At 41.2% G+C, this 64,225-nt stretch overlaps 1 protein-coding gene across 2 annotated transcripts; it reads left to right on the top strand.

The window, feature by feature from the left end:
• The first annotated feature begins 32,104 nt into the window (after window positions 1-32,104).
• On the top strand, window positions 32,105-54,073 carry gsta.1 (glutathione S-transferase, alpha tandem duplicate 1). Of its 2 annotated transcripts, none has more exons than XM_048531838.1 (7): window positions 32,105-32,200; window positions 35,362-35,464; window positions 41,886-41,937; window positions 42,641-42,773; window positions 45,302-45,443; window positions 47,476-47,607; window positions 53,640-54,073. In XM_048531838.1, the coding sequence occupies exons 2-7, from the start codon at window positions 35,381-35,383 to the stop codon at window positions 53,760-53,762; spliced, it is 666 nt and encodes a 221-aa protein (XP_048387795.1). In that variant the 5' UTR covers window positions 32,105-32,200; window positions 35,362-35,380; the 3' UTR covers window positions 53,763-54,073. The 2 variants fall into 2 exon arrangements, with proteins under 2 accessions (XP_048387795.1, XP_048387796.1); XM_048531839.2 differs by having other exon boundaries at window positions 32,125-32,225.
• Window positions 54,074-64,225: the final 10,152 nt, after the last annotated feature.

Genomic DNA, 64,225 nt, shown 5'->3' with positions numbered 1-64,225 from the left:
CACAAAGGACATGAAAAAGACATTTTCCTGATCTGGAACTTCTTGTATTTATCTTTAAATCCAGTTGGCTAGGCTGCTACGCCATGGGGGAAAGCACATACATTCAGTGGTACTGCAAAACTGAATCCAGGGCCTTCACAGGCAAGAGGAACAGAGTTATTATACAGGCTTAGGTTCCTAACCAAAGCAAGAGGACACTTAGTGTCCCATGTACAGGAAAATTGGGCTGGGCGGAAAAGGAGCAGGAATGGCAAGACAGCTGAGTCACAAACAATTATTACTGGTTAAGAAAATTCAAGTGTACTCCAGTATGTTTGATATTTAATGTCCTCTTATGTCTTCTAGCTAAGCATAGAGCTGTAACGGCTCCCAGGGAAGGAGTAATATAGGTGTCATCTACACCATAAGAAAAAAAACAAGAATTAACTGCACTGACTAAATTGGATGAATAATGTGCATGCACTGTATTGTAGGGAAATGGATGCCTTTGACAGCCAGCAATAACAGAAACCATGAAGTTAAGAATGACAAAATTCATTGTGCCACCCAAGAAAATAAATTACAGTAACATTTCCCTCGTAATCTCCGTGAAGAATAGAGCAAGTCATAAAAACCCAAGAGCTTTACTCTTAGCTTTCTGAATGCTGTTCACATGATATTAATGGCTGGCAGTCAGAGAAATGACCTTTGGATTAGAAATAGCTACTTGCCATGGTCAGTATTGGTAAAAAGAAGATATTTAGGAGCCAAAACATCAAACATGCTCTATAGCTTTCATATTTTAAACTGTTAGAGAAAATGTTTGCATTTATGTAACAACATCAGATGTTTCAAACCACTTTTCAGCCAATGAAGTGTAGTCTCTGTTGTAATATTAATATAGCCTTCATGGTGATCTCCATTGGAGTGAGAATTGAACCAATGATGATTGTATCATTCTGCACTGCAAACCAGCTGTCCAGCCAACTGAACTAACTGATCCCCATGGAGGGCATCATGTAGGCCCTAGTTTCTCAACATCACCTGAGGCCAGGTGACCCTCAGATTTTGATCACCACCAGTCGGGACGTTACATGCCTTCAAGGCAGAGATTGACAAATTCTTGATCTCACAAGGAATTAACGGCTACGGGCAGAGTGCAGGGAAGTGGAGTTGAAATGCCCATCAGCCATGATTTAAATGGCGGAGTGGACTCGATGGGCCGAATGGCCTTACTTCCACTCCTATGTCTTATGGTCTTCTGGTCATCTCTCTCAAATGTCAAAGCAACCCTCTGGTCCTCAGAGACAATGATGACTTTACCTCATTGACAGCATCACCGCAAGGTTGGCCTCGATGGATTTCTCTTTTATCAAGTGCCCTTTCTACTTTTAGGTATGGCTGGAATTTGTCTTTTGTTTTTGGCTTTTTTGTTCTGACAATATTTGGATCACTTGGTCACAAGTCACAAAGAAAAAACAATGCACTGAGATCGGTATTCCTCTTAGTGATCTTACCACTTTCGATAAAGAGTCAATTTGACTCATCCATTTCCTCCATGCGCCATGCCCAGGATATTTAATGTATCTACCTCTGTGTACTCAAAAGTAGCAAAAAATAAGTTTCCTCGCTAAACTAACTACTACTTTGTGTCATTGCTGATCTAAGCTGGAAGAAGGTTGTGCAGACATGCGGCTGCTTTATTTTTTTCCAATTGTTGCCAGAAAAAGAATTTATTTTTGCCATGATTTTGTGTGGTGGCATTCTGTTGACTCTCAAGATATTTTCAAGAGCTTTGGGGAAGTAAGATTCACTGGTAAGAGGACAATGGATCACAAACGCAGACATGTATCAGGTAGGCTGAAGGCCTGTTTCCGAGTTGCACATTTTGTATGAAGCTCAAATACTGCAGTGGCTGCAGGAAGCACAGAGTAACAGTGGCAAGTAACTCACTCCCTGACTCATCCAGAACAAAGAAGTTTGCTTGGTCACCTCCCCATCCACATTTATTCCCTCCAGCATTGGCACACTTCGCAATAGTAGGTACTATGCTTCAGGTGCACTGCAATATTTCACCAAGAGTCCTTCAATAGTACTTTGCAAATCTGTCACCACTACAACCTAAAAAAGCAAAAGCAGCAGGTACCTGGCAATCATTCTACCTGAAAATTCCTCTCCACACATTGCACCATTCTGACCTGGAACTATAATCACTGTTCAGTCACTGACACTGGGTCAAAGACCTGGAACTTCCTCCCTAACAACACTGTGGGTGACTCGACATTACACATCAAGAATAGCTGTTCAAGAAGGTAGAATACAAAAACATTTAAACTACCTGACAGAGAAAATTAGGCTATGTAAATGATTTTAGCTGGCAGCAAAACATTACTTGTAACCTAAAATTAATATACTCCCAAGGTCACAGAGAACATCCACCACAATCCATTTATACTAAAACACGCAGTTTAAAAAGCAAATATATGAATGAATTGCATAAATCCAAACTTGTCCCTATGTACAGAATTTAACATGGAAAAACAAGTTATGACCTCAGTTGATTTACAACTCAGATATTTACAGTTCAAAATTGTATCAGTGATAATGGGAACTGCAGATGCTGGAGAATCCAAGATAATAAAGTGTGAAGCTGGATGAACACAGCAGGCCAAGCAGCAGCTCAGGGGCACAAAAGCTGACATTTTGGGCCTAGACCCTTCATCAGAGAGCTCTCTGATGAAGGGTCTAGGCCCGAAATGTCAGCTTTTGTGCTCCTGAGATGCTGCTTGGCCTGCTGTGTTCATCCAGCTTCACACTTTATTATCTTCTATTTACAGTTTAAATACTCTTTTCTCTGCATCTTGAAAGGACTGCAACTTGCAGCTCTGTAAGAATACTGATTTAATAAGCTTTGATATGTGTAAAATAGATATGTATAAAATGGTTTTTGAGGCTAAGATAACTCCTACCTTTCATTGACAGACCGGCAAAGATCACCCCAATTATAACTATTTATTATTTAGTTTAATACAAAAAAATACGTTCCAACAGTACTGACTTTGTCTTTTTGCAAACTACAATTGGCTTTCAATCTATTTCAACTGTCTCAATTCTTGGTCTGATGTTGCCTCCTGTAGTGCCACAATGATGCCACCCGAAGTTTGCAGGAACAGCAACTCATATTCCGCTTGGGAACCCTGCAGCCCAATGGTATCAATGTGGACTTCACCAGCTTCAAAATCTCCCCTTCCCCCACCGCACCCCAAAACCAGCCCAGTTCGTCCCCTCCCCCCACTGCACCACACAACCAGCCCAGCTCTTCCCCTCCACCCACTGCATCCCAAAACCAGTCCAGCCTGTCTCTGCCTCCCTAACCTGTTCTTCCTCTCACCCATCCCTTCCTCCCACCCCAAGTCGCACCTCCATCTCCTACCTACTAACCTCATCCCACCTTATTGACCTGTCCGTCTTCCCTGGACTGACCTATCCCCTCCCGATCTCCCCACCGAAACTCTCCTCTCCACCTATCTTCTTTTCTCTCCATCTTCGGTCCGCCTCCCCCTCTCTCCCTATTTATTCCAGAACCCTCACCCCATCCCCCTCTCTGATAAAGGGTCTAGGCCCGAAACGTCAGCTTTTGTGCTCCTGAGATGCTGCTGGGCCTGCTGTATTCATCCAGCCTCACATTTTATTATCTTGGATTCTCCAGCATCTGCAGTTCCCATTATCACTGACTGCTTTAGTGTTTTGTTCACAAACATTTCTCCATGTAGCTCAAAAGAAAGCTGACTTTGCTTTCCCACTACAACCATTACCTTGAATGGATCTCTCTTTACCACAACTCGTAATTGTAATATGGAGTGAAATCTTGCAATGAAAATGATCATGCCTCTAATTTTCCCTCAGTGCTGGTGGGCTGTGTCCCCCCATTCAATGGGCCACTTTAACCATTGCCTTTGTGATGGTCCACAATTCATCCCAAAGGAGAGGGGTCAAGTTTTTATTTTAAGCAGAGAACATGAATTGCTATAATTGGAAAAGTAACAGAGACAGAATCCAGAACAGATTTTAAAAAGCAAGTGCCTAAAAAAATTATAACGAAACATAGGGAATGGAACTGATATGAGAGTTAAGACAAGATTAATAAACGAAATGACCTCTTATCGTACTGTAAAATTATATGGTAGTAAAATGTTTCTTGAGTATGGTTGAAAACCAAGAAACACTAACTTCAGTCCATTTTACACCCAATTCAATTCCTTGTGCTAACAAGCGCAATTTTCTAATATTTACATATAAAGGGTACAGACGATTGCTTCGCAGTGCAATGCAGAGCAACGCACGGGGGCTCCACCAAAACAAGCTTTTATCTGCTCCAACGTGGAAACTCACCTTGCAGCAAGACAGGAGCTTCTCGCAGTTTGTAAACATTATTTAAAGAATTGAGAAAATACAGCAAAATGACTAGTCACTTGTTAATAGGAATCTACTGAATTGCAGATTGTTGAAGACAGATGATTCATTGGTTATTTTTCGATTCCAACCATATTAACTATGGCAGAAACGAATCTGTCAGTCCCTCCCCGGAACGTGTTACATTCAATGTTCTCTGACATGCCTTCCATTTATACGTTAGGATTTGGCATCAAAATATACTCTCAAAATGTTGCAGGCAGTTAAAAACGTGAATAAAAATAAGCTCTGAGCGATGAAAGCGCACAGTTTTCCAATGCGTGTCTCCATAATCGTTGATCGTCTACTGCACATTTTTTTTCATGAACATGGCTGCGGGGAATTGGGCTTTCCAACTTAGAGATAATATCTCAGTAAACTACGGACGGTCTCGTTTATTAATCTGCGGAGTGAACATTGTGTTTCTCGTTCTTGCACTTTTAATGAAATCCAGCAGATGGCAGTCATTTACTGCAGGTTAGAAGAAATTGGAAGAAACCAAAATTAGCAAATGTATCAGAGATGTGAATGCACGCTCCGCTCTGTTCGCAACGGCACACAAACTGCGGATTTTTTTTTCTTGTAATCAGTAGTTGGTTTAGAAGGACGAGGAAGACTCAAAGATGAAGATTATAATGATCCATGCTGTTTATATTTTAATCTCTCCCAAAAATATCTCTGCTTATCTACCAGGACAGCAAAACACGTGGTATCGAGTGAGAGTGGCGAATGTTGTGTCCAATTTTTTTTCTGTTATCGCGATTTGTTCTACCTCGGTCGGTTGGTGTATAGCCTAAATCTATGCTCTCTTGTTTCTTTTATATACTTAAGTAAGTTCTCCTTACGGCTTTTTATGATTTCTACGTTTTCTGACTGGTTCATTTTCACTGACTTATCTCACCGCTCAAACTTACCTCCCAACGCAAACATTTGCACCCAGCCCTCAAATATTATCCTTCCCACAACTCCCGCCTCCGTCAACACCCCCATCAACAGCCTTAATTCTGGGGATAACTTCTCATATTCCATGCTTTCACCTTTTTGAAGCTTAGTGTTTAAAACATTGCACATACGTAGGAGATTAAACAATTTCGATTACGGATCCCACGATTTTGCAGTTTATCTCAATCTCAATCCCATATTCACCCTGGGTGCTAGGAATCAAGTTTAACCTTTGACACATCCTGACAGATCAATTCGAGGTTAATCACTAATCACTATTAATCATTAGTAGTAATTAAAGAATCTCCTGCATGGTCCTCCCAGGAAGAGAAAATTGACTGGAACATTAAAATAGTACACTTCTTCCAATCGTTTTTGAATACTTTATTAGTTTACCCAGAGAAAGAAATGATTTTCACTGGCAAAGAGATGGACATCCAATTAGTGTTGGCAAACTAGGATCAACTATATAACTCAGGGATAGTAGGAACTGCAGATGCTGGAGAAGCTGAGATAACAAGGTGTAGAGCTGGCCTGAAACATCAGCTTTCCTGCTCCTCTGATGCTGCTTGGCCTGCTGTGTTCATCCAGCTCTACACCTTATTATCTCTTAACTATATAACTCTTCCACTCATCATGCGAGTCAACTGTATGTGTTATAATAATAACTATTTGACCGTACTGTTGGAATCAATAACAGCACTTGGACGGTTCAATTGTAATGGTAGTATTCTGCCCAAGGACAGATGCCGTACTCATTTCTCAACACCTCTCAGTCCTGTACTTTCCTTGAAATTTACATAGCAACAAGCTATTCAATTCCAGTCTGATTACTGGAAGGAATACTTGAGATGGTTTCCCATTGTCTTCCTCATGTGTGCTTGAAGGAAACACAAGTACTCAAGCAGGATGAGCGCTTAAGTTGTAGGACATAGTGGCTGTAAACCAAGTGCAGGTAAATGGGATTTGTGTAGTTTGGGATAGCATGAGTGTGGAGCTGGAGGAACACAGCAGGCCAGGCAGCATCAGAGGAACAGGAGAGCTGATGTTTCAGGTCAGGACCCTTCAGCTTTCCTGCATCTCTGATGCTGCCTGGCCTTCTGTGTTCCTCCAGCTCCACACTGTGTTATCTCTGACTCCAGCATCTGCAGTTCTTACTATCTCTCTGTAGTTTGTTGGTTTAGCTAGAACATGTTAGGCTGATGGGCTTGTTTCTATGCTGTATGACTCCAAGCCCTCTTCACAAAGGACCTTCTTCCTGTAAGCAGCCATATCCCTTGAGGTTCTAGCTGTCCCTTGAACACATTCACTGGGTCAACTACTCACCATGGCTTGAAACCCTGACCACAGGATCCTTGAGTTGGAGTTGACTCATAAAACGACAGCTATGACCACTGAGTATTCAAATCATCCTGATAGGCTTTTCTGTAAAATGGCTCTTCAATAATCCCTTGTAGTTACCGATTCGCATAAAATGCTATTGAAATGCACCCATTCCTGGTTCTGCCCTATTGTGAAATCAGTCTTGATTTGTGTAGCAGCCTCATGGCTGCTAAAACTCAAGTAGATTACCAACTTGACCAAACAGCAGGGGATACTGTATATGGGACACATTGCCTAAGTAAAGCTCTGCAAATTGCAAACCTGGAAACTAGACACAGTGCAAACACAGCAACCAGGTGCTAAAGATATTAGCATGGTACAAAAGGTCGCATCTCATCAACAGTTCAACCAATCAAAGGAAGAATACATGTCTTCAACCAAAAACCAAACAGAAAGGCACCTATGCCCTGTTAAACAAAGAAACAGATATTAGCAATCCATTCAAATGATTGACAATGTTTCAAACAAGTGAGTGTCCCTGTTTCGCCCAAACTATTGAAAGTTCCATAAAACTATCCAAAAATATATAAAAAACCAAAAGTACCTGCGGAATGATCTCTTGGACCTTCTAGAGATGAAGAAGACCAGCATGGCAAAGGCAAAGAGCAACTGACTACCTGGAGTGCGATAGAAAGACTACAATGACTTTGTAAATCTGACTAAAGTTACCGGAGATTCTGGGAAGTATTGTAGTGACTAGGGGGTGTTGGCAGGATTAGATATTGTATTGTTAGTGTGAAAGTCTTACTGTTGCTTGTTTCTTAATAAAGTTGTAACAGTTTGCATTGGTACCAACTTTGTCTGTAATGATTTGACTGTTACAAATATCATGGGATACCTGGGTAAATTCATTTATAACCTATTGGTTGAAGTATCTGGCCCTTGTAAGATGGCAGCGGAGTGTGAGCTGAGCTTGGAGGCTGTCTGCTCCCATCAGCTTTCTGTTTTCTTTCCTTTTTATTAATGCACTTTTCCTTCCTTCTTCATTTACTTCTTTTTTAAGTCTGGACAGTGGTGGGTGAAGGAGGAGGCCTCCAGTATCTACACCAGGACGAGCCCCACCCTAGCCCAGGATCTCCCAGCAAGCGAGGGTCAGGTCCCAGGCTGACTCCCCTGGCCCAGACTCACAGACTAGGCCAAGGGCTCAGGTCCGCAGCCAGGCGTCGGCACCTGAAGTGGGAGAAAGGTGGTCTCAGCTCCGAGCAGTGGTCTTGTCATGGAGCCAAATTCTTCTTGGTCTTTGGCATCTAGGTAACCAAGCGGGCCAACAGGCAGTCTTATCCAGGAGTGGCAGTCTTGGCCTGGCATGGCAGAGGCGTCTGGCTCAGTATTCCAGTCCAGCGTGGTGGTCTCATTCCAGAATAGCAGTTTAATCCTAGGGGCTTCTTCTTGGCATTATATCATTCCTTAATTGGCTTTCCCTGAGCCCAGAAGCCATTAACTGAACTGTGATAAACTGTTTCCTAATTTTATTTTTCTTTATGACATAATAGCTCTGTCATTGATCTAGTGACATGGTGCGGGTGACTTATAAAACTTTTCACTCTATTCTTCTTGTAAACGTACATGTGACAATAAATTTCTATTTTGTTCCATTCTACTCTAATGGGCTCAGACGACATTGGTAATAAGATTCCAGTAGTGAATAAAACGAGCTCTAGTGAAGCTTCCATGCATCAAATACATCAAAACACAACCTAAAAGGGGTGAGAGGAACAGAGAAATGTGCAATCAAATCAAGTGTTAAACCCATAGACTGTTGCGTGATCCTTAGCATCCTTGGTTTGACTTCAGCTTTGAACTTGAAAAGAATCCTATGACTTGTTGAGATCATGTTTAACTGGGCTTCGGTCATTAAGATCTCCGGGGAAGACAATCTAAAGTGAATAATGGGAACTGAAAATATAGTGCAAATTATTGTTTGCATTGAATTCAATCATAAAGCCATCCCATATAGAAACAAAAGGAGCAATTTAACACAGGAGCTTGGTGCGTAGTTTGAATGTATTGTGGTTGAATCATCCATCACTTATCGGAGGAAAATTGCATTAACGCTGAAACTCCATTTTAAGAAATGAGACCTGTGTTAATAATAGTGGTGCTGTTGTCAAACAAGATGCATAGATTACTTCTCATTTCTTAGTTTGAAGGAAATAATACTGAGATGGAAAGCTAGAGGATAATGAAAGTATTTATTATAAATCAAGTTTCACGAATGAACATCAGTCCAATCACTTAACCTGAAGAAACAATGATTACACAAGTTTCAGCATGATTACTCCCCAAACACAGAAACACTCCATGAGTTCACATCCTGAGTCCGGAATAACTTCTTCAAAGTTCGGTGTTAAAATGCTGTTTCTCTCTTCACAGATGCTGCCAGACCTGCGAAGATTTTCCAGCATTCTCCATGTTTGCTTCAGATTTTCAGCATCATAGTATTTTGCTTTTATTGCTGAAATAGTTCCTGACTTTATGCAACAAGACTGGGACAATAGTCAAACTTGGGCTGTTTAATGGCACAAGTCACATAACAATGACAATCTCCAACAAGAAAAAGAATCAACTATCTCCCCTTAATATTCAATGGCACTACTATCATTGAATCCCTCCCTATCAACATACCAGAGGGGAACCATTCACAAGAAACTGAACTGGACTGGCCATATAAATACTGCAGCCTTGTAAGCAAGTCAGAAGCACGATAACTGCACAACCTGTACTTCAGAGCTCAAGAATGTCAAGACACAAGTGAAATGTTATTCTTCAGATTGTAAGTTGATTAAATTATAAGCAGATAAAAAAAGTTCAATGGCAGAGTGTTCATTTACAGAGCCAGAAGTCAATTAGAAATATGAAATTAAGAAAACTAATTTGCGATTAAGGAGCCCCTTTCCTGACCCCCGTACAATAGATAGCATTTTATAATCAATTAAGTACTTTTGAAGTGTAGTCATGTCTTCCATGTAAGAAGCATTTTGTGCTCTGTAAACATCCCTGAACTACAATGTAATAAAGATCAAGAGAACTCCCTCCTCTTCTTCAAATAGTGACTTAGGATATTTATGTCTACCTGAGAGGTCGGATATACCCTTGTTGTAAAATCAATTCTGCAAGGTATCCACCTCAATTTAGAAGTGTTGGAATATACCCTGTGAAATGCCTGAAATTTCTTAATTTGGAAATAGATAGCATCTTGGTTTGATTATAACCTTTTCCCCAAAGTCCCTGATATGAACCTCAATGGCCAATGAAGAATAATCAATGACGACATTCATAGCATAGTTGCTCAATAGATTGTAAGAGAAATTAGTACAAAATAAAATGTAGGCAATAGTAATTCCACGTGCAGAGAGCTCCACAAAGACCCAGCCAAGATCCCCAACATGACCCCATCTCCAGATCTGCATATTGAGGTGAAATCACCATAGCCTTACCAAACCATTGAGCTGTTCTCTCATCAAAGAGACACGATCCACGATGGTCTAACCTGCGGGCCCCTAAACCTAAGACAAGGGAGAGTTTGAGAGGAGAATCTTCCATAATAACCTCGGCTAGTGTAGGAATTGAACCCATATTATTGGCTTCATTCATCAACCATCCAGCCAACTGAGCCAAACAACTTCCAGATTAATGGTAAGTCAATTGGGAGCTCCACCCATTTCAATCTGGTCACCCATCAGTTAGAGATAACACGGTGTGAAGTTGGATGAACACAGGAGGCCAAGCAGCACTGGAGGAGCAGGAAAGTTTGACGCTTCGGGTCGAGACCCTTCTTCAGAAATGGATTTCTGAAGAAGAGTCTTGACCCGAGACGTCAGCTTTCCTACTCCTCTGATGTTGCTTGGCCTGCTGTGTTCATCCAGCTTCGCACCGTGTAATCTCAGATTCTCCAGCATCAGCAGTTCCTACTATCTCTATACCCATCTGTTAGAGTTGTCCTTCCAAGTCGATCAGAGGTGGGTCACTGTCAATCCTGAACAATGATGAGAAGTTATGCCACACTGGCTCTAAAGAAAGCCCTGAAGTAGGGCTCTAACATGGTATGGCACTAAGGACAGGTAGCCAGTGTTGCTTGATTCTTGTAACTGTGTATTGTCAAGGGTAAAAATATCTATTGGGTTCTTTACAGTTTAATCAAAATTAATACTAGAAGCTTAAACTACATAGTATACATATATGAGAGTATCACACTGCATTCTGTCCAGCGTGGACTTTGGCACTCAAAGCTTTATCTCAGATTCCATAGCCCCAGTCTCACGAATCCCAGCCTGATGGTAAAGGGTCCAATGAGTGTGACAAAGTTGCTGACTGTAAAGTATTCTAAATCTAAAGTTGCATACTGAATCTCCATTTCTTAATAACTTCAATACTTTTCTAACACTTAAAACAGGCAAAGGCAAGTCTAGGTGGCCTTTTATTGACTGCACAAGTGGATGGTTCCCACTGCCCCTCGAGGTAAGGCAACTCCCCCCAGTCAAAACAGGCTGTATCTGCATGAGGCCTGTTTTCCATCTATTTTTCCACTTTACTTCAATTGTTCAATTAAACTTTAATGAATAACCTATTATGCTCTGGCTTGAAGATAACATTTTTAAGCCCAACACTACACAACACCCTTTGAGATCTTCAAAACATATAATCAAGACCTTACATGATCATGGATGTATTGTTCAATAGTTGCAAGTTGGCTATATGTGTGACACAATTTGCAGGCCATTCGACAGGTACATAAAAACAAGAACAAACGATTAACAATAATGCCACAGCTGGATATCATAAGACATGTTGCTGAAGCTTTAGGTGGCTACCCCATAAATAGTCCCACCAATGATGTACAGTAAGAACTCCTAAATTGTCCACTATGTGAATCAATTATTCATGACTATATTGTTGTCAAATGAGAACTAATCTCCTGATGCTGTGCAAGGAAAGCCTATGATTTCTTAAATGTTGCTTGTGAGGAACCTTACTCAATCAATTGGTGGCGCAATACAAGGTTATTGCTTCCCACTCTTTGATTATGTAGGGCTTACGTCTAATGGCATCGTAGATGACATTAGTGTGGTCCCTACACATTTAACAGGTGGTTCCTCTTTCTTATTATTAAGATTGACAACATGAGAACTGGTCACACACACTTGGTTAGAGCCAATTTTGTCAATGATTGCATCATTGAGTGGTAATTTCCTCTTCATGCAATAACTCTGCAATGCTGCAATGTACGCGGGTCGAAGGTAGGACTGTGGAAGGAGCATACTAGGCCCTATGGCCGTTGCTCACACTCATCTTCCTTGGTGGGGTTGGTTGTTATCATCCAAAAATTTGCCATAAGACACGTGTCCACAGCATATCCCCAAACAGATACGGCAGGGTGATAAACTGACAACATATTTGCTGCTGTGTACTATTTAAAGCCTAAGAGGTAGCTTTACAAACTGTGGCATTGCGGTTAGACTTTAACAAATCAGGTTAAAGTGCTAAGTTAGCAATGAAGATTAAATAATCATTTCTAGGACAACAAATGTCTGGATAGCAATAGAGTGGTTAGTTCACGTCACCGTATCAAACCACATAGGTCTAACAATTTACAGTGTTTTCACACTAGGATCTGTCTGAGTGTGAAACGTTTCCCAGATGGTGCTTTTAGCAAACTTCCAAACCATGTTGGTAATAAACCACTATGAGCTAATGGTTTGGTCCATACAGCAAATAATTTATGAGCTTTCCCTAGTCAGTTGGCTAACCTTATCAATGTTATTTTGTAGGTTTTCGACATCCACCTTTTTTCCAGAGTTCCCTTACTCTACATTCATGCAGCACTGGTGTCACATACGCTAACTGTTCTAACACATTACAATTCCACCTTCTGGTTTGAACACTGGGGAACATGTATTGTACAATACTGAAGTAGGGTATATCATCTCATCGGCCCTTCAAATCAGCCCAGCGTACATCCTCCCAGAGTTCACGTCCCTTCATCTCTGTAATGTTTTGACATAATAGCCATTCACCCTTTTTATTTTAATTTTGACCTCCTTTCCACTACAACCACTCCATTGTTTCACTCTCAGTTTCCCTGCAGACTATGTGTCAGTGCCTTACCATTTAAACTATTTTTTTTGTGTGCTCTTCCAGGCCACTGTAACCATTTTGGCAAGTAGATATACATATCTGAGATCCTTTCTTTAGTGTATTTTCACCATGTATTTTCCCAAGTTTGTTACTTAAGATGTAACAATAACTTTTGCACATTCACATCGATATCCCAGGGTCATGCTATACAGTCTTGTCTTTCGGCCAATCTTTTGAAAGATCAAAAGTCATTGCGGTTGCTTGTGTATCCTTCTCATCTGGTCCCAGTGTTCTGGCTGGTGACCAAACCAGCCAATTCAATTCCCCTTTCCAAAAAAACTCACAGGCAAAGGCACACATATCTCCAAGAGTACAGTGTTAATTATCTTTTCGAGCTACATTTTGATTTCATTGGATATATTCCATTTAACTACACCCAAGTTGACTTATTACCATTTCCATTTCATGCAGTGTCACTTTTTCCCTGTCACTATTCTCCTATTTTTTTGTTAAGTGTGGTCCCCATTAATTATTATTATAACCGATTCAGAAACATTGCAGAAGACCTGACTGGCCAGAGTAAACAACGAAAAGGAGGATGTTTTTTACAATTGCTTTCAAAGAGACAAACAAAAATTGATTACTGCGTGGTTTCAAGCAGAACCATATTTTGCTTGTTTCATCTTCCTTACAAAAATATGCATACGATTTTCTAAAATGTAACCCATCAGATTAGACTCGACTTTTCTTCTTTCAAAAATATTCCAGATTCAAAATTGACAACAAATTCAACAGCTTATTTTGCATACTGTCTGAAGTTTCCTTAAGTGGTCAATTAATTCTTCCCGAGCAATCTTTCAATTTTTTTTCCAAAAGTTCAACCTGCCTAGAAAGTTTCCATCAGCTCTTATTTTAAATTGAAATCTAAAGATTTAAATTAATTTGCCCTTTAAGCTTCAATTGAATTTCCCATTGTTTGTTTGAACTGGCAACTTACATGAAGTTGTTTTATCAATCCCAATTTCAGAAACGTTACATCCAGGCCTGGCCATTTTAAACATATTGGAGATCCAAGTAGTCAGTTCAGAGCTTGTTAGTTTTCAAAGATTTTGTCTTTGCAAGCTTGCAATCTATTCAAAATGCAATAACATGAAATCCACTGTTGCCTCTTGAAGAAGCCCAGTCTGTTAATAATGTCCACACAACACAGAAGGATGTGAGATGATTTAACTGTTAGTAGAAGAGTTAACTCTGAGATGGGGCACAAACCATGTCACCAGATGATGTCATGTCATGTTTTCATGTACTCAGCTCAAAAACTGTTAAAAAAGTCTTTTGATGATCTCAAACTGGATTTTAAATCTCTGTCGTCTTAGGGAAAACATTTTCTAGATCTTTCTTTTAAGACTGCCTTCAAAAATAACAACACAAGTAAACGGACAAAATATTTCTCATTCCAAATTCTGAATTCAAATTGGATGCCTTCCATAAATGCTTTATCTATGTTTTGAGAACAAGCTAAGCCATTTTTGTTTCTGGAACAGCATCTAACAGCCATTAAAAAAACCACTTCTTAAACTTTCCAATGAACTAAGATTTCAATGTTTTGAAACAATTATGCTTCAGGACTATTCCCCGCTTTTCAATTGTTTTCAGACAAATGTAAGGACCGCTGTAATTGCAAATTGCAAGAGAACTCTCCTTGAATACAATTCAATGCCCACAGAAAGCTTCTTTAAATTTCCTATAGGAAAAGTACATGTTGATCTCTTCCTTAACTGTGCCTAAGGGTCCTATTCCTTCGCCCACCCTTTCCAACACCTGGGTGACATTACATGGCAGTTTTAATTAGACAGAGATGCAACAGTTGGGGCAACACTTATAAACTCCATTCTCAAGGTTACCTGCCTAAGCTTGAAAGATAACTGCCCCAGCTGCAGTCTGTTCACAAATTTCTGTCTGCTGTGTTTAGTTTTGCTATATCAAGGGAGAAGTCCATCTCATCATCAGCCCCAACGTTAACATCCAGCCTGCGCAGCTGCAATGCTAGAAATTTGCAGACAAATTCAGGAATTCAATGCTATTGGGGAAAAAAAGAACTCTGTATCTGCAATTATCCTAAAAACAGAACAGTATCAATCCAGTGATAGAAAGAACTGCAGATGGTGGAGTTAGAGATAACACAGCAGGCCAGACAGCATCAGAGGAGCAGGAAAGTTGATGTTTCAGGTCAGGACCATTCTTCAGAAGAGTATTAAGCAGAGTGGGTTACAAGTCCAAGTATCTCTGTTCAATAAAAATTATATATGTATTGAAAATTAAATTCTCCAAGCTGATGCAGATAGAATCATAAAAGCCCTACAGTGCGGATCAATGCCATTCGGCCCTTCAGGTCTACACCAATCCTTCTAAGATCATCCCATCCAGAGCACTCTCACGTACCCAAGTATACAGTAAATTACAGAAGCCTTAGTAGAATCAACAGAAAGAGAGATGCAGGCATACAGTACCCAGTGTATAAAGTGGTCAAGAAGTGGAATGTTTGCCTTCATCAATGGGGGCATAAAGTGTAAATTTGGCAAGTCATGTTGTAGCTGTATAGAACTGTAGTAGGCTACGTTTGGAATACTGTGTCCAGTTAACACTGCCACACTACCAGAAGGATGTGGAGACTTTGGAGAGAGTACAGAAATGGTTTCTGAGGACATTGCCTGGTTTGACCAGCGTTAGCTATGAGAAAAGGTTGGGCAAATTTGGTTTGTTTTCACTTGGATGTGGGTGGCTGAGGGATGACGTGACAAAAAAGTTTATAAGATTATGAAAGGCATGGATAGAATGGATAATCGGAGTCTTTTTTCCAGGATGGAAATGTCAATCATGAAGGTATATAAGTTTTGACAGAAGGCAAGTTTTTTGGCTGGAATGCACTGCCTGTGGAGGTGGTGGAGGCAAATGTAAAAGCAACATTTAAGAGGCATCTTGACAGATTACATGAATATGTATGAATGGGGCTTATGGACTGCCAAGAGGCGAAAGGTATTTAGTTTAGAAAGGCATCATGTGTTGGCACAATCTTAGAGGGCCACATGGCCTTTTCCTGTGCTGCACTGTTCTTTGTTCAAATCCCATGATTTGGAATTAAAGACTTAGTTGTATATTACAATTACATTTGGGGGTCCAGTCTAGCCAGAAAATGAAATTCCAAACACAGTTATTCAGTCATGAAATTTCTGAAATTTAGCATTTACCCAGATTACCATTTACTCTTTCCTTTGGCTAAATATTAAACACACAAAGTATAGTGATTTAAGGAAGAAGGAAATAAGTTATGCCATTTCACTTAACTTCCCTTCTTCAATTGCTTTCATACAACTGCAACAATTCCAAGAGGTAAATTTTTACCAAGCCCTGAAGAAACTAATTCTACATAAACACTCTATAGCAGAGATTTTTTTCTAACACAACCACTGGAAGATCCTTATAGGGGCATTAACTTAAAGCGTCCCCAAATCGTGAGTTCCAGGGAGGATGTAAGTATCATTTTTACGTGTGTCTGATTTACTCACTTACTTACTTGGATTTGTTTTACACTGATAATGAATCATGGTTTACCACGAGACATGTTTTGTTATCATTGAAGCACAAGATATGCACATGCAATTCTCTGAAACCTATCTTTCCCTCTAATTTCCTGAGCCACCTTGCAGTTTTTAAATTACCAGGTTCTCACACTGGTTTAAAATCTGCTTTGGAAACACAAAATGGTAAAGGAGTTTACATTAACTTGGATTCAGCTGGCCCAATTGAGGTTGAGGCTTTTCTTCTTGGTCCTAAGATTCCTGGCCCTTCAGCTGGTGATGCCTCGGGACCGTCAGGCCCTCAGATTTGAGTGGCCAGGCTTAAATCTGATCTATTGCTCCACCCTAAACCTTTCAACATTGTTTCATTATTTAATATAGTTAAATCAAGGTAAAAGACTTGCAAATCTGCCTGGCCTGATCCAACTTGACAGTGAACTCCACAAGCCTCCAGGCTTACTATTTCGGTTCCATTCCCAGCATGCCTTTCAGCTGGCTGATTTTCCCAGCACGTCCATTCAGTTGGTTTTTATTGTCCAAAAACAGCTGTTATGTTGTTTAGAAGGGACCATTGTAGATCTTTCTCTCTCTCTCTGCCTCTCTCTCTCTATCAACTGAAGCTAATAAAGAGTGCAATCTTATCAGATTCATATTCCATGTTTGGCCTGCTTGCTGTGCTGGGAAGTGGCCAACTTGAGCTGTCTCTGTAAAGCCACCTTCTGCTTTGGTCAGTTCAGCAGTCAATATACCGCTCACCTCCTTTAATTCTTGTACCTCCTGGAACAACATGCAGAGGCTAGCCAGCAGAATTCACCCTTTGGCAATGCCTTTGGTTTGCTTTGGGAAACCTACTTCCTCCAGGCAATCCTTCTCAACATGATGTAGCTCCTTGCGATTTTGCTCCATATTCCCCCACTTTAAGGTCGAATCAAAATTAATATAGGAAGATATGTGCACTTTAATATGAAGCAAAAGTATTAGTTTAATCTATTTAATAAGTATTAGAGATATTTGAAAACTAATGAGTGAATCTGTTAGCTTGAAATACATAATGTACATATCTATGAAAACAAGTTAGTTTCACATTGCCTTTCTATCCACTGGGGTCTTTGACAAGTGGCACTTGGAACTCTATCTCAGATTCCATGGCTCTGATCTCGCAAACTCTGGTCTCTCAGCCCAATGATGAAAAGTCTAATGAGTGGGTAAAAGTGGGGAAATATTAATATTGTTCTCAAACAAAGGGTGTATGCTGAATGAGAGAGAGTAGGAACTGCCAAGGCTGGAGAATCTGAGATAACAAGGTGTAGAGCTGGATGAGCTCAGCAGGCCAAGCAGCTTCAGAGGAGCTGGAAAGCTGATGTTTCGGGCCTACACCCTTCTTCAGAAAGGCCTAAAACATCAGCTTTCCTGCTCTTCTGATGCTGCTTGGACTGCTGCATTCATCCAGCTCTACACCTTGTTATCTCGGTATATGCTGAATTTCCATTTTGCAATGACTTTTGCAGTACTTTTGCAGCCCTCAAAAATAAGTGAAAAAACAAGTCCAGGGGCCCTATGTTGATCACATAAGTTGAGAGTTCCCACTGCCCCTCAATGTCCGACTGTCTCCCCCAGTCAAAACAGGCAAGTTTTGCATGGAACCTGTGAATCGAATGCGTATGCTTTTCCACTTTACTTCAATTGCTCATTGCTAGGCCGAAAAGATCTTCAAACCAAACCAAACCAGTAACAGTTAATCATTAAGGGTTAATTGCTCTCCATTGGTCTGATTTTAAGATCCTGTATTATTTTTAAGCCCGACACTACAAGCTGCGGTTTACAGGGCAGTCAGTCAGACAGGTGATGTTGTAAATTGACAACATATTTATGAATGTGAGCTTCCATTTATAATGGTTCATCATCCTTTATTGTTTTCCTCCCACGATGTGGAATGTGAAGGGCTGTTTGTGGCTGGCAGCAACCACCTTACACACAGCTGGGGTCAAATCGGGCAAAGGAAATCCCAGAAGATCCCAGGAATGCTGAGTACTGAGGGTGGACACTAGGAATTTGTTTCCATTAGGTGGGGAGACTAGGACCCATGGGCACAGTCTTAAAATTAGACGGGGTGAATTTAAAATGGAAATGAGGAGACATTTCTTCAGCCAGAGAGTGGTGGGCTTGTAGAATTCAATGCCATGGAGTGCAGCGGAGGCCGGGACGTTAGATGTCTTCAAAGCAGAGATCGACAAATTCTTGATCTCACAAGGAATCAAGGGCTATGGGGAAAGTGCAGGGAAGTGGAGTTGAAATGCCCATCAGCCATGATTTAAATGGCGGAGTTGGCTTTATGGGCCGAATGACCTTACCTCCACTCCTATGTCTTATGGTCTTATGGTCTTACTTTCACTGCTGACAAGTGCAAATGCGGCACCACAGTGTCATGTTGCAAACGTAACAAGGAGAGTGGCGTGGAAATACGCGAGATAACTCACTAGACTTCATTGAACTTGATGTTTAATCATTTTATTGGTTAAAATTCAGCTCATTGTTATTAGTCATCCAGTCCTACAGCACATAAAACCATTCAATCCAACCAGTCAATGCCAAACATAATCCCAAACTCTCCCATCTATCTACCTGCTCCTGGACCATATCCCTCCAAACTTTTCCTATTCATGCACTTGTCTAAGCATGTTTTGAATGCTATAATTGTGCCCACATCCACCACTTTTTCAGGAAGTTCATTCCACATGCAAACCACCCTCTGTGTAAAAAATTTACACCTCGCGTCTTTTTTAAATCTCTTTCCTCTCACCTAAAAATGTGCCCACTAGCCTTGAAATCCCCTATCCTGTGGAAAATAACTATCCATGCCTGTCATGGTTTAATAAATCTCTACAAAGTTGCCTCTCAACCTCCTATGCTCCAGTGAAAGAAGCCCCAGCATATCCAACCTTTATTTATAACTCAAGCCTTCCATGCCCAGGAACATCCTCGTAAATCTCTTTATGAACCTTCTCCAGCTTAATTGAAGCCAGTATCAAGTTAATAGAGGACAGATTATGTAATCTTTGAAAGTAGGCTGCAGAAAATGTAAAAAAATTCATGACAGTAACAGAGACGTTACTTTGTGACCAATGGTCTATGTTACTTTTGATTTGACTGTTTCAGCAAACACAATCAAAACCAATCAATTAGTATTTAAGCGACATTGTGGTTCAGTCCACATGATTTTGAAGGAATTGATTGAATGGAATCCTCAGCAGTAATTCTACCAGATTCAATTGCTTGGAGACACTAATAAATATGCCATTTTCTGAAGCCTGCACCAAAACAAAACGCCCCTGGAAAATATCAACAAAATGATTACAATACAAGTCTAATCAGCATGGTTTTTCTGATGTCAGCTATTGGCCTAATATTAAACAATTACTCTATACCTTCAAAATCATTGCAATTTCAAACATTTATGTCATCAATTTAACATTCCACAGCTCAATAATCCATTTTTTAAAAGTTTTGCATCACTTGAGATAAATTTAGAAAGTTATATTGTACATTAAATAATGTAAGGTCAATAATGAAGTAAGCAAGTCTGTTAACTGCAAATATTGGTGAATATTTATATTTGTTTTCTGCAATATGTTGTTGGTATTTTAATCTTCATGAACTGCTTCCTTTTTGGATACATTTTCATACTTCTGGCAAACTTTTCATCCAATCCATGTTCTGCATTGTTTATCTATGGCTTTTAGTTTTATTAAAAACCTCTCACATGGAACATCAAAATATTTTGACTCTTCAAACAAGTGATATAATTGAGATCCTAATATCTGTATTTCACTCAAAAAAGATAAGGAGGCTGGCCAGTTCCAATCTTCCTATTTGAAATTCATGCTCATTGTTTTGTCATTTCTTTTAAGAGTGTTGCTACAGGGAATTACTTTCAATAATTTCCATTAATTTATCTGTTACTAATGTCAGGCCACAGGGTCTGTTGCTGTCTCGGTCAGATTTGTTGCCTTTTTAAAACATTTTGTTCAATTGTTATTCTACACTAGCAGAGGTCAGTGATATCTTATGATAATAGCCAGTGATAAATGTGACCTCCTCCCAACTCTGTTGACTGGAAATTCAATTTGTTATCTGGTCTTACTGATGGATTTAAAAATGGTGGAGGCGTTTCAGTGGTATAACAAGTTAAAGCTGTAAGCCAAGAGTTCCTCTCCCACAATTTCCAGTTGAGTTAATTTTTGAGCTGCAGTCAACACTGGGATAAAGCTGACAAGAGTAAATGCAGAACTGCTGAAGGATAAGCTGGAGTTCAGAGGTTACATTCACCCATCATACTTTTACATATTTTGTTGAAGTTGATTCAGATGCAGGCATGGGCATGAACTGAAAATAAACTACATGCATAATTCCTTGCTGAAAATTTTTACAAGGCAAGAAGAAAATAACAAAGAAAAATAAAACAGAATGTGAAAACAGAAAAGTTATCGTTGAACTTTAACAATGGGTACTGTTCATCCTTCACTTAGAGCCCCATGTAGGTCAGAGAGACACATCATTAGTAGTATAGTGAACTCTTGTAAACATTTCTGCTTCAAATGATCCCTATTGATCATTAAGAAAAACTTGGTGTACTGCCCTATATTTATTTTGCCAAATTTAGAATTCTGGGAATATTAACAACAAAATGAATGGTTTTCATTTGTAGCAAACAAAATGTTAATCACTTATTCAAATGGTATATTGACCTTCATGGCGAAAAGATTCAAGTACAGAAGCAAGGGAGTTTTGCTGCAATTATACAGGGCTTTGGTGAGACCGCAACTGTGAATTGTGTGCAGTTTTGGTCTCCTTATCTGAGGGAATATGTTCTGGCTATAGAAGAAGTTCCACAAAGGTTTACCTGACTGTTTCTTGAAATGGCAGAATTTTTGTAGAAAGAGAGATGGGATGGGATAGAACTATATTCAATGGAGCACAAAAGAATGAAGGGGAATCTCATAGCAACCTATAAAATTCTAACAGGACTAGATAGTGTTAACAAGGAAGGATGTTCCCGATAACCAGGATGTCCAGAGAGAGGGTCCGCAATCTAAGGATATGAAGTAGGCCATTTAGAACAGAGCTGTAGAGAAATAGTTTTCATTTAGATAGTGGTGAGCCGGTGGAGTCCTTTGGATCAGACAGCTGTAGAGGCCAAAACATGTTTTCAAAAAGGAGTGAGATATAATTCGTAGGATGAAAGGATCAATGTGTGTGGGGAGAAACTCAGTGTACTGATTCGAATGACCAGACAGGATCATATTGAATGATAGAGCAAGCGGCCTAATCCAGCTCCTCTTTTCCATGCTACTATGTTTATATTTCTTTTTCCTTTATTTGCAAGTCAATAGATAGAAGTGCTACTTATTTCAGTTTCCTAAAAGATGAACAAAAACAAAGTTGCTGGAAGAGCTCAGCAGGTCTGGCAGCATCTGTGAAGGATGCTAAAAGATGAGTTGGTTCATTAACCTCATTGTCAAAGTCCCACACAATCAGGAGTTGCTTACCATAATTCAGAAATGGGGGAGGGTGAAGGAAACTCAGAAATAAATAGAGAGAGGACGGGTGGGGCTGAGGAAGGTAGGTGCGATAGTGATAGGTGAGTGAAGGTAGGGAGTGGGGCGGAATGGTCAGTGAGGTGGAAGGACAGGATAGGTGGGAGAGAAGATTCACAGGTTGTTGTGTCAGGTCAAGGATGACATCACTCTCAAACTGGAGGAGCAGCACCTCATATTCCGCCTCGGGAACCAACAGCCCAATGGCCTAAACGTGGAATTCACCAGTTTTAAAATCTCCCCACCCCCGGCCTCATCCCATGACCAATCGTACCTTTCATCCCCGCCTCCTTGACCTGACACAACCTGAAGATGCTGATGAGAAGCTATGTCTGATGGCCAGTGTTGGATACTAACATAGCTGCATTGGTGGAGCAGTGCCCATGCTACCAACAATGACAAAAATTGCCAACAGCAATGGCCCCACATTCGTGGGAATGACTGGGTAAATTCTGGATTCAATTGCAGGTCAACTATGCCGGCCCTTTCACTGGCTCAATGCTCCCCGTTATTATGGAAGCCCATTCAAAGTGGTTGGACATGCATAAAGTTTGCTCAGCAAACTCAAGGATGACAAATGAGAAGCTGCAGGCATTGTCTGCAATACTCTTGGAAGTATTGGTCATGGACAATGTAACATCATTTACCAGGAGGAAATTTGAGTATTTCCTTAAGTTGAGTGGCATTCAGCACAAGGAAAGCTCCATACCATCCATCATCCAATGGTGTAGCAGAAAGAGCAGTCCAAACATTGAAGACAAACTTAAAGAAGCAACCTACAGAATCACTTGATACCAAACTGTCTCAGTTCCTGTTTGAATATAGGACCATCTCACATGCAACAGCAGGGATAGCTCCCGCAAAGTTGCTGATGGGTTGAAGACTCCACACAAGGCTAAACATGATATTTCCAGGCCTCAGGATGTGGGGGCAGGTGAATTGGCAGCAAGCACACCAATGGTGGCCAAATGCCGTCTCTAAATGAGAGGCGGTAATTTATTTCACAGGACAAAGTTTGGTGCCAGAACAATGGAAATGACCCTGTGTGGGTATGAGGCAAGGCTGATATGAGGTCAGATCCTGTGACTTACAAAGTTCGGGTAAGGTGATACAGTCCTGAACAAACACGTCAATCACCTGAAAGCTGTTACCTTGCAAACAGGGCAGGAGCCAAACATACTCGGCCCCTTAGAACAGCATGAATTGCCTGCCAGACACTATAGGTTCTGCCTCTCTGTCTTCATTGTAAGAAACTTCAGAGTCCAAGACGAATGAACCCTCAATACGGTTACCGCCAGAAGAACAGGTGGGAACTCTCAGAGATGGGCTACATCTGTGTCGGAGTCTGAGTCAGAGGAATGAGATGCTAGGCAAAAACTTTGCAGGAAAAGCTACAAGAGAAAGAACAGGCCTATGTCCCCAGACTTAGTGGCGACAGGTGTAGTGATTAGAACCAGGTGGATCTTGTTGATTTTGAGATTCTTGATTGGGGATTGTTAACCAGGAAGTACTGGCTAACTGATATCAACAGGGGATTTAGCATTTACTCAGTTCTGGGGACTGACTCTGAGCTGGCTGGCAGTATGCTGTACACAAGTAAATAAAGGGTGATGGGACACTGACATTTGTGTAGTTATTTCAGTGCCACTTCCAGAGAAAAAAAACCCAGATTCAACAGATTATCCGAAAGAATGTAATTGTTCTATTGTGAAATTTATTCAGCTTCAGGAATGAGCTACTCCCTGTCCAGTTAATTTTTCTCAGTACAAGCATACCTACCTTTCTCTAAAAATTCATTACAAAGATCTTATGAAACAGCAGATTAAATAGATTGCACAAATTTACCATTTTTGTGGAAAGGGGGTCACATCACACAAAGAAATAAGATTGGTGGTTCGACGTATCTCTTAACTTTCTCGAAGTTCAAAAATTAGTCGCTTATGCACTTATTCTGTTCTGAAACTATAAGTCACCAGGATTATTATCATGATAAAAGAGATTTTCTACAGCTGAGGAAGGAAGATCTATTAAAACCTCATAGAACATATAGTATACATTTATTTTTGTCTTCCAGTCTGAAGGATAATAATTCCTCCTGGTTAGACTTCAGCTACATCTTATAACAGCACCATTCAGGACAGGGAGGTCCTGATTTGATTACTGAAAACACCAATGTTTTAATACTTTACTCCACTTTGTAAGTTTTTGATCTGCTGTGGAGTATTTGCAACATGATTGAACTTTTGTTGTGTATTGTAATGTCCACATCTAAGAATTTGGATTGAAGACAGACCGTCAAAGAAAAGGCAAGGCAAGCCCTATCTTTAGGTTCAAACTTCTTTAGAACTATGTTTATTGCATTGTAATACTTGCTTCTATTATGCAGGTTAATCTTTGAAACACCAAGATCGAATCTTACCATCACATTATTGCAAGAGGGGTGATGTTACAGAGGGTTATAAAATCATGAGGGGCATGGGTAGGGTGGCGAGCCAAGGCCTTTTTCCCAGGGTAGAGGAGTACAAAACTAGAGGGCATATGTTTTAGGTGAGGGGGAAAGATTTAAAAGGGATCTGAGGGCCAACGTTTTCATGCAAAGGGTGGCACATGTACGGAATGAGCTGCAGAGGAAGTGATGGAGGCTGGTACAATTGCAACATTTAAAAGGCATCTGGTTGGGTATGTGAACAGGAAAGATTTAGAGGGATATTGGCCAAATGCTGGCAAATGGGCCTAGAATGATTTAGGAACTCTGGTCGACGTGGATATGTTGGACAAAAGGGCCTGTTTCCATGTTGTATAACTATGACTATATGCCTAACATAACCACACATACTTCTTTCCATCAATGTCACACAAGCCTGTCTAAGTCTGCCCACAATGTGGGGCCAACTCCATGACATCACCACAAAGTTGCTCCAGGGTCATAAAGCCACAAGTTTTATGTTATAAGTATTTAAAACTTTGATTTTTGTCCGCCAAGGCTACTACACAACAGATTTATTTTCATAGCAATAATTTGTACTTTCCCACAATCAACATGTACAGCTATCAAGATGGTAGCATTGTTATTCATTTCAATGATCACCATAAATTTGATTTGGAAGGAAATATTAAGCTGATATGCAAACATTATAAGATTATGAATCCAGGGAATCTATTCTTGACCCGTGTGTCTATAAGCTGAGGAGAGTACTCAAAACAGGAAAAAAAATGCTTTGAATGCTGGGAATCTAAAATAAAAAACAGAAAATGCTGGAAATATTCTGCATATCAGGAAGCATCTGTGGAAAGAGAAACAGAGGGCTTGATTTTCCCAGTCCCTGCATGACATGGGCAATGGTAAATCTGTTGGGAAATTATGATGAAATCAGAAAAATGAGATTTTTGACATTGGGAGAAAGAAGTCTGATTTCCTGCCCAAGTTCTGACACTGAGATGAGAATCACATGTTTGAATGGTAAAAGGCCTACTCACAACAAGCATTTGCATCCAATTATTATCTCTTCTTACCTCATTTATATGCAGTTTGCTGTTCTCCCACACAGTGGAGAGAAACTAAAAGCAACAATCCTCACATAAAAGTCAGAGTGGATACTTTGTGGTTTCAGCTCACTGTTTGTTCTCCAGGCCTCCAACTTGGCCAGCAGCCCCCAACATCTCAGCGTATGCTCCACGACAAACAATTAAATTCACCCCCTCCCTCCATCCACAGAGGCATTGAACATGCATCAGCTTCACCACCTCAACATGACACACCAACTCATTTAAAACACTGTTCTCCATTTTAGTGCTGCAGTTGGAGCACGCCACCGTCTTTCCTTCCAGGCTGCCAGGTTAGGTTGTACCCAGAATCGAGAAACCTGTTCTGGGATTACAGCAGCATGCACCTCAGGCAATCCTCCCTTGCTCTTTTATTATTCACTCACTTTGTACCTGCATGGAAATTCACAGTGAATCTGCCTTGCTTTGCCTTTTTGCACTATACCATCTCATTCAGTAATTACAGGCTCACAGTACCTCTGCATTTCCTTGCCTTTTTGCATGAATATGAAGCCAAGCAGCTTGTTTGTTTGCCAGCATTGATCAGTTAAGGGGGTAAACATGTTCCTGGATCTCACCAGGCTACGTCAATATCACACTCACAACATGTATGTGTGCTTTAGCCAAATGGTCACATTAACCAAAACACTTCTCTGCTTGTCAGTGGGTCTCCATTCAAGCCATGATGGGTCTCATCATCCCTATGGTTGGTTCCCAACCTTCTTAGGGTTTTGCGTATCCTTACTTTTGGACATCCTCCTGTTTTACTACTTTTGGAATAGCAACTGTACCCACAGCAAACCACCAGGTGAGTCGTATCATGAAAACTGTGTCGCCAGAAATTCAATCATCTGCTCAGTGACAGCTTTAGAGTTGATACAAAGTGGTTGTATCACTGCAGTGATAACTTCAGATTGAAAAACCTGTCTACGTTCTCTATTGTCTGACACTTTTTGCATTGCAGTGTGGCTGATAGCACACATTTACTCCTAAGCAGCGTGCCTGCATAATAACAATTAGCTACAAGTTTGGTATAGTAGACATTGTTACTTGGGCCCCAGATATTCACAATTTATGTAAACGGCCAGAATGAGGCTACCAAATGCAATATTTCCAAGATGATGGGAACTGCAGATGCTGGAGATTCCAAGATAACAAAGTGTGAAGCTGGATGAACACAGCAGGCCAAGCAGCATGCAAAATTCTCTCTGATGAAGGGTCTAGGCCCGAAACGTCAGCTTTTGTGCTCCTAAGATGCTGCTAGGCCTGCTGTGTTCATCCAGCTCCACACTTTGTTATCTTGCAATATTTCCAAGTTTTCTGATGAACAAAACTGGGTGGGATTGTGAGCTGTGAGGAAGATGCAAGGAGGCTAGAGAAGTCAATGTCTAGGCAAATACATGGCAGATGCAGTACAGAATAACTAAATGTAAAGTTATACATTTGTGTGAAAAGCAGAAAGGAATAGTATTATTTAAATGATGATACATTGGAATGCGTGGATTGCAAAGGGATCTGAGTATCCTTGTACAATAGTCAATGAAAGCAGGTGAAGTAACTCAACAGATGCCTGTATCACAATATCCAGTCACCCTTTCTTTACATGTGGAGAGTCATTGACATTGACCCCCCTCCCTCAGAGCTAGCTCTCAGAATGAACAGAACCTCTGACACCCCTGTTTATATCTGACAGCCAGGGCTCCCTGACTGGACCAGATTAACAGCCCCAATCAGAGAACTCATATTCTATGAGGTCCACCTGGCTGACTTCATTACAATCATTACATCTCTCCCTCTGAGTCTGAGGGCATAGGCCTTTGTTTACCTCCTTCTGAGGAGTTTAGCAGTCCATCAGGTTCCTCTGGCTCTGCCTCTGATACAGGCAGCGTTTAACACACAGTGCCTCTTACACCTGGAGCTAAATGGGAAAAAATTCATTCCTCTTCAGGCAGCAAAGGCAACAAAACTGCAACAGCCGCTGTGCCCGTTGAAGATTCTGAGATATTTCCAAAGCCTGACAGAGAGGGAGAACTCATGGGTTCCAGACGGTCAGAAAGGCAGTCGAAGACCTGGGCAAGTTTTGCTCCAGCACTATTTGCAAGATTGCATCTTTCGTATGGTCCACATACTCCTTCAGTGCCATCACACCGACCTGAACTTTACTTTTGTATCACTGGACCTGCCCTCGTGTTAACCTCACCTCTTAACCACGCAGGTGCGCATGGTTCATGTCCAGCTTTGTGAAGAACAGTCCGCCTGCCAGCTTTGCATATAAATCCTCTATGCAAATGTGTTGGGTACTTTTCCAGCTGCAAAAAGCGGTTTACCAATTATTTAAAATGCTCACAAAGAAAAATTGACCCATCAGGCTTCACAATCGGTCTGGCTGGTGCTGCCCATTTCACAAACTGGACTGTTTTGATGATTCTTTCACTTTGCAGCCTTCTGGTTTCTGCCTCTACTTTTGCCTGTATGGCACTGGGTGGACCTTGCAGAATTGCTTCCTGATCAATATACAAGATAGCCTGGGCTCCTTTGATAGACCTTCTGAAAAATGTCCGGCTATTTAATTAGGACTTCACTCAGGCAGCCATTTTCTGATTGGCTCAATAGTTTTCAATCTCGGTGAATCTTTCTCAACCAATTTCACCTCAACAAGCTTAGGCCATAAGCCTTTTATTACAATCAGTCAACTCTCAAAAGGTTTCAGTATCTGGTGCCTCAGGGAAAGTTAGGATCCTTATAACAAAAACAAAACTGTGTCCCCACAAACAGTCAGAAGAATTACTCATTGCCTTTCATCTGTCCCAAAGTCATTTGCCCAGAAAAAAATCACATTCTTTCCACATACTGGGTTCAGTCTTCATCAGCAGGATCAAATGAGTCAAGCTACCCAAATAATGGCATAATGCCAGAATTGCATACCCTAACTCAAAAGTGACTGTTATGAACAAATTTCTTCAGGTATAATAAGAACTGTAGATGCTGGAGAATCCGAGATAACAAGGTGTGGAGCTGGATGAACACAACAGGCCAAGTAGCATCTTAAGAGCAGGAAAGCTGACATTTTGGGCCTAGACCTTTGGTCGGCTTCCCTGCTCCTAAGATGCTCAAATAAGTTATCTCAAATTTCTTCAGGTGCTGGCTTTTGTCTCATTGGCCACTTGAATATCTCCAAAGGGGCTGGTATCCTGTCATCAAGTCACCCTTTATTTACAAGTGGAGACTCTTTGACACTGAACCAGCTAGTACAGAGCAGACTCCTGGCTGAGCAGAATGCTTGAGTCTCCTGTTTATATCTGTCAGTCACCAGCCCCAATCAGAGGACTCATTTTCTATGAGGTCCACCTGGCTGACCTCATTACAATCACTAGACCAGGAAGGTGCAGCAAGAAATAAGAAAGGCAAACAATATATTGGTCTTCATAGCAAAAGGATTATGGCCTTTGTGAGACCAAACCTGAGGAATTGCGTACAGTTTTGGTCATTAAGGAGAATATAGAGAAAGCAGGCATATGACATTGAGATAGAGGATTAGCCATGATCATATTGAATGGCAGAGTAAGCTCAAAGGATGCAGCGGCCTACACTTGCTCCTTTTGTTTTTGTGTTGCAAGGCAATGAGGGAGACCTTGATGGTTCCTCTTATTATTTCAAGGTCCAAAACTGTTCTCGCTACATTGTCAAATTGGATAACGCTAAGTGAACACATCAGAATTAACGCTTTCAGACTCCTACAACAAAACAAAAGAGCAAAGACAAAGAAAGGAACAGTGAACCAGAACAACCAAAGCAAGTGAAGTTGAGAGCTGTTGGGCTATGTACTCCTCTGTAAGTTAAACACTATTCTGATTTGGAACGATGCTGCTATTTTTTCACTGTCACTAGATCTAAGTCCTCAAACTCCCTCCCTGACAACATCATGGGTGAATGTACAGCACACGGATCAACAAGGTGACTCACTGTTACTTTCACAAGGGCAATCAGGGATTCAAGATAAATGCTGGCTTAGCCAGTCATTTCCCAAGAATAAATGATAATATGCAGCCAGTAGAAAGATTAGATGCTTTTTCTGGAAACTACGTAAAAGACAAATTAGACACCAGACTGAGATGACAATTGCAGGAACAAATGGTTGATATCTCAGTGTAGCACATAACAGAATACTCTATTAAACTTCAATTGTTATCCTCTCTGCGAATGATTAACAGGGAGTGTACAAGCTTGAAAGGTGTGAATCGCTATCTCACACAAAGCATTGAACAATAATGTCGTAGGAGGTGAATTGAAAAGTATTACTGTGGGAAGTGTCACAGTAAAAGAATATCTGATTGGGATGTTGCTGGCTGGGACTGGAATAAGATTTTTTTCCTATTATAGAAGTTGGTGACGAAAAGGACCCTAACATGTTTCTGTGTAAGTGTTGGGGGTAGAGGCACAAGAGAGCTTTTCAGGAATTGTCTACTGCAGTGAAAGGAATCTTGGATGAAAAAGGGAATGGAGGCATTTCTGAAAAGAAAAGTGCCATTAAGCGTTTGTTCATCCTTCAAGCTCCCAATGAATCTTGCTGCTTACATCACTCATACATCACCACAGGATTTGTGACAAATAGATGACAGATGAGAGATGAGAGAAAGCTGTGGGCATTATTTGTGTATGAACTGAATGAGTGTGAGGGAGAGCTGCACATTCTCAGCCTCAGCCTCTAATCCTTACCTGCCTGGTCCAGCGGCAGGACAAGTTTAGCTGGCTTGAGATGCATCCAGATAATAGATTCTGAGTGATCCAGAGATGAAAGGCCTGCCCATAAGAGCAGCGTTTGAATAGGTACTCACTTGAGTTCAAAAGGATGAGGGGGGAATCTGATTGAGATGCAGAAAATGTTAAAGGGGATTGATAAGATTGAACCGATGCTCCCCCTTTTTGGGCAGTCTCAAACAAGAAGGCATTGATATGGAGTGAGAAGAGCTAGATTCAAAACTGAGATGAGGTGAAACTACTTTTCTGACGGCTGTGAATCTGTGGAACTCACTGCCCAGAATGCAGTGGGTGCAGAATGTATCAACAAATTCAAGAAAGAAATAGATATGTTTCTGAAGAAAACTGGGATAAAAGGCTTTGGGGGTCAAGCAGGAAAGTGGAGTTGAGATCACGATAAGATCAGCCATGATCATTTAAATGGCAGAGCAGGCTCAAAGAGCTGAATTGCCAACTTGCTCTCCCAGTTACTATGTTCCAATGAATTGGGTGAGCAGGATGTCTTCTTCGTCATTGTTGAGCTTTGTGTGTCTCATGGTGCTGTTTCATCTCCAAGGATGGTATATTTTAGATTAGATCTCAGTCTGCTGAGATAAATTTTTACATGCAGACAAATCCTTAAGTCACCAAATGTAGGAGACCTAATGGCCACCCTCACCTAGTCTGTACCGCTTCTCAAAGTATGTGATAACACGGTGTGAAGCTGGATGCACACAGCAGGGCAAGCAGCATCAGAGGAGCAGGAAAGTTTGAGGTTTCGGGTCGGGACCCTTCGGTTTTGCAGCAGGGTTAAAATTGTTACAGAGATATACAGCATTGGCAGTTCCTACTAACAGGGCGTGGTCACTGTGACATGCTATTGTTGACTGGTGCCACTGTGAGAACTGGGTGACACCAAGGACCTGTACAGGGTGACTTGCTCTAAAGCCTGTGATCTGTTCTCACCGATACTAAGTGAAATGGAACAGGAATTAAATTTCATTTAGGCAAGTGGAATTCAGTTAGTTGTAGAATTAGTGATCTTGACTTGTGTTAGTGGCAAACCACTTACACAACCACCCTTAAAGACAAATTGAAGAATTTCATAATAATTGCTCCGCAGAATTGACATGGTCATTAGTTATGTGATTTTCTCCAAACAAAAACTGCTGGAGATCATCAAGATAATAAAATGTGAGGCTGGATGAACACAGCAGGCCAAGCAGCATCTCAGGAGCACAAAAGCTGACGTTTCTGGCCTAGACCCTTCATCTGGAGCTCACAGTGACTAAGGCAGGATTCACAGAGAGAAACAAGCTAGCTTCGAGTTTAGGTCTCAATTGGGTACTGTGGGCAATCTAAGCTGTAAAATGTTCAAATTATGGTGATTATGCAAGAAAAAGAACGGCAGACTGCCACGTGCAGTGCCTGATTTGGATGTGTCTGAAGTCTTGGAGCTTGACTTCCCTACGTCATCCTACAAATGGTCTTGGAGGTTTGGCCTAGCAGGGGAGTGTAGCTACGTCATATACCCTAGACCGGCGGAGCGGTCCTCTTCTAGGGGGTCATCCTCTGCGACCGAGCGCTGAGCTTCGGGAGGGATGCACATGGAGCTGTGAGGGAAGGGGGACACCCGCCTAGCCAGCCAGATCAGCCGAATCAACCCTAGCGATCAATGGGGTGACAGATGTCGCAGCCAGATCGCCCTCACACCCATAGAAAGGAGGATGCACTTTGCTATATAAATGTCTGAAATGTTCTCCTCTTTTTAGTCAGGGTGAAGTACTTGTTTCCCATCGGCCTTTGCAAATATGCAGATCAGTTGCGCTTCTATTGGTCAAGTCGACTCTTCCTTCTGCTCGTGCGCTTCGCAACACTTGTTGCCCAGATCGCTACAAATAATCAGCATTGTCGCTGGTGAGTGAAGTTTGTCTGAAGTTAGGTAATGTATAGGATTTTTCGCTATAATGCAAGCTCAGACTTTGGTTTTGTCTTTGTAAAATGTACACTTTTTCTCCTTTTGCTACTTCCGGGGAGACGTAATATCTGAAATTTCACTGCTCCTGACAGTCTGGGTTAATTTTCTGAATTAAATGCTGTCTTAATTTTGATTTCGTTAATTCAGAGAAAATGTTGAGAGAATTCTGTGGGTTTGCAGGGACCGCTGAAGTGTGCCAGTCAGTATGTTTCTTGAAACAAAATCACGTTGGAAATATCGTTTATCCACCTGCTCAATACGTTCGTGTTGCTCCGGTTTTTAGCAATGCCAGCCGTATTTTAAGTTTTTACTTTTTGTGCCTATTCAAAGCCCTGCATTGATTCTATAATCCGTCATCTTTTTAACTGGTAACATCGTAGGTAAAACATATCAATACTACTTTCGAGTTTTGGCATTCACCTGCGTATTCTGAGATCCCATTGCTCCAAGGTGTGTAAAATGGACTTCGAAGAATTCCTTACAAATCAAACAATTGAATTAGCTTCATTGTTACATGTACTTAACATGAATACAGTGAAAAGTTTATGTCACCACTTACAGCACTATCTTAGGTACCTAAGTACAGATACTTGAGTATAAATTCTTAGGAAAATAAATTTAAAACATTGGCTGAGTGACAAGAGACAGGGAATAATGGCCAACTGTTGATTTTTATTTGGTAGAAAGAAGGAACTTGGGGTTCCCTGGAGTCGGTACTAGGATCAGAGTTTTTGCTGATTTGCATTAGTAAAATGGGCTTGAATGTACTAGATGAAATTTCAAAATTTCCAAATGACAATATTGAGAATTAAAATTTACAATGTGAAAAATATGGACATCAGAAGGGCACGGAAAAGCTAGTCATATGGGCAGATGCATGAGAAACAATTTGCAGGGCAACAAGGAAATGGCTGGAACAGAAACAGAAATTCAGGACAAACTCAACAGATCAAGCAGCGTCTATTGAGAGAAAGCAGAGTTAGTGTTTCAAGTCCAGTGGCCCTCCTTCAGAATTGATAGTAGCACAGAAATGGTGATTATATATAAAAATACTGAAGATGGGGGCTCTGGGTGGGTGGAAAGAAGCTAACGGCCATTAGGAGATGGAGACCAATGGGCAAATGAAGTGATAGATAATGGTAAGCCAGGTTGGGAGTGAGGGAAGAGTGGAGAGAAAGCTGATAACGGGACACCATAAGAAAGCAGCCTGGGTTATGGGGATAGGTAAAGTTCATTTGAAGAAGATGTTTAGGTTTAAAGTTATTGAACTTGATATTGAGTTCAGAAGGCTGCATGGACCTCAAGAGGAAAATGAGGTGCTGTTCTTCCAGCCTGATCTGAGCTTTGCTGGAGCACTGCAGTAAGCCTGAGACAGAGGTGTTGGCAAGGGAACACAGTGTGTTGAAGTGGCAGACAACCAGAAGCACAGGGTCAATTTTACAGAAAGAACATAGGTGTTCCACAAAGTGGTCATTCAGTCTGTGCTTTGTCTTCCCAAGGTAAAGGAGACGACATTGTGAATGCAGTAGACTAGATTGAGTGAAGTAAGGGTCGTTTGTTGTTCTACTTGGAAAATGATTCAGGGGCCTTGGATAGTGAGGAAGTAAGGAGGTCAGCTGTTACACCTTCTGCAAATGCATGGAAATATGCTGTGACATTGTGGGGAGGTGTTGGGGGTAGAGGAGAAGTGAACCAAGGTGTCCTAGAGGGAACAGTCCCTGCAGAAGGCTGACAAGGGAGGGGTGGGAAATTGGAGTGGTGTCATCCTGCTGGAGATGGCAGAACTGGCAGCCTGTAATCCTTTGGAGTCTGATAGGGTGGTAATAGGAACCAGGCAGACCCAATCAGTGTTGTGGGATGAGAGAAAAGGTTTGAGGACAGAAGTCTAGGAGATGGGCTACTCATGTATAAGGGTTCTGTAATCCTCCATTCATGAAAAATATGGTCAGGGAATGCATAATCATGGTAAACAGGAGGCAATTAGAACTCATGAACTGGAAATTCTGAAACTGACGTAAAGCATCAGAAGAATCGTGGATGAAACTGGACAAGGGGAGAAAATATTGAGCCAAGATAGGAAGAGATAAGTTCCAGGGAGCAGAAACAATATGTCTGCCTGGGTTGTCCTGTTTGTGGATTTTAGGAAAATGGTAAAAGGGGGCTGTGCAGGGTTGCGTTCTATGAGCTTGGAGGCTATTGGGGGGAAGATCCCTAGATAAGATGGGATTAGTGACACAATATCCTGATGTTCAATGGTAAGGTTATGGTCTGGAGGATGTTACAGGCAGTGTCGGAGAGCTGGGACTCAGCCCCTACAACGTAGAGATCAGTATATCAGGCAACAGCAGCACCACCTTTGATGACAGGCTTGATTCCAAATAGCTGGGATGGGTGTTGAACTTTCAGAGTTGCTGTTGCAATGAACTGTCAAAACATGGGTGGAGAGCCAAACAGCTCCTTCTGTAACTCTAATCATCTTGTAATTTGAGAGCTGATATGAAAGATAAAAGTTTGTAAGTATGGTTGTTTAAACCACCTTTGCCATAGACCTGCTGTTTGAAACAAGCCCAGCTTTCTACAAGCTCTTCTCAGTAGCAAAAAGACCACTTGGCTCCTGAAATCAGAGAGTGGAAATACAGAATGCTAAATGTAAAATAGTCCTATGTACACTTCTGACAAACTTTTATTATATTTCCTTTAGAAACAAATGTAAAACTAAAACGTAATAAAATATCATTTTCATGAATAAAAGTATGTTATGTTTAGTGACAATGTCTTTAATTGTAATTGAAAGAAAGAACTAATTTGCATTTATCTTCCGACTTTCATGCCAATTCCCATTATCACGCCAATAAAAGATGTATCCTTTCTGCTTGCGATCTAGCATGGACTATGCAGAGTGCTGGATATAGCTGTAGTTCCAGCCACCAATAGTCAAATCACTACTGGCATACATAACCCAGACTTGGATCCAAAATTAGTTCTTCAGGGTTGTTGTCAGCTGCAGATCTGTGCCCCATTATTGTGCTGAGGAAGCTGGCACAGCAGGAGTGGGTCACAGAGCTGATTTCATGTTACATCTTTTTCCCTTCTTTTATAGGAAAGTATAACAGCACAGAATGTCCAAGCCCAAGCTCCATTATTTTAATGGACGAGGAAAAATGGAGTCTATTCGCTGGCTTTTGACAGCTGCTGGTGTTGAGGTTGTGTATTAAAAGAACTAATTGTATTATGCATTGTATTGAAGTTAATTGCTCAATCTAAAAATATGCACGGTTGTGTTATCAGACTCAAAGTGTGTATAAAATTACTCATTCATGACCATCAAAAACTAAGAAGCTATGACTGGTTTTAGGACTAGGTACACTATAATGAGTGTAACTCCAAATTGCAGCTCAATGACCGAGATTTTAAAGTGTTTGTCCCTGTTGAACCATTTGCAGGTATTGGGATCTACATGTGATTCTGTTCCAAAAGCGTTACCTTCAAAATAGTATTATCATAGGACAAAGCATTTCTAATCAATGTATATGGCTATATGTGCTATCAAAGACCAAAACTACCTCCTCCTTCACCATCCCATCCTCCACAATCTATGACGCAGGGACCCCAGTTTGGAGATTCTTCTTAAATTTAACCTAATTATCCTAATCAGCCTTTTCAGAGATGTAATTACACATCCCTGGAGCAGGTGGGACTTAAACCTTGGTCACTTGGTTCAGGGATAGGAACACTACCATTGCAGAACAAGAGGGCTCCTCAACTTTTACTCTTGAATGCTGTTTTCAGTTGATTACAGCTGACATTTAAGGAGTTACAAGTTTGAATGCTACTGTATGACACAATGTTATTTCCAGTCACTCCCCATGGATCAAGAAAGTATGTACATTTACAGTAATCATCAATTCTTCAATGATAATGGGAACTGCAGATGCTGGAGAATCCAAGATAATGAAATGTGAGGCTGGATGAACACAGCAGGCTCAGGAGCACAAAAGCTGACGTTTCGGGCCTAGACCCTTCATCAGAGAGGGGGACGGGGTGAGGGCTCTGGAATAAAGAGGGAGAGAGGGGGAGGCGGACCGAAGATGGAGAGAAAAGAAGGTAGGTGGAGAGGAGAGTATAGGTGGGGAGGTAGGGAGGGGATAGATCAGTCCAGGGAGGACGAACAGGTCAAGGAGGCGGGATGAGGTTAGTAGGTAGGAGATGGAGGTGCGGCTTGGGGTGGGAGGAAGGGATGGGTGAGAGGAAGAACAGGTTAGGGAGGCAGAGACAGGTTGGACTGGTTTTGGGATGCAGTGGGTGGAGGGGAAGAGCTGGGCTGGTTGTGTGGTGCAGTGGGGGGAGGGGGCGAACTGGGCTGGTTTTGGGATGCGGTGGGGGAAGGGGAGATTTTGAAGCTGGTGAAGTCCACATTGATACCATTGGGCTGCAGGGCTCCCAAGCGGAATATGAGTTGCTGTTCCTGCAACCTTCGGGTGGCATCATGGTGGCACTGCAGGAGGCCCATGATGGACATGTCATCTAAAGAATGGGAGGGGGAGTTGAAATGGTTTGCGACTGGGAGGTGCAGTTGTTTATTGTGAACCAAGCGGAGGTGTTCTGCAAAGCGGTCCCCAAGCCTCTGCTTGGTTTCTCCAATGTAGAGGAAGCCACACCGGGTACAGTGGATGCAGTTTACCACATTGGCAGATGTGCAGGTGAACCTCTGCTTAATGTGGAAAGTCATCTTGGGGCCTGGGATAGGGGTGAGGGAGGAGGTGTGGGGGCAAGTGTAGCATTTCCTGCGGTTGCAGGGGAAGGTGCCGGGTGTGGTGGGGTTGGAGGGCAGTGTGGAGCGAACAAGGGAGTCACCAGCTTCAAAATTTCCCCTTCCCCCCCCACCGCATCCCAAAACCAGCCCAGTTCGTCCCCTCCCCTCCCCCCACTGCACCACACAACCAACTCAGCTCTTCCTCTCCACCCACTGCATCCCAAAACCAGTCCAACCTGTCTCCGCCTCCCTAACCTGTTCTTCCTCTCACCCATCCCTTCCTCCCACCCCAAGCCGCACCTCCATCTCCTACCTACTAACCTCATCCCACCTCCTTGACCTGTCCGTCTTCCCTGGACTGACCTAGCCCCTCCCTACCTCCCCACCTATACTCTCCTCTCCACCTATCTTCTTTTCTCTCCATCTTCGGTCTGCCTCCCCCTCTCTCCCTATTTTTCAGAACCCTCAACCCATCCCCCTCTCTGATGAAGGGTCTAGGCCCGAAATGTCAGCTTTTGTGCTCCTGAGATGCTGCTGGGCCTGCTGTGTTCATCCAGCCTCACATTTCATTATCAATTCTTCAATATGTCTGTCATACAGGAGGGCCTGGGTTTTTAACTGGTAATATGGGGTAGGAAATCACAAAAATATTGAAATTGTCTCAAAACTTATTTCAAATTTCAGAGCCTTCCTGACAATGTACTGTTTTTGTGTGGCAGTTGTGTTGGTCAGGATTGCCTTGGGTCACAATTCTGCACACACCTCTTCACATTGTGGAAGATTGCTAGTTGCAGATTAGCTGCTGCTTTTCCAAAATTACAACTTCATTGGCTGGATAGTGTTTTGAAATGTGTTTTTGTTGACTTTGTGAATTGCACTAGGTGTCAATGTTTGTACTTGTCACCCACATGAAAATAAAGTGAAGAGAGTAAAGATTAAGACTGGTTTAAGAGTTTAACTTTTAAAAGTTAAATATGATGTCTGGTGTGTGGATGAAGCCACATGTTGAGATTTTGTGCTTTTCAAATACAGCAGCGCCAGCTGACATTAGATAACAAAGTGTGAAGCTGGATGACACAGCAGGCCAAGCAGCATCTCAGGAGCACAAAAGCTGCTGTTTCGGGCCTAGACCCTTCATCAGAGAGGGGGATGGGGTGAGGGTTCTGGAATAAATAGGGAGAGAGTGGGAGGCGGACCGAAGATGGAGAGAAAAGAAGATAGGTGGAGAGGAGAGTATAGGTGGAGAGATAGGGAGGGGACAAGAGAGTTACAGTGGGAGAGAGATTCCCTGAGGTTGGTCCGGAGGGAGGAGGGTAACCTCTTCATTATCACTAATATTCCCATTATCTCTAAAGCTGACATTAGAATTGGTCTCCATGTTTCTAACATAGCAATGAAAGTGATCAGCCATAGTTCTTATAACTATTTGGTATTTAATTACACCCATGTTGTAGAAACAATGGATTAATTCAAATTTTCTTCTTAGAAGAATTCCGGCTCATGACACTCCAGAGAAATACAGCCCGTCTTTACTATGTTCAGTTCTAAGTACAGAATAAAGGCAGTTCACAACCATTTGACACCACAAACCATTAAACCTGCTCAAGTTTAGAGTCCATATGATTCATATCCACATTGAGATTGCACAAGATTCTGAATGCCCTTCATTTTACACTTTGAACTAAATAAATGACAGTAAGTAAATATTTGATGAAATCACTGAATGCACTCTTACTCATATTAACTATGGCCAGAATTGTTCATAAGTTAATAGTATGAAAAGGCTGGCATAGATCGCAGCACAAACCTAGGGGGCATTGACTTGAAGAATTGTGCCTTCAACACAAAAGTATTAAAACAAAGGGTGTCATTATTCCATTCTGTTTTGGTGTCCCTTTCAGAACTTAGTTACAGTTCAAAAGAGTCACCTTATGCAATCACGCAGTTTGCTCTGCCCTTGGCCTACCTGTGCTGGCAGGTTGCACTTAGCTGCAAATAATTACACCAGACTCTGTAGTATACATTAGGTCATTAAAGGCTCAAGCCCAAGCTCTATTATTTTTGTAGTATATATAGGCTAGGACGTGTTGTATTATCCCCCTTTTCTTGAGTTTCTCCAGTATATTCTTTCAATGTAGTTTGTAGCAAACATATTGTATTACACATTTAAGTAATTAATTAGTTAACTTAAATAGTTAACTATTAGCTGCTTTCAAGCAAGATTTTCTTTTTGTAGTAACCTGACAGTGGAGTAAATGTACAAGAATGACCATTTTGTGGATCAGGAGTCCTTGGCCATGACTCAGCATGCACCTCTTCTGAGGTGGTGTTTACCATTTATGAGCCCTTACGGAAAATTGAATAGGTCAAGAGCAGAAGGATAAAACCTCAACCAGGGTATAATTCTAATAAATCCCTTCTGTAGCTCCTCAAATGCCTTGATATTCTGTATAAAGAATGGTGCCTATAACAATTCTCCTGCTGAGGCCTAACACGTGCTTCATAAAGATTTGACATAATACCCTTGCTTTTGCTGTCCATGCTTCGATTAATAAATCCAAGCATCCCTTGTATCCTTTTAACGGCCTTCCCAACCTTGTACTGCTTCTGTCGAGATTTGTGTACACACATGGAGAGACCTCCATTCAGGAATCATCTTTAAAATTATAGTGCATGATTTACCTTGCCTCTCCTCATTCCTTTGATTAAAATATATCACTTCATACTTGTCTGCATGAGAATTCACTTAACCGACCTGCAATTTAGTCATCTGTTAAGTCTTCTTGAAACCTGTTTTGGTCATGCTTGACTACATTTTTGAGTTCTTTTTCAGCTGCAGGCTTTAAAATTATGCTGTAAGTAGTCAAACCCCATTTGCCAATGAATGTTGAAAAGCAGAAAGCACTAAAATGATTCTGTGAATGTCACTGTGCACACCTCCAGTCTGAAAAGTATCTATCCATCATTAGTCCTGTACGTTGTACCTAAAGACTCATTGTCTGCTGATGCTGCATCCTGACCTGTTTTCAGTGGGTGATTTGCCATTGCCTTTCACCCACAGGAATGAGTTGAATGTGCTACCTATGGGGACCTCACTGCCCATGCCTTGCCAGTAATAAGCAAATGAAGCTGATGAACCCTTTACACCCTCTGCTGCCAGCCTCATTGAGAGTGGCATGATTCAGGCAAGATTGAACTTCCAGGTCACAATCTGTAAACAGCTAACCTATCAGAAGTCCTGAAATCAAGGCCCAAGACTCAGTGTGATGCTCCATACTTGTTTCAGACCTAACATAAGAACCACCTGCCCATGTGGAAATGTGTGTTTGACTCTTCTGAATGAAATAATTTAGATTGCAGTTATCAATACAAGGCTTCTTTATAAAAGTCAGGCCAACTTTGTATCTTTCTCAATAACCTGAAGGCCCTTAATTTACTTGTCTAATTTACATTGTGCGTTACAGTAACCAGTCAAAGGACCCTGCAGTCAAGTTTAATTTTAGATGAATGATAAGTGGCTGTCAAGTAGAATACACACACACACAGACAATAGCGATCACTTTGAGGTCAGGGCTTTGTTCCCAAGTAGTGCACTGGCCCTCCAGATTGCAGGTTACCAGAGGTAGCATATTATCCAACTGTGCAGATAGAATGGTGGAAACGATGAAGGAGGTGAGACCTGTAATGGTGAGATTCTTTTTGAGCCATGGCGGGGCATTTTGGTGTTCCTGCCTGTTCTGCCCACCTCCTTGTGGCGTTAATAGCTTCTTCAGTTGTTTCCAGTTATCCCTTTAACAACCTTTGTTTAGGCAGCTTAATGTATCCATGTATGTTTGGACCATCAGCCATAGTCAGTGCAGTTAGTCAGTTTACATCTCAAATGTATGTTGTAGGATCCCAATTTTTACATCACAAGTGCTCTCCTGCCCAAGCTCAACACATGTTCCAGTTGTTTGAACCTTTCCTAGTTGGTAATACTTACCACAATAGATAGAGAAGATTTCAGGCCATATTACTCCAGTTATGCCAGGTTCAGGCAGTTAATATTGATCCCTGTAGGTGTTCAGTTGTGCAGTTACAAGAAAATAATATAAATGAGGGCAGTTCTGAAAATGGACATTCAGATTTCAGAGAGCTTTCTTTTTATTGAGAGATCACTTGCAGGCATGAGGAGCTTTGCTTATCACACTTGGTTTAACTTGTGTGCCAATTTCTTTCTAGTGGCAAAGTCTAACTGCCTGATGCTTTTCCATTTATCAAAGAGGATGGAAGCTCAAGAGAGGCAGCCCATGTGGAGTTCCAATGTGAAATAATTCAGTGATAGAGCAATTAATAATTCTTGCAGCATGCTAACCTTTCATTCCACTTATTTGAAGAAAACAGTAGGTCTAGGGAGGATATGGAAGTTCGTGTCAGCTATGTGTGACATATCATGACAAAGTCAGGAAGCTTTTGAGAGAATGTGGCATATTATTTGTAGCTGAGATATGAAGTTAGTTCCAACTTTGGCAGTAAATTTGAAATAGTCAAATACCTAACTGGATGACTGCTTATTATAAATCTGTGCTGGTCTTCCATTCCATATAAGTCAACAGGAAGGAAAATCAGTCGTGCTGAACGTTGAATGACCCACAATGAATTGGTTACTAATAGAAGAATCTCATAATTAGACTGAATGTTATGCAGTTTCAGTATTTCAGACTAACCTTCAACAAAAGTTTGACAGTGAAAGCTGTCGGTTTTGGATATAAAACTCATCCTGCTCAATATACCTCTAAACAGATCGGAAACGAAACACTGAAGAGTTGCGACAAAAAATCTGCATGTTTGAAATATTTTACCAAGTATCTTGTACTAATTATTTATTTCAGTTTGAGGAAGAATACCTTGAGACCAGGGAACAGTATGAAAAGCTACTGAATGGTATGTAGTATCTATTAAAAGTCAGTGGCGTAGAAATTGGGATATTGTCTGTCTGTTTGGGCATAAAATAAGTTCAAAACATGCCAATTTAGGAGTGGGATTTGTCACCACTGGAAATCAAGCCCTGCTTTCGCAGAGTCATCTAAGTTAAAAACTTTTTTAAAAAAAATGTAAAAATCCTCAAGCTACCTGATATTCAGGCCCAGGTCAGTTAAAAGTATGGACCTGGTTTTTGTAATTAACAAGAATCATTCTTGATTACAGGTCATTAGATTTTAGGTCCAGCTAAACAATTCCGCTAAATTAAATAAACTCTATGAATTAAAATGCTGAACCCATCACAAAGCCCCCCTTTAAACACAGTCAAACAGTCAAGGAAACAAATAAAGAAAAGAACACACAAGTGGAGGTGAAGTGGGAAATACAGTCATTGTTCGCATGATCTGTTGGATTGATTCAGGAAATTTTAGTTTCGACAAGGATGGGCCAATTTTGAGTGATGCTTCAGCTTCTGTCTTTAGGATCAGGTGAAAACACTTTTATTTCAGGACTGTTTTTACACATTTCAGATTTGAAATTTGCTTTATTTTATCTGTACTTTAGTTCTAATTTGAGTACCCTTTTAATGACAATTATTTTTTGACTACAATGTATTATTTTTGAATATTTATAATTTTTTTGATCATTTTGTTCCTCTTGACAGATGGAGCTCTCCTGTATGAGCAGGTACCTATGGTTGAAATTGATGGAATGAAATTGGTCCAGACCAATGCTATTCTGAACTACATTGCAGCAAAACACAATCTTTATGGAAGAGATATCCAAGAAAGAGCACTGTAAGTCACGTTTGTACATGTCTTCTCATTTGAAAAATTCATGTTGTTAAAAGTGAAAACAGAACTACGCCATTAATCTTGTTTGAAGACTCAAGGATTTGCATTTTTAGTCCAAGCCAATTACCTGTGCAATGCTGAGAGAGTGCTGCATTATTGGAGGTGCTGGCTTTAAGATTAATGTTATAATGAAAGCTGTTGTTCAGATGGGGTGTTACAATTGAAGGAATTGAATGCACAAACTGGAAATAATCTACCAATCTTTGAGGCAAAATATGATTGAGCAATGCTAAAAAGAAACAGTTAGCGTAGTATCTGTATAACAGATTGGCGCAAATGGTGAGGAATAATGTGGCAGGTCATTTGACCTATTTAGCTTGGCCTTGCTTCGAAACCCAATGTCTCACGAATGACTCTAACATTTGTGACTCTGACCTCCTACCTAGATGATTATTGGTCAATATTTGTAAAGTGCAAAGTGACATTAATCCAAAGTTTTATCAGTGATAATGGGAACTGCAGATGCTGGAGCATCCAAGATAACAAAGTGTGGAGCTGGATGAACACAGCAGGCCAAGCAGCATCTCAGGAGCACAAAAGCTGACGTTTTGGGCCTAGACTCTATTTATTCCAGTTCCCTCTCCCCATCCCCCTCTCTGATGAAGGGTCTAGGCCCGAAACGCCAGCTTTTGTGCTCCTGAGATGCTGCTTGACCTGCTGTGTTCATCCAGCTCCACACTTTGTTGTCTTAATCCAAAGTTTGCTTATTTTGTACCTTTTTTTTTAACCCTGATCACCTTGTCCCACAAACTGATTATTTATTCCACTGACTTTTCATACAGTGACTGCATTAATAAGTATTCAGTGATTTGAGACACTTGGGGGCTGCAAAAGAAGAAAGTCATAGGTCGAACGGCATGACTGATATCACTGAGTTTCATATTACCTGGCCTTCCCAATGTTCCTGCCACAATCACTCCTGCTCACAATCACCACGTTACTGCTGTTAGGTATGGCCTGTTGGGAAGTGGGCCTAAATAATTTCACCATTAGAGTAACACAACACAGATTTCAATGTTGTAGCTGTACCACAACAGCTTAGCTAGGGGAGTGCAAATCTTTGAAACTACAGTTGGGATGTTGTCAAAGCCTGTAGCTTTCACTGTACCCAGTGTCTTCAACAATTTCTGGATATCTCATGAAGTGTATCAAATTGGCCGATGACTGAATTCTGCAATGCTGGACACCTCAAGCCAAAGTCAAGATAGTTTATCTAATTGGCACTTCTGGATGAAGGTGGCAAATTATTCATCCTTCTCTTTAGCACTAACAAAGGATGTTTTTGGAGCCTTTTCCTCCTGTTAGTTGTTTCATTATCCCCCATCATTCACAAGATGTGTATTGACCTCATTTGTTGTTGGTAGAATCAATTTTCTCCCTGAATGCTGCCTTTGCTGTTTAATTTTCAGGCATTCCTGCATTGCAAATTCACCAGAGTGGCACCTCACATTTTGGGTGCTGGTCCTGGCATGTCCTCATTAAACTGGGGTTGGGAGGAGACTGGAGGGATACCCTATCATGTAATCTCTTTGTTCTGGGATGATACTTGGAATGTGCATAGTGCTCTAATTATAGTCTGACTAGATATAAGTTTGTATCTTTTATAAGCTTAGGATAATTTTGCTGCTATTGAGTTCTATACACCTAAAAATAAATCCCAGAGGTTTGTGAATATTTTAAATTCCTTTGTTTTTTAATAATGTGTTAATCTGTATCCTTCGATACTTTTGCCCTTGTCAGAAGCTTCCTTTTCCTACAATTCTGTGATGTAACTATTTTTCCAAATGAATGGATCAGCCTTGGGTTATTGTCTGTGGAAGTGTTTGCTAAAGAGAAGGCTGAATAACTTGCCAACGTCATCCATAAGTGCCAATTGGATAATCTATCTTGACTTTGGCTTGAGATGCCCAGCATTGCAGATCCAGTCTTTGGCCAGTGTCTGCACAGGCTTCCTCCTGGGGCTTCAGTTTCCTCCCACAGTCCAAAGATATGCACGCTAGACGGATTAGCCATAGGAATGGAGGGTTACAGAGATAGGGTAGGAGGGATGGGTCTGGGTAGGATGCCGTTCAGAGGAGCGATGTGGACTTGATGAGTCAAGAGGCCTGTTCCCACGCTGTAGGGAATCTATGATTCTGTGAAAGTTGGAGCCTAATGTTGGCCTGACTCTCTGAACCACCATTATCAACAAGAAATCTTAAGGGTTATTCAGGACTATTGTCAATGAGAGTATGAAATAGTTGGGCTTCTGCATTTGAAAGAGTGTTGGTTATGACAGTGAGATGTGTGTGTCTCTGAAGATCGTACATATTGTAGTTAGGGCGCAGTGAAGCAAGTTCTGCTGTAAACAAGTCAACACTGGAGCGCATGCTTGTTTAATGGCGAATAAAAGCAGACATGGTTAAATAAGTTCAGTTATTGTGGTCACATGGAAGCTAATTGTACTTTTTTGTTTTTCATTTTAATCACAGAATTGACATGTATTCAGAGGGAGCCAGAGATCTGATGACACTGGTGATGCGTCATCCATTTCTTCCTTCAGAACAAAAGGACAGTGACCTCACACTGATAAATAATAAGGCCAAAAATAGATACTTCCCAGCATTTGAAAAGGTAAGGCAGTGTTAGACTAGCTAAAATGTTAAACAAGATTAAATTAATCTCATTTCACCTTTTTGTTTGGCAATGTTTGCAACTCTGGGCAACTACGCGTGCACTCATTTGGAAATGTGCATGTGCACGGTTTCAATCACAATATATCATCACATAGACTTTACATGTGACGTCACGGTCAAACACAAGTCTGCACACATACAAGACAGTGCACATAATTTTGAACTGGGGTTTGGCGTTGGGGAGAGAGGAAAAGGGATGGGGAATCTCAAGAGTGAGGATGGGAAAAGGGGACAGGAATCTCCTGGTGCGAGAAGGGTAGAGGGTCTAGAAGGCAGGGGAATGGGAGTGGCTACAAAGAGGCCCCAGGAGTTGTGAGGCCCTCTCCCCCTCTGTTTCCCTTCCGCATACCCCTCTGCCAGCTCTCGTCTCCCATCCTTGAAACATTTTCTTCTCTCCTGGGTCCCGATCTCCCCCTTTTCCAATCTCTACCCCATGACCCCTGAAATCTATCAAAGATCTCTCGAGCAGTGCACAGCACACATGTTAGTGGCTGCAAATGCAGCCTTTTAAAATTCTTTAATGTGATGTGAGTACTGCAGGCGATCACAGTATTTGTTGGCAATCCCCAAATGCCCTTGATTGGACCTCAAGGCAATTTCCAACATTAGTGAAGAGCAGTCAACCACATCGCTAGGTGTGTAATGAATCACATGTAGGCCAGACCAAGGATGGAGGCAGATTTCCTTTGTTAGAGGACGTCAGCGAAACAAATGTGTTTTTACATCAATTGATTGTCTCGGTAATGGTGAACATGAAACTAACTTCCAATTCTAGATTTTAACTGAAGTGAAATTACACTCATACACTCAGATAATCAGGCAGGCCTTCAGATTGTTTAACCTGTGACATTAATTACCACGATTATCTCATCTGTCTGACTGTCTTGCACAAATCAGATACTATCACTACCAAAAAAAAAGAGAGAGATGGAACAAATCTAGAGGACTAATAGGCAAATGAGTGGAGGGTGATGTATCCTTAGTGAATAATGATGAAATTACTAAATGGTAAGAAAGAGAAGTTGGTAGTGGAGAATTAAATAATGTTTAACAGCAGGAGTTATGTATAGGTACCCAGTAGTAGAAGTGAAGCGGCAGAGTGCAGAGATTTAGACATGCACATTGTCAAAACAAAGTGTTTTTATTGGTGTGATGGTCATATCAAGTCTACAAGGATAATTGAGAAGTGGATTTTGTAACTTGTTTTTCAAAGTGAATGGATATTGAGCCGTCTCAAAATAGTTGCCATCAGGTAAGTTCTATTTGTGATTTCAGAACAGGCAGAGATATCATGCTGAATCCTCCCATATTTTGGCCAGGTGTCATTTTTGGTTTTCCCTCCCTGAGCCCTAGTAACATATTCTGCATTTTGCGCATCATTAATTATACACTTTATTTCCATGGAGTGCTTGCTGTGGCAGAAGTGCCTCTTGCTGGCAGGACCTCCTGGCGGAAATGCCACTGAGTGTCTTATCCAAATCTGTGCTGCACACCAGTTCAAAATGCTGCAAACCAGGAACAAACATCCCAAGTCTGTTGCCATTCACATTGATGAGAAAGGGAAGGTGGCACCCAGCTTCACCAACAGGGGATCTGGAGTTGGTGGAGAGGATGGTATGACTGGAAAGAGAAGAAAGAAATAATGGGGAAAAAAAACGTTTGGTTTTGTATATTAACAGAGGCTATTTGCCTTTGCAATATCAAAAACCTGCATTTAGTAAATGATGCATTCACCCAATTCACATTCCTTGGAACTGGGCATCAAGTAAGTCCCGCCTGGTTTGTTGTTCCCAAAGCTATCCTGGTGAAAGTGATGATGCTTCTGTGTCCAAATTCTATGTTGCAACCATGAGCCACAAATTTAACAAAATAACTTCCTTGGCTGTCATTTTAGGAAGAAATAAACTTCTCAGCATCCAATTTTATTTACATGTTTAACGTAAAATCTTTATTTATTTTTTACCTTGTAGGTTCTCAAGAGTAGTCACAGCGGATATCTGGTTGGTAACCAGCTCACCGTTGCTGATCTTAACGTTCTTGAGGCAATCTTGATGATTGAAGACAACGCACCCAAAATTCTGTCAGAATTCCCACATCTGCAGGTAGGCTTTGGGTATTAAATTGGAAAGTTTTCATCACGAAGGGATCACTAGGGGACTTGACCAAAAGACTGTGAATGCACTAAATTTGGAAAAAAATTAAGATTCAGAAGGGACTGTGAAATTTATTGTGAGTTCCAGAGTAAATGAAAATACATTCAGATTCATATGTTTACTCTGCAGATTAATATTTGAATGATGCATTTTGATGTTTTCCGATTGCGTATGTTATTAGTGCTTTATTGATGCAAGAGCTGAAAGACTGAACACGATTCTTCTGGAATTCTTCAGGCTGTCTCTGGAAGCCCCACTGAACTTTCAATGAGGAAAGAGTTTAGAGTCATGTCCTTTGTCCGCTGGCACAGTAGAGCCTTTAGCGACCTGTGAGCACCACAGGGGTTCATCATCACTCCAGATACTGATATTTTGATTCAATTTTGATAAGGTTCCATTCCAATTCTATAAACCCTTGATTTGCTTTTGTTACAGTACCATAATTAGGGCTGTCTGACTAGATCAAAGTTTTGTTTAAAACAGTACAGTCTCATCCTACCTTTCTTTAGGTAGGAATCCAAATTAGTAGACCTAATGTAAGAATGAGGTTTGAGGCTGGGAGCTCACCTTCCTGCCTTATTTAAATACAAAGGAATAGTTTTTAAATTACAGAAGCATGCAAGTTCGGGATGGATGGAGGATTAGAACATAGAACATAGAACATAGAACAGTACAGCACAGAACAGGCCCTTCAGCCCACAATGTTGTGCCGACCATTGATCCTCATGGATGCACCCTCAAATTTCTGTGACCATATGCATGTCCAGCAGTCTCTTAAATGACCCCAATGACCTTGCTTCCACAACTGCTGCTGGCAACGCATTCCATGCTCTCACAACTCTCTGCGTAAAGAACCTGCCTCTGACATCCCCTCTATACTTTCCACCAACCAGCTTAAAACTATGACCCCTCGTGCTAGCCATCTCTGCCCTGGGAAATAGTCTCTGGCTATCGACTCTATCTATGCCTCTCATTATCTTGTATACCTCAATTAGGTCCCCTCTCCTCCTTCTTTTCTCCAATGAAAAGAGACCGAGCTCAGTCAACCTCTCTTCATAAGATAAGCCCTCCAGTCCAGGCAGCATCCTGGTAAACCTCCTCTGAACCCTCTCCAAAGCATCCACATCTTTCCTATAATAGGGCGCCCAGAACTGGACGCAGTATTCCAAGTGCGGTCTAACCAAAGTTTTATAGAGCTGCAACAAGATCTCACGACTCTTAAACTCAATCCCCCTGTTAATGAAAGCCAAAACACCATATGCTTTCTTAACAACCCTGTCCACTTGGGTGGCCATTTTAAGGGATCTATGTATCTGCACACCAAGATCCCTCTGTTCCTCCACGCTGCCAAGAATCCTATCCTTAATCCTGTACTCAGCTTTCAAATTCGACCTTCCAAAATGCATCACCTCGCATTTATCCAGGTTGAACTCCATCTGCCACCTCTCAGCCCATCTCTGCATCCTGTCAATGTCCCGCTGCAGCCTACAACAGCCCTCTACACTGTCAACGACACCTCCGACCTTTGTGTCGTCTGCAAACTTGCTGACCCATCCTTCAATTCCCTCGTCCAAGTCATTAATAAAAATTACAAACAGTAGAGGCCCAAGGACAGAGCCCTGTGGAACCCCACTCACCACTGACTTCCAGGCAGAATATTTTCCTTCTACTACCACTCGCTGTCTTCTGTTGGCCAGCCAATTCTGTATCCAAGCAGCTAAGTTCCCCTGTATCCCATTCCTCCTGACCTTCTGAATGAGCCTTCCATGGGGAACCTTATCAAATGCCTTACTGAAGTCCATATACACCACATCCACAGCTTGACCCTCATCAACCTTACTAGTCACATCCTCAAAAAACTCGATAAGGTTTGTAAGGCATGACCTACCCCTCACAAAGCCGTGTTGACTGTATATGATCAAGCCATGCTCTTCCAGATGGTCATAAATCATATCCCTCAGAATCCTTTCTAACACCTTGCAGACGACAGACGTGAGACTTACCGGTCTATAATTGCCGGGAATTTCCCTATTTCCTTGCTTGAAGAGATGGAATTACATTTGCCTCTCTCCAGTCCTCAGGTACGACTCCAGTGGAGAGCGAGGATGCAAAGATCTTCGCAAGTGGCGAAGCAATTGCATTTCTCGCTTCCCAAAGCAGCCGAGGACAAATCTGATCCGGGCCTGGCGACTTGTCAATCTTAATGTTTGACAAAATTTTCAGTACATCAGCTTCCTCTATCTCTATCCATTCCAGCATGCACACCTGCTCTTCAAAGGTTTCATTCACTACACAGGTCGTTTCTTTCGTAAAGACAGAAGCAAAAAACTCATTTAGGGCTTCCCCTACCTCCTCAGGCTCCACACACAAGTTCCCTATGCTATCCCTGATCGGCCCTACTCTTTCTTTGACCATTCTCTTATTCCTCACGTAAGTGTAAAATGCCTTTGTGTTTTCCCGGATTCCTTCTGCCAAGCCTTTCTCGTGCCCCCTCCTGGCTCTCCTCAGACCATTTTTGAGCTCCTTCCTTGCCTGCATGTAATCCTCTCTAGCTGAACTTGACCCTAGCTTCCTCCACCTTATGTAAGCTACCTTCTTCCTTTTCACTAGAAGCTCCACCGCTCTCGTCATCCAAGGTTCCTTTATCTTACCCCGTCTTGCCTGTCTCAGAGGGACATATTTACTCATCACTCCCAACAACTGTTCCTTAAACCATCTCCACATGTCTATAGTTCCCTTACCATGGAACAACTGCTCCCAGTCCATGCTTCCTAACTCGTGTCTAATCGCATCATAGTTTCCTCTTCCCCAATTAAATATCCTCCCATTCTGCCTAATCCTCTCCTTCTCCATAGCTATGTAGAATGAGAGAGTGTTATGGTCACTATCACCAAAATGCTCTCCCACCACAAGATCTGATACCTGCCCCGGCTCGTTTCCGAGCACCAAGTCTAGAATGGCCTCTCCCCTCGTCGGCCTGTCAACGTACTGCGTTAGGAAACCCTCCTGAACACACCTTACAAAAACAGCTCCATTCAAATCTTCTGCTCGAAGGAGGTTCCAATCAATATTAGGAAAGTTAAAGTCACCCATTACAACAACCCTACTGCGTCCACACTTTTCCAAAATCTGTCGACCTATGCTTTCTACAATCTCCCTGCTGCTATTGGGGGGCCTGTAGTAAACCCCTAACGAGGTGACTACTCCCTTGCTGTTCCTAATTTCCACCCATACTGACTCAGTAGGCAGATCTTCCTCGACAATGGAAGCTTCTGTAGCTGTGATACCCTCTCTGATTAGTAGTGCTACACCCCCCCCTCTTTTTGCCCCCTCCCTATTCTTTTTAAATGTTCTAAACCCTGGAATATCCAGCAACCATTCCAGCCCATGAGAAACCCATGTCTCTGTTATGGCCACAACATCATAGCACCAGGTACTGATCCATGCTCTAAGTTCATCACTTTTATTCCTGATACTCCTTGCATTAAAGCAAACACACTTTAACCGATCCCTTGGTTCCTTCCCAGGAAAATCCTTCCCACTAGCTGGTCTACCTCTTGCTACCGCCTCACCTGCATCAACGCTCACCTCTGGTATACAGCTCAGGTTCCCACCCCCCTGCCATACTAGTTTAAACCCTCTCGAACTACTCGAGCAAACCTTCCACCCAGGACATTGGTCCCCTTCCAGTTCAGATGCAACCCGTCCTTCTTGTACAGGTCCCACCTTCCCCAGAAGGCATCCCAATTATCAACATATCTGAAACCCTCCCTCCTACACCAGCTGCGTAGCCACGTGTTCAGCTGCGCCCGCTCCCTGTTCCTCACCTCGCTATCTCGTGGCACCGGTAGTAAACCAGAGAACACTACTCTGTTCGTCCTGCTCTGCAGCTTCCATCCTAACTCCCTGAAATCACTTTTTATATCCTCAAACCTATTTCTGGCTATATCATTTGTGCCAATATGTAACACGATTTCTGGCTGTTCACCCTCCCCTTTCAGAACTTTATACACCCGATCGGAGACGTCCCGGACCCTGGCACCAGGGAGGCAACATACCTTCCGGGAATCCCGATCTTGCCCACAAAATCTCCTGTCGATTCCCCTAACTATCGAGTCCCCTACCACGAGTACTTTTCTATTCTGCCCCCTTCCCTTCTTTGCCACAGTGTCAGGCTCAGTGCCAGAGAACTGACTACTATGGCTTTCCTCTGGTAGGTCAACCCCCCCAGCAGTATCCAAAACGGTATACTTATTGCTGAGGGGAATGCCCACAGGGGATCTCTGCACTGTCTGTCTGTCCCCTTTCCTCCCCCTAACTGTAACCCATCTATCCTCGTCCTGAGCCTTAGGAGTGACCAACTCCCGATAACTCCTCTCAATTACCCCCTCTGCCTCCCGAATGATCCGTAGTTCATCCAGCTCCAGCTCCATTTCCCTAACACGGTTTTCAAGGAGCTGTAGCTGGGTGCACTTCCCGCAGATGTAGCCAGCGGAGACGTGTGCCACATCTCCCAACTGCCACATTTTGCAGGAGGAGCAAGCAACTGCCCTAGCATCCATACCCCACTTATCTGAACACCCACTCAATACTAAAGCAGAAAGCTCACTTCAAGTAATAATAACAAATTAATAACAAACTTATGTTCAATAGAGAAAGTTTAGAATGAACCTACAATTAGTACTGAGAAATTTAACAGCATGTCGAGAGGTCTGCCCCAAGCCACCGAATTATAAGTTTCATTGTAATGTGTTAGGTTGTGTTCAAGTAAACCTCTCGTGGCAGCTGGCTTTCCACTTAACGTATGTTAATCATGCAATTCGTGCAATACTGACTTTTGTTTTGAACCTTAATTTGGGGTTCATGGGTTTCACAGCTTTGTGGAACTTGCCAGTAAAAGCAAAGGAAATGCATGGTGATGCTTCAGTAGACTGAAAGCACGTTCAGAGAATTAGCCTGTAGTTCTACTCTGATGATAATGAACATTGACGATCAATATTCAACTTCCATCATTTGATTTTAATACCTGTGACTTCTGTGGCCTAAAAAAAAGTTTCTAAAAAGGACAAATATCCACCTAAAATGGTTGCTGTGATCATCTGCCTGGCTTGAGCCAAGCTCAAAGACCCCATCAGCATCAGTCAGAACTGAAACTAACATCATAATGAAAAGACACGGATCTCAGATTGATTCACAGCTTTTCAGAAGTTACTCCTTGAGATGAGAGGTTTTCAGTGGAACGTGCAGCTTGGGCAAACCATACAGACTCAGGAATACAGGCCATTATCAACCACTGCTTCTAAGTGGTAGAAACAAAGGCAAAATGGATTTGTGAGCAACAACCAGAAGACACCGTTTTCGCTTTCACCCTCTAGATCAGACCTTGTCGGTGAAAAGCAACTCAAAACAACAGCAACTGAGGACTCTAGGACATCTGTACATTTGCCATTATGGAGGAAACAAGGCAGCAGCTCAACAATTGGACCCAGGTCATTTCATTCTTCCATCTCAAAAATTCCAAGAAAACTTTAACCTGCGACTGCTTTAACTGTCTGTATCAGAACCCGGGCTCCCCCATTCTTTGTAAGCTCGTTATCTGCCTCTGTATGTATGCTTGTTGTCATGAGTTTTTTGAGTAATAAAACTATACTGTTTATTACTGAAGAAAACTTCGGAATTGGCTGTATTTCATTTTTGATCTAGTTAATGAGGTTGAATTGATTTACAATAGCCCCATGCTAAGTAGAGAGAAAAAAAATCAATACTTCTTGTGGTTCGCTGAGAGGGAGTCAACAAAGAGGAACTGTGACCTCCCGTATCCTAGTCACAACTGTATATACACACACACACACACACACACACACACACACCCTTCAATTCAAATCTTTATTTGAGATATGCCTGTCACGTGCCTTGCTGATCAGCTTGTGTCGCTAAAGAGTAGGTTTGCCTAATAAGAGTCTTCCAATGATTCCTTTCAGAAATTCAAGTTGAAAATCAGCAATATCCCAAGAATTCAGAAGTTCCTGCAACCGGGCAGTCCCAGAAAGCCACCACCAGATGACCATTATGTTCAGGTTGCAAGAGAAGTTCTCAGATTTTGAGAGGAATGTCATGAACTACACATCTCAAAGCTGAGTTCCAATTTTAAAGATAAAGTGTCTTTAATGTGAAAGTAAGATTCCAAAGCGCTTCACAATCATTTTGCATCAAATATTGTTCAAATCATCATAATTTTAACATTTTAAATATCAGTCTGCATTCATAGCTGATAAGTATTTTTGATTCCCTGAATAATTCTATACTTATGATGTAGAAAATTGCTTTTGAAGAAATGTATTTCTGAACTTCAGATTAAAATGTTGAAAAACAACTGTGTAAATCAAGAGTAAAACCTATATACAAAGTTTGAAAATGGTGTTTTGTCATTTCTGTTATTCAGCAATGTTCAGTGTTGTTTTTTTGACTGAAGCACATTATTATATATTATTGGATACATTATGCTAATTCTCTACCTCCCTTTTTCCGAAAATTACAGAAGTTAGTATCTCTAGTTGCATAATGGAAGTAAGTATTTTCTCTTAGTAAAGCAAAATCCACTGTTTAGAAAAAGCTTGGAAAGCTTTGATACAAAGACTATTTGTAGCTCCCAAGTCCCTTCTGCGTTTGCATTTATTCCAGGATCAAATTGCCACCCTTTCAGCTTGACTGTCAGCCAGAGTGGAATGTAGTCCTTTCACTGCTGTTGCATTCTGCCACGTCAAACCTGTATTAAATTCAAGAGATTAACTCATTAGCACATTAGAGATCCTTGTAATTATAGAGCTAAAAATTGTAAAGATAGGGCGAGGCAAGTCCGTAACTGAAATCTATTCTGAGGAAATTGCAGCAGGGCATTCTTTATTCTGTGGTTAAACCAGAAATCTTTGAAGGGATTTGAACAAAGTATTTCGGAAGATAATTGTGGAGTTAGGTGCCATTAGTAGAACCCAGATAGAATCTTATACCTTTGAGTACAGAAGGGGGATGGAAGGGCTTGAAATTTTATATTTTAAAGATTTACCCATTGGCCACAGCAGGTAGGCCATTCCATCAAGAAGCAATCCTGTATGGAGAGGCTAGCAGCTACATTTGTGACCTGCATGTCTATGCTGCTCTGGTAAGCTCATGAGGGAGGGGATGTATATAGTCCTGGAAGAAAGAACATTCCCCTTATTCCACACAAAATTCTAGGTATAGCAAGGAAGGCAAATGCAATGTTAAAATTCATTTCAAGAGGACTAGAATACAAGAGCAAAGATGTACTGCTGTGGCTGTATAAGGCTTTGGTCAGATTGCATTTGGAATGTTGTGAGCAGCTCACCACCACCTTCTCAAGGGCAACTAGGGACGAGCAATAAATGCTGGCCTTAGAGGGGGTCCAGAGGAGGTTTACAAAAAGTACCTGAGATTGATGCCAGTTAGTAAGGTAAAACCATTTAGGATTCAGGTGGAGCTAGCCAGTTAGATACAACTTGGCTTGAGGTAGGAGACAGAAGGTGGTAGTGGAGGGTTGCTTTTCAGACTGGAGGCCTGTGACCAGTGGTGTGCCACAAGGATTACTGCTGGGTCCGCTGCTTTTTGTCATTTGTGTAAATGATTTGGATGTGAATATAGGAGGTATGGTCAGTAAGTTTGCAGATGACACCAGTGACGATTGCACCAGTCTCCATAAATGTTACCATTCCCACCATTAAAATGAAACTAAACTCAAAGCTTTAAACTTTTATAGTGAGCACATTCTGTAAAATGAAAACCTGTCAAAATAGGTGGTATAGTTGGCAGCGAAGAAGACTACAAGAGGACCTTGATCAGATGGGCCAATGAGCTGTGGCAGATGGAGTTTAATTTAGATAAATATGAGGTGTTGCATTTTGGAAAGGCAAACCAGGACAGGACTTATACAGTTAATAATAGGGCCTTGGGGAGTGTTGCCATAAAAAGACACTTAGGGGTACAGGTGCATAATTTCTTGAAAGTGGAGTCACAGGTATACAGGGTAGTGAAGATGGCTTTTGGAACACATGCCTTCATTAGTCAGAACATTAAGTATAGGAGTTGGGATGTTATATTGCGCCTGTACAAGATATTGGTGAGGCCAGTTGTGGAATATTGTGTACAATTCTGGTCATCCTTCAATATGAAGGATGTTGTTAAGCTCGCAAGGGTGCAGAAAAGAGTTAAACGGATGTTATTAGGACAAGAGAGCTGGAATAGGTTGGGGCTATTTTCCCTGGCACTTCAGAGACTTGAGAGGTGACCTTAAACCGGCTTTAAAATCATTAGAAGCATGGATAGGGTGAATAGCCAGGGTGTTTTTCGCCAGGTCAGGGAGTTCAAAACTGGAGGACATAGATTTAAGGTGAGAGGGAAAAGATATGAAAGGACCTAAGGGGTAGCTTTTTCATGCAGAGGGTGGTGCATTTATAGAATCATCTGCCAGAGGAATTGTGGAGGTGGTTACATATACAACATCTAAAAGCCATCTGCATGGATATATGAATAGGAAGGATTTAGAGAGATATAGGCAAGATTGGGATGTCTGGTCAGTGCAAATAAGTTGGATCAAAGGATCTGTTCTATGCTGTATGACTCTATGAAGGGCTTGTCATATGAGGAGCAATTGAAGACTCTGGGTCTGAACTCGATGGAGTTTAAGAGGATGAGGAGGGAATCTGTGGGCTTGGGTGAGAATACTTCCACTAGGAGGAGGGACTTGGACCTGAGGCCATAGGCTCAGATGAAGGGACGAGCCTTTTAAAAGTAAGATGAGAATTTCTTCAGCCAGAGGATGGTGAATATGTGAAACACTTTGGGTTCCAAGTCATTGTGTGTATTTAAGACAGAAATAGAATAATAGATCCTTGATTGATAAGGGGATCAAGGGTTATGGGGAGAAAGCAGGGGAATGGGGTTGAGAAACATATGATGGGATGGAAGAGCAGACACAGTGGGCTGAATGGCCTAATTCTGCTCCTTCATTTTATGATCTTGTGGACCCATCTAAGTTTTCAAGGAAAGGCTTTACTTGATAGGAGATTTTTGGAGTTAAAGATGCGGAAGACAGGCTGATTAGACCTACATTCCAGGCAGAATCCAAAAGCTCTCCGAGAGTCCAGGTGGCAGATGGAGTTGTAGGGAAAATGGTCACGCTTGTTGAACATGAGATGTTTAGGGCCATGAAAGTAGAGTTTTAAAATAACAAATGGTGCCAGAAGGTGTCACATGTTGGTAGGAAAAGACTGAGCAAGTGGACAATAAATTGTGTTACAGTAAGAAGCAATTGGTTCTATGGATCATGAAGAGGCTAAAACAATGATCAGGAACTTGGGTCTTTCAGCATATTCATGTGATTGTGGGAGCCAAGTAGCAGAGAGCACAAATCCTAATAGAGACTCACAGTGGGAAATCTCAGTTGACTGAGTTTGGACCTCACTTACATTTCATCTCTGTCCTTCGCAGTTTAAGACTGGATAGTGAAAAACAGCCCCGTACGTTTGCAAATGTTAAGGCAAATTTAAAAAGCAGCATGGGATCCGGGCTTCTAAATAGGCCATAAAGCACAAGAGCCAGCAAGTTGTGCTAAATCTATATAAAAGAACAACTGTTAAAAGACAAGAATTTCAGCAAGTGTATGGGAGAGATTTACAATAGTGTGTTTCCAGGGATGAGGCATTACAATTATAAGGATAGACTGCAGAAGCTGGGGTTGCCTCCTTAGAGGAAAATGAGATTTGCTGGAGATGTGTAAGCTAAAGGGTTGATGTTAGAGTAAGTAATGAGAAATTGTTTTCAAATGCTAACAAATCAATAAACGGAGGCAGGGATTGAAAGTGATTGGCAAAAGACCCAGAGGTGACATGACCCAAAAATAATGGAACCAATATTTAGGTTTTGGAATGCAGTGTTCGACAGGGCAGTGAATATAGATCCAATAGCAACCTTCAAAACAGATAAATTCATGAAAGAGAAGGTGGTAAAAGAGCAAGGATTGGGGCTAACTGGTTCAAAAGGGCAATTTTGATGGGATGATTGACTTATTTCTAAATTCTAAATGATAATCAGCAACATAGTATGATACAATATTATGAAATTAATGGCACATCTACTGGAACACCTTGTTGCTGTGTTTTTGCCTCAATATTCCTGTTTCCTATTGAAGTTTTGACTGTATTAAACTGGATGCAGCTTGATCTATCAACTTCTGAAAGTTTACTAGAATGAAAACGAAGAACTGTCAATGCTGGAAAACTGAACAAAAAAACAGAAAGTGCTAGAGAAACTCAGCAGGTCTGACAGCATCTGTAAAGAGAAAAACAGAGTTTACATTTTGAGTCCAGTGATTCATTCGGGCACTAAACACAAACTGTTAGCTCCGTTTTTCTCTTGACAGATGTTGTTTAGAGTGCCTCTAGCAATTTCTGTTTTTGTCTCCAAACTTACTGCCTTCCTAGTTTTGCATTCATTCAAGATGCACAATCTATGGGCCCCATATAAACTGGATCCTGGTTCAATCACGAATCTGGAGTAAAACTTAAAAATCTACATGTTGTATAATTCAGTTTCAATTTCAAAAGCTACCAAAATGAACTTTGCAAGTAAACTAATCCCAATTTCGCCACTAGTTGCACAAGTTTTGAAATATGCAACATGAATTTAATTTTTGACTTCGGTGGGTGTAATGCAAATACTCCATCCCAATCCACTGTCATGAACATGAATTGACATGGCAAAACTTTGTGCTTATCAGCACCATAACGCTTAAATAGAAAACAAAATTTCCATGCTGTGAGAAAGAAAAGTCAGATCCCAGATATGATATACAGCTATATTTCATCTTGTAAACATTATGTGTGCTGTGTATTATATATACAAGGCACTGCAGAAAATGTGAGCACCCAACAGAATTATTCTGAGGAGAACAGTTCGTGGAAGTAATGTAAAAGCTCTTCACCAGAAATACTTCAGCTCCACATCAGAAAACTGCAACGCATTTGGTGCATTATAATGTTGAGAAGCTCATGCAAATCGAGGAGTGGCTCACAATCATTGCTTAGTGACTGTACTCCACTTTCATTTTTTAACAATTTTGTGAGAGTGTATTGAATTACATAAGTATGTAACTTCCTTTCATGGAGCAGTAATAGTGCAAAAGCAGAGCAGCAATCCTAAATTACAGCTGAGTGCTGCAATATACAAACGTCATCACTGTATTCACATGTAACACAGCTCAGTTGAAATGTGAAAATGCTATGGTTTGTGGTTGGATACCCATGACAGGGTTAAATATGTGCACACTGGTAAGAATTTTAATAGATTAACCACTTCTTTGCTTAGTCTCATAACCCTGGTACACAGGCTAATGGTACACAGTACTAGTGAGTTCTGAGAAGATTTGTAGCTCAGGTTGAGGTTCTGGATGTGAGTTTGCTCGCTGAGCTGGAAGGTTAGTTTTCAGACGTTTTGTCACCATTCTAGGTAACATCATCAGTGAGCCTCCGATGAAGCGTACACTTTCATGTAAAATTAGACATTGCTGGAAATACACTGCAAATGTAGCAGAAGGTGTGAAATGAAAAATAAAGTGTCAAACCTGACATGCTGGTGATCCTTCATCGCAGTTCACTTTTCCCTGATTATAGTCATACCAATTCATTCATGACCATCACCAGCAAGGTAGCAGAGAATGAAATTGCAAATTTCTTCATATGGAGGAGGAAGAGAAAAAAATGGATGTATTCATTTCAGATGACTACATTTCCTTTGAAGATGGTATTAACATGATTTCCTTTTTTTAAATGTAATAGCAGTATAAATAACTAAATGTATATTTATGTGTATATAAGAACTGTTCTTAAAATTTTCTGCTTGAACCTGGGATATTGAAATACTGTTCTTGTGATGTGGTGACACTAGCAAACTGTCTTTTAGTAACCATTCCTAGCTGTCACGAGGGCATGAAGAGCCATTAGCATCATCTAGATTTAAAGATCAGACCAGGCAGAGGTGGTAGGTTTCTTTTCTTGAAGGATATTTATAACCCTGTTTAGCAGCTTTCATGCCCAACTCATTGATTTTGATAGGGAATCATAGAGTCAGAGACATACAGCACAGAAACAGACCTTTTCAATGCAACTCATCCATACCAACCAGACCGAAATTAACTTGATCCCATTTACGAGCATTTGGGCCATATCCCTCTTAACCCTTGCTAATCATATATCCATCCAGATACCTTTTAAATATTGAAATTGTACAAGCCTCCACCTCTTCTTCTGGTGGTTCATCCCAGACACGCACCACTCTCAGTGAAAAAGTTCCCACTCAGGTCCTTATAAATCTTTCCCCTCTCACCTTAAACCTACTCCCTCCAGTTTTGAATTTCCATACCCTGGGGGAAAGACCTTGACCCTTACAATGCCATTCATGATTTTATAAACCACTATAAGGTCACACCTCAGCCTCCAATGCTCCAGGGAAAATAGCTCCGGCATATTCAACCTCTCCCTCTCGCTCTCACCCCCCAATCCTGGCAACATCCATGTAAATCTTTTCTGAACCCTTTCAAGTTTAACTGTACAGCTTCATCATGACCGCCAAACTCCTGTATGCAATGCACTGACCAATAAAGGCGAGAATACCAAATGTTTCCTTCACTACCCTGTCTACCTGTGACTCCACTTTCAATGAACTATGAACCTGCACTCTAGGTCCCTTTGTTTGACAACACTCCCCAGGACCTCACTAGTGTATAATTCCTGCCTAGTTTTGTCCCACCAAGATGTAGCACCTCACATTTATTATTTATTAAACTCCATCTTGCACTCCTTGGCCCATTGGCTAATCTGATCAATGTCCTGTTGTACTCTGAGTTAACCTTCTTCGCTATCCACTTCACCACCAATTTTGCTGTCATCTGCAAATTTCATGACTATATCTTCTACACTTATATTATAATCATTCACATAGATGACAAAAAGCAGACGATAAAAGCCCTGCAGCACACTGCTGGTCATAGGCCTCCAGTCTGAAAAACAACCCTCTACCACCTCCCTCTGTCTCCTACCTTCTCATCAATCTAGTATCCAAATGGCTAGCTCTCCCTGTATTCCATATGAGCTAACCTTGCTAACCAGTCTACCAAGTGGAACCTTATTGAACACTTTACTGAAGTCCATATAGACAACATCCACTGCTCTGCCTTCATCAATTTTGTTCGTCCACTTTTTCAACAAACTCAATCAAGTTAGTGAGACACAATTGCCCACACATACAGCAATGTTGACCATCCCTAATAAGTCCTTAACTTTCCAAATACATGTACATCCTGTCCCTCAGAATCGCTTCCAACAACGTGCCCTTCATTGATGTCAGGTTCACCAGTTTATAGTTCCCTGGCTTTTCCTTACCAGCTTTCTTAAATAATGGCACAACATTAGCCAACCTCCAGTCTTCTGGCACCTCACCCATGGCTATTGATGATACAAATATCTCAGCAAGGGGCCCAAAAATCACTTCCCTCACTTCCCACAAAGTTCTAGGGTACACCTGATCTGGTCCCAGGGATTTCTCCAACTTTATATGTTTTCAGACATCCAGCACCTCCTCCTCTGCAATATGGACACTTTTCAAGACATCACTATTTATTTTCCCAAGTTCTCTAGCTTCTATATCCTTCTCCACAGTAAACACTGATGCAAAATACTTGCTTAGTACCCCACCATCTTCTGCATTTCTGCACATAGGTGACCTTGTTGATCTTTAAGAGTCCCTGAACTCTCCCAAGTTACTGCTTTGTCCTTAATATTTTTGTAGATCCTTTTGGATTCTCCTTCACCCTATTTTCCAAAACTATCTCATTCCCTCTTTCTGCCCTACTGATTTCCCTCTTGTGTATGCTGCTCCTTACCTTATGCTTCACTAGAAATTTGCTTGATCCCTGTCTTTCTGGAAAAGGATACAAATGTTGTTATCCTCCTATGCTGGCTATGTAGCTTAAATAAGATACATAGACTGAGTAGTGTTTTTTCAAAACAATTTCCTCTTCTTAATGGATCAAGGATTGAAGTAGATTACTCCTTATGTTTTTAGTTTTGCTTGAATAAGTTACAGTATAAACTTAGCAACCTAATTTAGTGCATCTTGTCTGTCGAGTCGAGCAATGCAGCCCGTAGATGAATGAGCAAGAAGGGCTTTATCAGTGAAGAAATAACATGCAATGCTAATCTCAGACGCACATTTAGGAGCAGACAACCAATTGCATTGAAAATTCATGAAGGTAGTTCTATGTCTTATTGGAATTGCTACTCAGTATCATTTGGGAAGTAAGACAAAAATAATAAATATATTTGTTCTATAATTCAATTTTGTACAAAAAAGAACGTTGGTTAGTGAGGTCTGTGGAATTTATATAACCTGAGAGCAGGGCATAAGAGCAGAAAGTTTGAGAATCCCTGCTGTTGTAAATTGACTGTGGTATTTGCCATTGCTAGGTGACAGATGAATTCTTTATAAATACCAGATAGCAACAGATTTTGGATAAAAGCATCAGAAACTCAGCACTTATTAGCTAGACTCTGTACCTATTGGAAACTGTTTACATTAAAAGTATTTTAATAGGATATTTCATTGATGAATGTTGGCATGTGTGAACATTCAGAAGCCATAACAAGAAATTTTCTACACAAGAATTTAAATTTACAGCCTTTTAATTTGAATTACAGCATTTTTACACACTCTTAACCATTATAATTTAAGATGTATGATTAATGGAGGAAAGTAAGAAATAGGAAAATAATATACTCATAAAAATGCCTCTTAACCACTCTTCTCACTCACAGTGATAGGTTAAACTGATGAATCCCTACCACAAGCTCCCTAATCAGCGAAGCCAGCCTTTGCTTATTTAGCCAAAACCCATTCTAACTTTTAAGATTTCCATGCAAATTCATTTTCTTAGCTCTAATGAAAATAGTCTTTCCTGTTAACTGTACTTACCCAACTCTCGCAGTGTCCTATGTTTGTGCCATTTGATCCTTTCATGCCTTTCTAAAACAGGTGTCCAAAACTGCACAATTACTAGCTGCAGCCTAATGGTTATTTTGTACAGATGTATCAAGACTTCTTTGCTCTTGCACTCAAAGCTGCAGTTTAAATTGTAAAGTTCTACTGATCTTCTTTCAGAAGTTTTTGCTATTAGAATCACATGATCAAGGAATTAACTGGAGTCTCAATTCTTTTCTACCCTTCAAATTCTTGCTTTTCTTTGGCTTCCTTGAAGTGAATTACTTGACACTTCTCTACATTAATTTTTCGGCAAACTCTTTGTCCATTCGCTAACCTATCTTCTCCCAAATATGTTTTAAGTGAAATGTCTTCATTCACTATTTGCTGCTTTGATGTCACCAGCAAATTCTTGCATGTGATACAACTAACTGCATTTGCAATTGCTCTGTTGCACATTAGTCAAATTCCGAAGCAGTATTACGATGTTCCCTATTGTTAGTGATGAGAAATATTAACTGCCTGGTATTCTAATAACAGACTCTCATAACTGTCATCTAAATTCAAGCAGCTACTTTTAATAAAGGTCAAGAGAAGTATTTAGGCAAGCTGAAGGAAGTAAATTGTCTTAAAATAGCATCTCAGGATGATTATGACCAGGAGCAGGGCATTTCACCCATTGTACATCGACAGGCTCTCCGAAGGAGCAATACATCTCGTCCAACCACCACCCTTCTGTTGCCCTAATCCCAACTGCCCCCACTCTCCAGGTTTTCTACCTGTACTTCTGTACACTCTTCATTTTCAGACAATAATCCAAATTGAATGCTTGTATGCAAAGACTGAACCTGGCAGTAACAAAATTACACAGGAACAAAAAAAATTCTAAACTCTTCCAAAAGTGGGTCAAATTGAAAATTGCATTATGAGGTTGTGAGATGTCAGTGTGCAGAACTGAAATCATCATGATTGTATCGTAGAGGTGCATCCACAAAGGTTTCAATCATCTCCAACAAATCCAAGTAGAGGCCCAGCTCAGAGAGTTGACAGAGGATATGAAATTCCAGGGATCCCCTCCCAACATCATCCTTTCCACTAGTGGCAGGATGTGTGGGTTCAGCATTGGGCTGTTAATTATCTTAGGACCCACATCTCTGGTGTCAGCCACTGTCCCGAGGGACCACTCTGCCCCCTCCCCTCCCCCCACCTTGGAAGAAGGGAGGAGCGATCTGAGGTTTGGGCTGAGACAGACTGTTGGTTATCTAGGTCTGCTAAAGATGGTCTGCATTAACCTTCAAAACTGAGTTGCTTCTTTATTCAAAGAAGTTTTATGGGGCATTAAACAAGTCAACTTTCAACCAGACAATTTAATCTGAATAATGGATATTCGAAAGGATCAAGAAAAATGATATCACTGGAGAAACAGTCTTACATGTTGATGACGACAAATAACTTCCTGGTGATGTTTACCATAAGGAATGTTAAATTTTGCCAGCTACATAACTATGAAATGCAGCTGAGGGGA

This window comes from Stegostoma tigrinum, chromosome 4 (genome assembly GCF_030684315.1).
Source record: "Stegostoma tigrinum isolate sSteTig4 chromosome 4, sSteTig4.hap1, whole genome shotgun sequence".
Taxonomy (NCBI): Eukaryota; Metazoa; Chordata; class Chondrichthyes; order Orectolobiformes; family Stegostomatidae; genus Stegostoma; species Stegostoma tigrinum.
This window is presented reverse-complemented; position numbering and strand designations above follow the sequence as displayed.

Bases quoted from the DNA above. Each gene is read 5' to 3' on its own strand.
- gsta.1 (XM_048531838.1), top strand. From the start codon at position 35,381: ATGTCCAAGCCCAAGCTCCATTATTTTAATGGACGAGGAAAAATGGAG. The intron at 35,465-41,885 runs GTTGTGTATTAA...TATTTATTTCAG, and splicing joins TGACAGCTGCTGGTGTTGAG to TTTGAGGAAGAATACCTTGA. The intron at 41,938-42,640 runs GTATGTAGTATC...TCCTCTTGACAG, and splicing joins GTATGAAAAGCTACTGAATG to ATGGAGCTCTCCTGTATGAG.